Source organism: Notamacropus eugenii, chromosome 2, assembly GCF_028372415.1.
Source record: "Notamacropus eugenii isolate mMacEug1 chromosome 2, mMacEug1.pri_v2, whole genome shotgun sequence".
In the NCBI taxonomy this organism is placed as follows: Eukaryota; Metazoa; Chordata; class Mammalia; order Diprotodontia; family Macropodidae; genus Notamacropus; species Notamacropus eugenii.
In genome coordinates, this window is record NC_092873.1 from 415,070,638 (window position 1) to 415,142,726 (window position 72,089).

Sequence of the window (72,089 nt, forward strand, 5' to 3'; positions counted from 1 at the left end):
CTTTTGGAAGATAAATGGAGAAATCAGAGTTGCAATCCATAACAGAGTTTGCTACCAGTTATGCCAATTGATTTGCAGTGCATCCTAGAGGATCAGAGTACAGCCTACCTGTGAATGAACCTATCCAAAAAGGTAACAACTCATTCAGAGATATCTAGAAGGGAACTTGATGGAAGTGAAAGCGTTGTGGCAGTGCATAAATTTTGACTCCACTCTCCTCATTGACCTTGGTGCCTTAGGAGAGAATGTACCTGCAGATGTTGGAGAGAATGGTTTGTACTCTCCATTATATATTTTCATTAAGTATCCCTTTGTAAAAGCTAATTGGAATTTATTGTTTAAATGATACTTGGGCACTAATCTGGTGGTTAATTTTGGGAGAATGCAGGATTGAACTAATAGCATTAGACAAACTTCTCTGAGCTCTAAGAGGGAGATGTAACTTTGGTCTGGGAATCTGATTCTTCAGTACCAGTGTGAGTTCAGATAAGGACCAGAGTTTCTATAAAGGCTTTATAAAGATTAGAAATGAGAGGCCTGGAGATATGAGACTATTTTTCTGAGGTTCCACAGTGGCAGAGCTAGGAACAAGACCCTGCTATATCTCCAAGCTCATTGAATCTATTTCTCATAATTTGAGAGACCCTGGAAGTCTGTATACCCTGGAAACCTCTCCCTTATTGATTTGTCATCCATTTAAATTCCCAACATTATGGTCACTCCTTACAGACTTTCTGAAGGTGTGTATCTGTCACTGACATTGTTCAATGTAACCAGTATGTGTCTTGGAGTTTGTGGCATAGGGTTGTTTTTTTTTTTTTTCTGGAGGTAATCTGTGGATTCTTTCATTTGTCACTTTGGTTTCTGTCTTCAGAATTTTCTGGATAGTTTTCTTGCATTGTTTTTGCATTGTAGCATTCAGGTTTTTTGACTTGTCATATTCTTCTGAGAGACTTCTGATCCTTAAATTACCTCTTTCCATCCTGTCTTCAAGAGGTTTGACTTTTATGGAGATCATGTTTCCTTTAAAGTTATGACTTTTTGCTTTTCTTCTTCCAGATTATCTCCCACTTCCTTGGATTTTGACTTCAAACCAGTTATTTTCTCTTTTATTTCTTTGGTGAGACTTGGCACCTTGAATTCAAGTTTTCCAATTCTGCCAGTTATTTCTGGTGTGCTGGCCATAAATTCTGCTTTCACGGATTCTTATTTATTTCTATTAAACCATTCAGGAACATGATACTGTGGTTTCATGCTCCCTTGGGAGTCCACAGGGTCTTCTGCCTCAAGTGCTAATTTATTTATCTATGTAATTAAAATTAATTAAAGTGCTAATTTATATGTATAATCATAGATTTCTAGACTCATTTGGGGGTTCTGGAGGACATGTTCTGTTCTATTATTGATATGTTCCCTGTCATTTTATCTGTTTATGCTCAATATCTTTGACTGAGTTGTTTTTTTCCTGAGATTTTTATTAATTCCAGTCTTTCCCTTTTTCATTCCCCTATTCCTTACCTTCTGACTTTTCCATTAATGGTTATTTCTCTAGGGAATGGAACTCAAAGCCATCTTAGTCTCCTCCCACACTGGGTAATTCACATTTCATCATCCTTAGTCTCTGACCCAAGTGACTTCTAGGAGGACATATGTGGTTCCAGAAGTCCTGGTGGAATCATACACGCTCTGGTATTCTGTCTCAGTTCTCTCTGTTCCTCATGCATCTAGCTGAGTACTGTTATAGCACAGAGCATGACAGTCTCAACCAGAGCAAGCTTCTGCCTTTTGAGCAGGAATCGAGTGAGGTTCTGTTGAACTTGTTGCAACTAGTTGTTGGTTTGTGCAACTTTGCCAGATTCTAACGGGTGGTGGAGGAGCAAGAGCCAAGACAGCACTTAGAGGTTGGGGATTATCCTTCTTTCGTGTTATTCATCAGGTTTCTTTCATTGGTGTTCTTAGTGTCCTCTGTGGTGAGGCTGTTGAAATTGTTTTATCTTGTATGAATAATTCCTATTTTGGAGGGGCTTGAGAGCTCACGAAGACCAGAGAAAATGTCTAGCCCATCATCATGTTGGTCACATGACCCAGAAATCTGGAGGCACATATCATGAAGGTTAATTTGTTGTTACTTGGGAGGATAATAGCTGGGGTAACACTGGCTCCAATTACTTTTTCTGACTATTATCAACCATTTAAGCATAACAAAAAATATGTCCTAGAGGGAATCAGAAAATTTTGATGAGGTGAATCAGATGGTACAAGGTCTCTAGAATGGAGGTAATTTTAGGTTAGGGAAGTATGGCAGATAGCTATTTATTTGTTGGTAAGTCAAGTTGCATGTGTTATAGTGAAGGCTCCAAGCCCTGCATAGGGCATACAAATATATTCTTCTTGTTCTGGCCCCGGAAAGTTAGAGACTGGTCCCCAAAGACTGGGAACCTAGGGAGTAGAAGCTGAAGGAAAATAGACAACTTTATCTCCTTTTCTAGAGTTACCTGGTCTGAACACCAGGTAGACATTTCCCCCTCAACTTTCCTGACAAGTTTGAGGCCTGTTAAACTCTTTATAGCTTCATTGGTGAAGAACCAGCAGGAAGACTAAATATATTAGACATCTAAAGAAATAAAATGCATTTTTACCTTGTTTACTCTTTCCTGTAATGTAAATTCTTTGTTTAAAAAAAATACACCTCTTAAGTCTATCTGCTGAGATTTTATTATTCAGCTATCTATCAATTAACTCAGGAAACCAAGAGTAAGAAGGAATGAATAACCACAAATTATGAACATTAATTCTGGGATTTAAAATGACTTGCTTAATCCACACTATAAATAGAGAAAGTAATCTTCCCTTACTGTTGGGAATCTCTGACAGGAAGTAAAATTAAAAGTATGCTTTTGGGAAAGCAAAAATATTCACTTTTTTTCACCTAAGGTTTACTGAGTCCCACATGAGACGGGAGCAGCATGGTATAGTGAGTCTACTTACTGAACTTCAATTCAGGGATCTTGACCTCGAGTCTCATCTTTGAAGCTTTCTAGCTATATAATTTTGGGAAAGACTCCTTGTCTATCTAGACATCAGTTTCCTCAGCTATAGGACTGGGATACAAGTATTGACAGTACCTATATTATAATAGCTATACTATTTGCTTGGTGATCTCATTAGTTTCCATAACTCAATTTTCATCTCCATGCAGGTGAATCTCAGATCTACTTATTTAGTTCCAGCCCATCTCCTGATCTCCAATCTCAGATCGGTAGCTACCTGTTAAACATTTCAGACTGGATGTCCCATAGACTTCTTAAACTCAACATGTCCAAAACTGGACTCTCTAATTTTCACCCTCAAGTCCTCCCTCTTTTTAAATTTCATGCCACTGTCAAGGGTACCACTATCCTCTGGATCCCCCAGGCACAAAACCTAGGTATCAGCTTTGCCTCCTCACTCTTTGTCAACAAACTCCTCTCCATATCCAATTGGTTGCCAAAGCCTATCAATTCTGTCTTTGAAGTATCTCTGTCATATGCCCCCTTTTCTCTTCTGACACTGCCACTACCTTGGTGCAGACCATCATCACCTCATGTTGGGACTATTACAGTAGTCTGTTGGTTAATATCTCTTATCCACTCTCTTCTTGCTCTACCTCATTCTCACTTAGCTGTGAAAGGCACGTAACAAGATTACCACTAGAAATTGCCTCCTGTCCTGAGTCATAGATTTTCTCAAAGACTGTGGAAGATGATTATACCTTATAACTGAAATTAATACAGGACTGATTCTTTTCCCCCTTCTCATGGAACTAATACAAAGAGTGCTAGACTGGGCCAGTTAGGTAGCATTGTAGATAGAGCAATTGATCTTGCAGTCAAACAGACCTGAGTTCAAATCTAGCCTCAGACACTTACTAGCTGTGTGAACCTGAACACAGTTTGTTCTGTTTGTCTCAGTTTTCTTATCTTTAAAATGAGCTGGGAAAGGAAATGGTATCTCTGCCAAGAAAACCCCAAATGAGGTTATGGAGAGTTGGACATGACTGAAAAATGAATGAACACATTTTTTGTGCATTTCTAATCAGACTGAGGATCCTGGTGTCCCTGACCTTCATATGGGAGGCCCTTAAAGAACATATAGAAATTTTCCTATGAACTTGAGTCTTTGCTCAACTATTGGCTGTTTTAGCATCTTACCTCAAACTGAGAGCTACGTTTCACTTACAGAACACATTTACCTGATTCCTAAGAACACTAACTTTGGCTTCCAAAACATGAGCCTTTGATGAATTGCCTCTTTCTGGCCAAAGCCATTTATCAGCATCAGTCACATGCTGGATGATAAATAGTGGACTTGTCATCTGGGAGATTAGCACATGAGGAAATGCACATCAGCCTTTTTGAAAGTTAAAAAAAAAAAACATGGGGGAGGGAGAAACTGTGAGGAGAGAAATAGAAAGAAACTTTAATCCATCTAGGAGGAAAAACAGACAAAGAGATGGACACTAGTTGATACTTCCTTAAAATGAGAAGTTTAAATGTTTTGCACACACTAAAAGTCCTATATAAATGGCAATTATTATTGCAAATACTACTTAACTTCCAGAATTCCACACCGATTGGTTATCATGAGGACACTGACCATTGTTCTTCATTTCCTCAGAAGTGATAAAAACCAAGGAATGTGGATTAGATTACACCAAGGAAGAATATAGAGAAATGTTAACAGTGGGGCTTCCCAGCAGTTGGTGCTTACTTAACAATTTTATAATCATCTGTGAGAAAGTACACAGTGGAATCTTCAGGTCTATATGAAATACTTAGCTTCTCTAATGCCAACCTCATGGAAATAAATGACAAGCAAGATCTTACGAGGCAAATGTGGAGGTAGGAATGTGGTCAAGTTTAAAATGGGAAAGTGTAAAGTAATGTATTTAGAGAAGATTAATTCAAATGATATAGGTAAGTTGAGCTCGTTTATGACTCAGAAGATGAAGCATTTAGTGGAAAGAATATTAGATAAGTGAAGTCAACAAACACTTACTACACTCCTACTGTATATCAAGTGCTGTGCCAGCATTCAGGACACAAAGAAAAATAAAAACTCAGTCCCCTGTCCCAAAAGATAATGAGGGAGATCACATATAAACATCTAGGTACCTATGAGATATATACAAAGTGGATGGAAGACAACTTGGGAGGGGAAGGCATTAGTATCTGGGGGGGAGGCTGGAAAGGTTTCCTGCAGTAGGTAGGATCTGAGGTGAGGAATGAAGGAAGTCAGAGAAATCAAGAGGCTGAAGTGAAGTGGAAGAGCATTCCAAACATGGAAGACAGTCAAGTCAGTCCAAAGGCATTGAGACAAGGGATCAAGTGTCATGTCAGAACTACAAGTATGCTAGTATTGTAGAGCTTTATGAATTTCAATTTCCTTCTACAGGTAAAGGGCACACTGCAGTAAGTTTCATACTGGGGGTGGAAGGTAAAGAGACTTGTGATGTAATTAGACCTTTGCTTTATCAGCTGAGTGGAGGACAGATTGGAGAAAGGATGTAATTGAGGCTTGGATACTATTTAGAAGACTATTGTAACAGGCCCGGAGTGAGATGATGAGGGCATATACTAGGATCATGGCTATGTGAGCAGAGAGAAGAGAACATATACAAGAAATATTATGGAAGAAACAGCAACAAGATTTGACCATGGATTGGATATACAACGTGACAGAGTGGGGAACTGAGAATGACACCAACGTTGTGAACTTGGCTGATTGGGTTAACAGTAATGTGGAAAATCAGGAGAGAGCTTGGCGGGAGTGGTAAAAGTACATTTTATGGACATGTTGAGCTGGAGATACCTGTGGGACATCCAGTTCAAAGTGTCCAAAAGGCAACTGGTGAAACTGAACTGGACTTAGAAGAGAAACAAGGTAAGTGATGAAATTTCCAAGTGAGATAATATAAAGGGAAAAAGAGTCCAGGACAGAGCTTTTGAGGACATCCATGATTAGAGGACATAATGTAGATGAAGATGCTATTTTAAAAGACTGAGAAGAAGAAATCAGAAAAAAGGAAAATTAGGAGAAAACATAATCATGAAAATCTAGTGAGGAGAGAGCATCTGTGACCACAGGGTAAACAACGTTAACTGCTATAGAGAAGTTGGGTAGGATCAGAATTTGGAAAAGATCTTTAGAATTAGCAATAAAGAGATCATTTATAATTTTGAAGAGAGATGTGTCAGTCGAAATTATGGTTAGAAGCTTAACTGCAGAAGGTTTAGAAGAAGATGAAAGGACATGAAGTAAGGACACCAAGTAGAAAAGACTTTGGCCATAAAAACGGATATTGATATTGGTGTAGGATGATAGCTAGGCAAGAGGCAATCTTCTGGGGAAGTTAGGAGAGGATCAAGAGCTTGTGGAAAGAATTTGACTTTGGTAAGAAGAAGGGTGGCCTATTCATTAGAGACTGGAGTGAAGGATGATTTAGTGGAGGATAATGACTGAATGATGTGAGCTAAGGAGGCAGGAAAGGGAAGATCTGAGCAAATGGTCTCAATTTTCTCAATGAGGTATAAGGTGAGGTCCTCAGTGCTGAGAAGGAACCAAAGAGAGGTGCTGTGGGAAGCATAAGAAAAGATGGGAAGGTTTGAAATATCACCTTTAGGGAGTATGATTGTAAATAAGAAAGGAAAGAATACAGCATTTACCTTGCTATGGTAAGGATCTAGTTGAAATTAGAAAACAAATTTGCAGTGGACTCAATTATGATTTTGTGATTTTCTCTGAGCTCCATTCAGCATCATGTCAATTAGCCAGTCAACAAATATTAAGTACCTACTATGTGCCAGGCACTGTGCTCAAGTACTGGGGATACAAAGAAAAATAGAAGAGAGTACCTGCTGTCAAGGATCAGGGGAAGACAACATGAAAACAACTTATTTACATACAGTAGTGAAGAAGTGGGTCATAGGTTGGAGATTGTTCTAGTGTGATCAGTTATAAGACAAAGGGGAGGGGATTCAAGAGTTGAAAATAGTGTAGAACTGAGTTGGTTCACCAAGGAGTCAAGTAAAGGGAGGAAACTACAACCATGCAAGGACCATAGTCAGGGAAAGAACAGAGAGGTGAAGTTCCCTTCATGGAGATCACAGAATTAAAAAAAAAAAAAAAGGTTACCTTAGGGAAAGATGGAATGATAAACCAATATGATCAGATAAAGGAATTTTGGAGTTCGTGATCAAGAGAATGGAACACTTGTGGGTGGTGACAAGACCAAAGATATGACCTCTCTGTGTGTAACTAAGGTGGAGGAAAGGAGTAGGTCATGGGAGTTGAGTACATTGAAGAACAGGGAAACTAATGTATTTGAGAAAACATCAAGTATACTGAATTTCTTCCACCATTTGAGGTGTAGTCTTCCTCTCTTAGAATGTAAATTCCTTAAAAGGAAGAGATCATCTGGTTTGCTTGTAGTGGTATACTAGGTATTTACCTCAGCACCTAGTAAGCACTTAATAAATGTTTTATTGAATTTTATTCATTCATTCTATTTCCTACTCAATCAATCAAGTAAGCTTTGATTAAACACATTGTATGCACTAGGTATAGTGCTAAGCACAGGGGATACTAGGAAAAAGAGAAATTGGTCCCTATCCTCAAAAAGCTTACATACTAATGGAGAGAAATCTTGTATATCCAAGTCTATTCAAGAACAACTAAAGTAGATACAAGATACATTTGGAAGGGGAGGAATTAGCAGCTCAGGGGACATGACACTTGGGTTGTGTTCTTGAATGAAGCAAGAGTTCCAATAGGTGGAGTTGGTGGTGATAGTGAGGGACTTGGAGCACTCTTGGAACTGGAGGGGGAGGGTGGCACAGAAAGTGCAAAGGCATAGAGATGGAAAATATAGGGCCTTGGGACAAAAGGAAGATAAGTTAGTAAATTTGGCTGGATTGTAGAGTGTGTGGAGAGGAATAATATGTAACACTAGAAAGACAAGAAGGGACCAGATTGTGAAGTTTTAAATGCCAAAGACAGCAGTTAACTTTGTGAGTAAATAGGGAATTAATGGAGTTTATGAAAAGTGAGGAGTGGAGGTGAGACATGATCAGGTATGCTTTAGGAAAATCACTTTGGCAGCTGTGTAAATGATGGATTGGAGTGGGGAGAGACTTGAGGCAGGGAGATCTAATTAGAAGGCTTTTGAAATAATCTCAAAGAAAGGTGAGGGGAGCTGGAATTAGAGAGGGAGTTGGAGGGAAGAAGAGGAAGATGAGATCAGCTTCTTTTAAGACTTGGAATTCAATACAGATCGAAGCATGCAATTTTCACTTTATTTTTTTTTGTGTGTGTTTTGTTTCTTTTGGTATGTTTCTTCTTCCACAACATGACTAACATAGAAATATTTTTTACATAATTGCACATATATAACCTATATCAAATTGCTTACTGTCAGGGAGGGGGGAACATAAGAGAGAAAAAATTTGGAACTCAAAAAATTTTTAAATGAATGTTAACATTTGTCTTTACATATAATTGGGGAAAAAATACTATGAAAAAACACTCAGAATTCAGGTGCGACCTTTGTGGGGAGGGGAGATTCCCCAGTGCCTTCCCTTCCACGTTTACCTTCCATCTACTAAATTATCTTATATGTGTCAATCTCTTTAAATGTAAATGTCTTTGTATATATAGTCTTCCCCTATTCAAATGTAAGTTTCTTGAGGGCAGGACATGTTTTTGCTTTGTCTTTGTATTCCCAATGCTTAGCCCTCTTGAAATGACTATTGATAGAAGCCAGGGACTCCAAAAGGTGAAGATGGGAGGAGCATTCCAGACCTGGAAAGGCTTGGTGACAATTCGTCAGTGTTTGAGAAACAGTAGGCTGGTGTGGTTGGACAATGGAGTTCATGAAAGGGAGAGTCAATGAGACTGGACAGGTAGAAAGGGACCATGTTGTGAAGAGGTTCAAATGCCAGACAGAGGATTTTACATTTGATCCTAGAAATGACAACAGGCCACTGGAGTTTACTGGGTTTGGACACAGGTGTGTGATATATAGTTAGGAGAACCTCTTTGGTTAAGTGATTTATTGATTGCCGGGGATAGCAGTAGAATCAGGTCTTTCTGGGTTGAGCCCAGGACTCTATACATTATGCCATACTTCATTTTATATTTCATTTCATGAGAAAAGGTCTTTATCTGATATATTTGTGCAGTGTTTTCTATTTATTTTTTGTCAGTCCATGCTGTTGTTACTTGCCAGTCATAAGCTCCTAGAAGGTAAGAATCCTGGCACCCTAACTGGCTTTTTGTGGTACTTAGCACAACAAAAAAACACCTAAAAGCTTTACTGATTTTTAAAATGATGCTTTTGATGAACAAATGTGGGGAGTCATGCCACAAAAAACCTAAAGCCAAATAAGGTTCAGATTCTCCTGCCTCTTTTTTTTTTTTTTTTAACTTTAGGAGCAAAATTGAACATTGAGAATTACCAGTGCAATGAAGATTTTAATCCTTATTTATACCCAAGTCAGGTACATAGCCATTGGCTGGCTGCTACTAAAAATATAAACAGCCAGGACAGTATTTCAGATAGGATTTCCACATTTATGATTCAAAAATAGGGACAAAGTCACCTCTTGTACAACTGAAGCTTGAGAAGGGGAGTGATTCAATAAATCTCCTTCTGGAAAGAAACCTATCTACTATACTTTAAATTGAGTTCAAACTATCTAATTGAGAGGATGTTTGATAAATATCTGATATGTATTAATGTACTTTTTCAGAACTATGTAGTCAGATTTGATAAAGATGAGTATAAATGCCCTTTCCCAAACTATTAGCTTGATTACAACCTGCTAGTACTTAAGAAAGAAAAGAAAATAGACTAATCATCTTTTTGAATCTAAGTCAAACTATTATTTGAAATGTATTTTTCTTTTCTACTAAATGCCTTTCTATTACTGCAGAAATCTCTGGTTTATTTGGGTTCTGTTAGGGAGACTAATAGGAAAAATCTGATATAGCTCTGCCTAGAGATAGCTAGGTGGTGCAGTAGAGAGGACTGAACCTAGAGTCTCAGGGTGATCTGAATTCAAATGTAATCTCAGACACCTGCTAATTGTGTGATCCTGGGGCAAGTCATTTAACTTCTGTCTGCCTCAGTTTCCTCAACTACAAAATGGGGATAATAGTAGCACCTATCTCCCAGGGTTGTTTTGAGGATCAAATGAGATAATATTTGCAAAGGGCGTGGCACATAATAGGCACTTAATAAACCCTTGTTTCCTTCCTTCCACATAAGTCTCATAAGGACTTCTCAGCAGTGTTTCTTGAAGCCTGCAGGAATAGAACTCTTTTTAAGATACCTTGCATTTGTAGATGGGAATTTTTCCTTCGTCAAAGGAGTAGCACTTCTACTTTTTCTCCTTTTATTCCCATAATAATCCCATAAGAATCTCATGTGACAGGACGAGAACAATTATGTCCATTTTAATTGTAACAGGGAAGGCTTTACAAAGTCTTTTTATATACATTATCTCACTCAATCATCACAAAAATCCTTTACAATAGGGAGTAGTAATTATTATCATCCCTTCCTTACCGATGATGCCATTGAGACTCAGAGAAATATGATAGAGTGGGAAGAATGCTAGATTTGGAGCTAGAGGGCTTGGATTCAAACGCAGACTCTATAATTTACTACATATGACCTTAGACAATTTATCTGATTTTTCAAGTCCTCATTTTCTTCATCTGTAAAAAAAAGGAGATTAGGTCAGGTGCTCTTTAGTACCTCTTCCAGCTCTTCATCTAGAGAAGTTAGTGGGGATGGGGAACCTTCCTCCTTAAGGCTACATGTGGCCTTCTAGGTCCTCAGGTGGAGCCTTTTGACTGAGTCCAAGTTTTACAAGTTTTAAGGATTAAATAATTTTATTAAGGGTATTTGTTCTGTGAAGTTTGGATTCACTAAAAAAGCTGTACTTGGGGACCTAGAGGGCCACATATGGCCTCAAGACTATAGGTTCTCTACCCCTGGAAAGTTGCATTTGAAAAGTAGCAGGAACTTGGGAGTCCCAGCCTCGACACTTATTACCTGTGAGAGTATGGGTAAACCACATTTGCCTCTCTGGGCAAATTTTCTCCCCTCAAAATGAAGGGGCTGAGCTAGATGACTTTTTACCCTTTCACAGTTGAGGAAACTGAGGCATTGGTATCAACTTTGAAAAGTACAAAGAACATGTGATTGCTAAAAACTGAAGTACCAAAATCCTAGAGGCATTCTCCCCCTTCTTCTCCCCTTCCTCTCCTCCTTCATCATGATACATTCTGTCTCTGGTTCATCAGTATACACAGCTACATTGGGAAGGGAAGGCTAGCAAACAGCAAACCTTGTCAACCAAACTGACAGCTCTGACAGGGCAGAAAGTCAGTAAGGCCCTGTTCTGATTTGCTCTGCATTCAACTTTTCTGGCCATGTCTTAGCAGCATTTTTTCAAAGGTACATATCACTCTGTGAATTAAATTAATGTTTATGTATGTATGTATTGAGGGGGAGGGATAGTGGGAAGTGGTGCTCCACAAATTCTTTTCATTCCTTTTCAGCTTACCCTTAGTGGTATTTGTTACATTAAAAAAAAATACCTATATGGAAAGGAGTAATTTTCTCTTTGCATTCACTCCTAGACTTATCCCTTTGCAAAAGAGAGAGAGAGAGAGAGAGAGAGAGAGAGAGAGAGAGAGAGAGAGAGAGAGAGACAGAGAGACAGAGATAGAGACAGAGACAGAGACAGAGAGACAGAGAGAGAGACAGAGACAGAGAGAGAGACAGAGACAGAGAGAGACAGAGAGAGAGAGAGAGAGAGAGACAGAGACAGAGAGAGACAGACAGAGAGACAGACAGAGAGACAGACAGAGAGACAGAGACAGAGAGAGACAGAGACAGAGACAGAGAGACAGAGAGAGAGACAGAGACAGAGAGAGGAGCTAGCCCTGAAAGGATCAACCTTTAAGAGCATCTGTCTTCTGCAGCTGGCCCTGGCTACAATGTGATATCTTCTGTATGCACTTAAGGCAATTACATGAGTATAACTGCCACTGAGGAAGATTATTTGGCTGTGAAACTAAACTGTGACTCCACACAGCAAACCATTCAAAAGACTCATATTGTATTTCTCCACTGCAATTATTTTACTTTTCCCGCTCCACTTCTCCTAGATAGGATAAACGTCTCATTTCTTGGGGTACTTGTATGCTGCTGAAACTTTTTTGAGCCTCCACTCTTCCTTTCAGGCTTCTGGGCACTTTTCCCACCGTCTTTCTGGGTTGATTTAAAGAAATTCTTTTCTTCAGCCCACCTACATCTCTCAAAGACGGGGCTGGGGCTGCCTGCAGATCTCATTTTCCTTGGAAGCTCTCGAAATCTATAAGTCAAATGAGTTGGGACGGAAGACTCCAGCTCCCCAAGGATCTGTGGGCCAAATTCAGTTTTATTAATTACATTCTGCTTCCTCTTCTTTTCCCCTTGGTTTACATGCCGCTCTGGTTTTTCCTTTTTCCTTTCTCCAGGGGTCTTGCATGACGGTTGTGAAACCTTAAAAGAGATGCCACCCGCCTTGGAGTTCCTACACTGGCTGGGGAAGTAAGGGGGCACCGACGCACAGAACCACCGGGTGCGTTTAGACGAATTTCCACGATCCCCAAAGTCCAAAATTCGAGATGGGGCCCTCGTGCTGGGAGAAGGGACTGATGGGCACCTGCAAAACCAAAGCTGTCGGGGTTCCTTCGGTTTATACTTTAGATAACGAATTGTCACCGGTATGCTCGAGCTGGCACCCGGAACTTGTGCCCAGCAACGTCCTGGGGAAACGGCTCGGCTCCAAAGGCAGCCATCGCCCACTCTCCCATCTTTGGACTTCTTTTTACCTGAAGGATGCCGCGCTCTGGACCTGGCCCAGCGTCGTGGCTCTAGTTCCTCCAGTGGCAGCGGGGAAGGTGGGGGTGTGACCGGGGAACTACTAGGTAAATCCTGGAGAATAGCGTATCTAGTATTGGTGCCATGAGACTCTCTCTTTTTTCGATCGTCGGGCGCCAGCTGCAGTTGTCGCTTCGATAAATGCACTGCTGGTAGGTGACAGTACGGGAGTCTGGAGGGAAGTGGCATTAGGCAAAGCGGAGCGGGGCTCGGACTCTGGCCAACACAGGATGCTGAGTGATGCTTAGGCTGAACTCTCAGGGATTGGACAAGTGGAAACTTCTCATCTTTTGCCAGATGGCACGAGAGGGAACCAGTGGAAGAAGGTGCGGACTTAGTAGCTAGCAGATAGCCTTTCCTCCGAAGGAGAGACGCTTCAGAATCCCAAAGTCTCTTTGCTTCTCAAATGACCAGCTCCGAGATACTGAGGGTGGGAGAGGCAGAAAGATAATCCACCCTTGAGGCTTACCTTCTTAGACTTGACTGCAAATATCACCTGAGTCGGAGGGGACCGGGACTAGGTTCACAGGGTTTTTAAATCCATCTTCAGTCCTGAGGACTGCCGTGATTTCAAGAATTTTGGCTAGGGAACATCACAATCTTGAGTAAAACCAAGGACTTAGACAGAGCCTCCTTCAATCCGGGAAGGCGAGTCTTTTCTCCTTTAAAGTATTCAGAAAGTTACTCATTCGGGGACTTCTTTTACCTGAAAAGAAAATAGAAATTTTAAAGATACGTTGGTACCGTCTCTACCAGAGAGAAAGGCCTTTTCAAGTGGAAAGAGACATTTAGCCCAAGTGGAAAGTACAGTACATTGACAATTCAGCCCAAGAACGGGTTAACTGCATCCTACTGGTTCAGTTTACATGTAAATAGAGAGCAGCTGCTCCTCTCCAGCTCCGGCAGGCTCTTTTAAGTTTTTGATTGGCTGCCAATGACATCACCGCCCGTGTTATAACATAGAGGACCCGAAGCAGCGTCGGATGAACCCTCCTTAAAGAGACAGGTCCACGCCCCCGACTCCGCCCCCTCCCGACACCCATTGGCTGCTGACTGCTGTGAGGTGGCATTTGGGTTTCACCTAGAGCCTATTGGCCTAGACACTTGTCCGTCTGCGCTTGGCCAGCCCCCTACGAACCTTACATTTACAGTGTAGCAAAAGAGAAAGTAACTATGTTGCAGCTGGAGATCAATGAAGCTAAGTGAATGGGGGTTTAATGTACAAATCGATAGCTACAGTGAAGCGCCAAATGGTAGAGGGATATACTTATTTATAAAGTAAGTGGAAGTCGCCGCCTACACGCCTAGGAGGAGAGGAGAGGAGTGGAGGTGTGGGATAGAGATGTGTTTGTGTGTGTGCGATGCGATACTCTCCTTTTTGGGGGGAAAACAAGGTAAGGTTAGAGGGCTTTGGGCTGGTGGATACGCTACTCTGTGCGCTTCCACTCTATGCAGTCCACTTGGGTTTGGGAGAAGAAAACCGAGGTTTGTCGGGGGCTTTGCGACAGTTCTAAGAGTCTAAGGCGCGCGGGTTCTTCTGAGGTGTGTGAGTGACTGGGGCGGGGGGGTGCAGAGATTGTAGTGATGTTGAGTGGAGGGAGAAGGCGCTGTTTAAAAAAATCATCTAATCACTTCATTTCCATTCTAGCCCCTTTCTGGCAGTGTCTGTAGTGGGGTGGGATGGGGAAGCTTCCCCATACATCTTTAGTAGATTTGGAGTGCTAGGTTTCATGGAAATTATGTACGACCCTTTGCTGCAGAGATGCAGATATCTTTGATATACTATGTGCGTGTGTGAGATGCCCCGTGCATCCACGCACTATATGTGAACGTAGGGAGTAGGTGTGTGTGTGTGTGTGTACACATTTATTCTGTCTTTCCGGAAGGGAAGTCTATTGATGCCTGGACAAATCTTGTCAGGTAATACAATACTTTTATGCTTCCTGATGACATGTAACAGTTCTATTGCATTCTCAAATAGTACTCATTTTTCAAATACACCATAGGGGAGTAGGGGGAGTGTGGATCCTTTGCTGACATCTAAAGGTGGGTAAAGGAAATCTTAATCAGAGTCTCTGTAAGATATTGTCTGTGGTGTCTGTGTGTGCGTGTGTGTATACATGCTTTGATTTGGTACTGTGACATTTCATTTTTCTTTATGGGAATTCTGATTATTGTACATAAGACGACATTTCTCCACTATAAATAGGCTTTAAAGTTCGTTTTGGTGAGCCATTTCTGTTTGGAATTTGGCTTCTTTTCCATGCATGTGCCTTAATAAAGGGGGGGAGAGAATCAGTGTGTCTGGGTTGTACAGAGCTGATATTCCATCAAACAGGAAGGACCCGGACTCTTTGCAGACATACTACTGTGTGTCTTCAAAGCAGAGCCAATTTTGCTAACATATAACTGCTGTTTAAAATAACATTTTTCAAAATGGGGAAATCTTTTTAGGAAATCTTTAGATGATCTAAAGTTAAAAAAATATATAGATAGTGGTAGGATATAATGTTTACTACTAAGGCTTTCTACATTCTGGTCTACTGCTGAGCCATCTCCTTTGTGTTTGGAGGTTGGGGGTGGAGGATGCCAGGCAGAGGAGAAGAGAAAGAACTGAAGAAGGAATCAAGGGGGCTGGATGAGGGCAGGGGAACTAGGAGGTGATGGATCCACCAGAGTTAGGATTTCCAGGCCTGACTTTGGGGTTTTGTTTTAGTGCCACACTAGTCTAGTGGTAGTGAAAATTAGAAAATCCAGATTTATGTTCAGGCGAGTGATAGAAACATGTATTGTATTGTACTTTTTGGGGGATATGTAGTACATTTGGCAGTTTTGGATGTATTAAATATACAAGGTTAGTAACAAGGTTTCTCTAAGGCTTCTTTCATTTTGACTTGAAGAAAGTTGACAATCCTATCCAGACCTACCTAGCGGTATATTCCTATGATCTGTGCCAGTAGTTTTGACCATCTTTTTCTTTTCCTTTGCAGTGGGCAAAGGAAATAGAGGAGAGCCTGCAATAGTAGACAGTTATATTTCTCAAACAGTTCAAGTATACTTCTGCCTCCCAGAGGAGGGCAGGGATTAGATAACCCCAGGAGATTCCATCTAGCCCTCTGATTTGGGTGATTCTTTGTGCTTTTTAAATTCCTACTCTTGGACTCAATTTTTTGTTTTATTTTACTTTTGGTAGCCTAAATCCTGAAAGACAGAGTTCATTCTATTTGTATGGGCTGTATATTTGCCCTTAAGTGTGGAATGCCAGACTAGGCTTGGGCCAATTTGGTTTGCATTCTCTTTTGCATACATGTGAAGGAACTGAAGTCTTTGAGACTTGCATGGTAAAAGACACTAAGGGTGACTTTCCTTAGGAAGGATATAATGGCAAGTCTTCTTTCCCAGATTGAGGCATGCAACAGCCTGCATTTGTGACCTCTTTTGTGTCATGTGACTTTTCTTTTTTTTCCCCCTTCTTTGCAGACTATCTTGAGTTCTTCTTGAATTGCCAGTTTTCAGCCTCCTCATGCCTCCATCTCCTTTAGACGACAGGGTAGTAGTGGCACTATCTAGGCCAGTCCGACCTCAGGATCTCAACCTTTGTTTAGACTCTAGCTACCTTGAATCTGCTTCTTCTATCAGTGATAACCACGTAGCTGTGATTGCCACCACCGTTGTGTCTCTAAAGGCTGCGAATCTGACGTATATGCCCTCATCCACCTGCTCTGCCCGCTCCCTCAATTGTGGATGCAGCAGTGCCAGCTGCTGCACTGTGGCAACTTACGACAAGGACAATCAGGCCCAGACCCAAGCCATCGCTGCCGGCACTTCCACCAACATAGGAACCTCTACTGTCTGTCCTGCCAACCAGATGGTCAACAACAATGAAAATCTTGGTTCTTTAAGTCCATCAAGTGGAGTGAGCAGCCCCATGTTGGGGACCCCCAAGCCACTAGCCAGCATCAAAATAATCTACCCCAACGACTTGGCAAAGAAGATGACCAAATGTAGCAAAAGTCACCAACAGAGCCAGGGTCCTGTCATCATTGACTGCAGACCTTTCATGGAATACAATAAGAGTCACATCCAGGGGGCTGTCCATATTAACTGTTCTGATAAAATCAGCAGGAGGAGATTACAACAAGGCAAGATCACAGTCTTGGACTTGATCTCCTGTAGGGAAGGCAAGGACTCTTTCAAGAGGATCTTTTCCAAAGAAATCATAGTTTATGATGAGAATACCAATGAACCTAGCCGGGTGATGCCTTCCCAACCACTTCACATAGTCCTAGAGTCACTGAAGAGAGAAGGCAAAGAGCCTCTGGTTTTGAAAGGTACTTGATCTCTTCCCCACCCCTCACCCTTTACCTATTCCTTTTGGGAATCTGCTGTGTTTTTGCTTTTGTTTTATTTTTTCCTTTTGGACTTAACACCAGTTCTATCCCTCTCCAAGAAAACTCAATACTTTCAAACCTTGCTATCCTCTTTACTTTCTTTCCTCCAGGAGTACTACATTAAAATCCAGGGACCTTGGGTTCTGGTTCCAACTCTGCTACTAGTTACTTGTGTGATTTGGGGAAGGGAGTTGCTTAGCATCTCTAGGTTTCTGTTTCTCTATCTCCAAAACTGATATATAATGACTACCCTGTTTACTTGTTAAAAGCAGTTGTAAGGATAAAATGAACTAATGTATATGAAAGCACTTATAAACTAGAAAATGAAATCCTGATGTAAGATGCGGGGAGTGGTGGTGGTGTTATGAGAATCTTCACATCATTTCTGACATGTTATTGGACATGGAGCTGGAGGAGGAAATTAACAACAATAAAGCAATGTCAAGTTTTGAAACGAATACCTCTGTCTGAAGGATGGCTTTCTCCCCATCACTGTCCCACCTCAGTATGTTTTATCTGCTTTGGAGAAAATGGTTTAAACATAAAACAGCTTTTTAGCTTTTCCCTACATTTCATTGTAGTCTAGAAAAGCTCCTTTACAAATAATTTCTTAAAATATGCCCATATCTTTACTAAAGCTTTAAAGGGATATGATATGGTTACAATGATATGGTTCTGTCTCATTTTAGTTCTTTCCTAGATGTGAAAAAGTGGATTGTTTCTCCATAGCACCCTTAGCTCATCAATACTGGAAAGTCAAGAAGCTTGAGGTCCCTGGAGCTGTTCACAACCAGGGTAATACTATTCCCCACAAGGATTGTTCTGGTGTCCCATGACACCTTGCTTTAGATTACTTTAAGGTAAAGCACCAGGCTTTCCATTGCCCCTAAGACTGCTGAATATTCTCCCAATTGCTTTCATTACCAAGTCAGCACTTAGATGATGCTTAAATTAAACTTAATCTCCTTTATGTCATTCTGTGTCCTTGTTGCACTCTGTACATTCTTTTTCTACCTTGCTCATGGAGGAAAAGATAGTGTTCCTGCCTCACTTCAATTGTATGTTGATAGATGTTAGAGCTCTTACTTGTAACCAGCCTCTACAAGTATGTTGACCAAAGGTGGTGGGTCTGTTGATTGGTGATCTGCTTATGCAAATCACCAGTGCTCATTTTGCTAGAGCAAATTGGGTCTTTTTTGCATGTCTAGTTGGATATAGTTTCTCATTTGCCATTCTCTTCCATTTCCACTCCTGCCCTCATATATCTTCTATTAACTGGGGAAAATAAAGTTCTTTTCTTTTCTTTCCAGTTCTTCTTCTTCTTACATACCTCCCCCCCCCCCCCCCCCCCACAAAACCCCTAGTTTACTCTCATTGCTTGTAGCCACCTGGAAAGTCTCATTTTTCTTAGATCTGGTAGATTATGATGGGAATCAATGAAAATGATGTTTTTCACAATGGCGTTGTAAGGCTAAACTTTCTACTTCTCTAGCTGTCATGGACTTGTAATTATGTCCATTTTAAAATTTCTTATGACATGTTTTAATATATATATATCACATACATGCATGCATATATGTGTATATATGTATGTGTATGTACATATATGTATATACATACACACACAAACAAACGCTTAGGGAGTAAAGGAACTTCATGTTTCCTCAACAACCTTTTGGGATCTTGGGGAGGGAAGAGAACAGTCATCATCTGCCTAATGATCTTCTCTTTTTTCTTCTATAGGCTAGGCCCTTAAGCATGTCTATTTGGGGATTCTTAACCAAGGAAGGGAATAAATGAACCAAATTCTGATAACCCCTGGAACTGAATCATGCTGGTAATTAGGAAGAGTTGTAGAAACCGTCCTCTGCTCTGCAGTGAGCTGTGGTTGGCTATGGATGTAGGTTATAAATCATGGGCAATGAATCCTACTAGTGCAACCCTGAGGGTTACCCTGAGGCCTTATTGTCTTTCTATGCTTCTGAGACTGTGGGCAGCCTGGCCTTGTTCCTCAGTGATGAGATAGTGAGACTTCCTCAGTGGGGCGGGACCCATTGCTTACTTCACCACTGGGCGCCCTGGTTGGGTCCTGCTCAGGGCCAGACATTTTCAGATTGGGGAGAAGCAGCTACAGTCGGGCTTAGAAGACGTGCGGCGGTAGAGGTTGGCTTATATGTGGCTTTTTCTTTAGATATCTTGTGGACTTGGGTTAAATCTATAACATAGAGAGGGAAGGGATATTAGGAGCATCTTATCTTTTTTTTTTTGGGAGAGAACATAAGGAAGATTATTTCTTCATGGACCTGGTCTGAAATTGGGTTGATAATAAGACTGATCAAGGGAAAGAATTCATTTTGAGGATATTCACAGTTCTTTGGGGGTATATAGAGTGGGTAAGAAATGAATTTCTTTATGTATCCTTGACACCAAAGAAAAGGTGGAAATTTCTTAAAATAACAGTCAACTATTTTACCTAGAGATTCTTCTGAAGTGTTCTTGCTTGAGGTCAAGCATGTTAATTTGCCATTGCTGTTCACAGGGTTTGGATTTAGAAAAGCCAGCCCTTTGGTGGTCGAAGATTTTATTATGTAGAGTAGCAGTGCTGCCATTTTGAAGGAGGTAATTCTTCTTTTCTTTTTTTGGCAGAGTAGTTTGGGGGTGGGGTTAGGGTCAAGAAGTTAAGCATAGGGAGTATGTTGGATGGGTTAAAATATACCATACGATAGAGTCTCTAAATCTTCTTTCATTTATTTTGAGAGATTTCTCTTGCTCCATGTAATCCAGTCTAATTTATGGCCAGCCCATCTGATCCTCAGTTTTATGTTTGTAAACACTGGTTGCTACCCTCTCTGTCCAAGTTTTATGTCCCCCTGTTTCAGCGCCATGTTCTCCATTTTTGGCGCTGCCTGTCAAGTGAGAAGCTACTCTGTTACCATTTTAGTAAGGCAGTGTCAGGTTGGGAAGAAACTGATCAGAGAAGCTGGAGCCCTTGGGATTAGGTTACCGTTCTACTTTACAGTCTCACTGGTTAGTGACCTATGTCTGAAACTGCATTTGGTTCTCATCTTTTTCAGGGAAGCAAATGACATCATATCTGGGCTGCTTTTCTACCTGGAGAGAATGAAACATATATGCATTATATATTATATGTTATGCATTATGTGTATATGTATATACACATATATACATTTCTACACACATATATTTGTATGTAGAATATGTATATATGTATGTATAGAGATGTGTATATGTGTATATCTATACATATCTATCTATATATTTATATATATAGAGAGAGAGACAGAGACAGAGACAGAGAGACAGAAACAAAGAGAGATAGAGAGTGCCTATTCAGCCCTTGTGAGAACAGAAAATTTCTAATATGGTTTAACTGAATCCTGGTGAAGGCAGGAGAGCCCTGAGAACACAGAACTAGGTCTCTGTTAGCTGTTTCTATGAATCTCCAAGGGTTAAATAAAGGAGTGTTTTAACTTTCTGTCGTGTTTAGAAGGCCCCTCCTTTTTCTTAACAAAGCAGGATTCATAGGAACATTTACCAACTTAAGGAGTAAAAAGCAATGCCTTTATTTTTCTTAAAACAAAAAAAAGTCTGAAGAATAGAACGAGTTTACTCATATTGCTTTTAAAAAAAAAAATCTCTTTTTAAACTGAGGAACCCCCATTGTAGTTGGCAAGATATCAGACATACTGGAAAACTCTCCTGTCTTTAAGGAGAGTAGGAGGACTTGGAGCGATTTTTAAAAATGCCTCTTTGGAATCTTCTCTTTCAATGTCCATGTTTCACAGCTCCTGTATTCCTCCTTGCCCTCTTTCAAACTGGGAATTGATTACTCCGCTGTCTGATAGGTCTGTCAAGGGACCTGAAGTATTTTATTGGACTATGGAGAAAAAGGGAAAAGTGGGGAGAGAGAGGTATGAAAGAGACCCTAGGAAGTTTGTACATGAAGGAATTCTATGACACCAAGTCCAAACCATTTTTTTTAGAAAAGCCTCCATGGTGCCTCCTCGGACATGAGTTACATATGATGAGTGTTTCTACAGTAAAAAGAGGTACCAAAAAGAGAGCTTTACAAAGACATTTAGGAGTTTGGTGACCCTAAAGGCTGACCTAAAGGTGACCCTATGGCTTTAGCCATTAAAGGAAGAAGTTACCATGAAAATATCCCAATTTTCCTGAATTTGACTTGTCAGGGATTCAAATACCACTTCCTTACCTCATAAAAATATTAGGAAGATCTAAAAAAAACAAGAAACAAACAAACAAAAAAGGACAACAGAAAATGCTCTTCCTTTTGTAAAGTTTCTTACTTTTAAAATTCTTATCTTCTCCTCCAGATGTGCTCTGAACATGCCAGGCTGATCTAACAGAAGTAAAAGGGGATAGTTAAAATACATCTGGCTCTTGTTCCAAAGGAGAGAAAATACTTTGCTGGGGAGGTGTGTGTGTGTGTGTGTGTGTGTGTGTGTGTGTGTGTGCGTGTGTATGTGTATGTGTGTATGAACTCGTTGCTATGACCTAAAAATAACTGAGTGACTGCTAACTAATTTAAGTAGCATACAGTTGGAGCTTCAAGTAATTACAAAAGCATGTTGGTGGGCCAAGGGGCCTGAGTGATTTGGGCATATCTTAGAATTATTTATTTATAATGGGATTTGTAAAAAATGTGGTTATAAATCCATCCAGCTGATGTCACACGGCTAAATAATGAGAGTATAAGACTATAAAGCTTTTCTTTTCTGGCCCTTTGTCAGGCTGGTATATTTTTGGTTTGTGCTTTAGGAAAAACGTGCATGCGCATGCACGTGCACATGCACACACACACACTTGTAGTCCAACTACCAAAGTTGCGGGGAGGAAGAATGAATTGAGAGCAGAAAGAATGCATGTAGTATTATGAAGGTTGAAAGAAATGAGAACTTTGTTTAATTTGGATCATGAGGCAAGAGACTAGCCTGCATTTGATATCTTTTATAACTGGAATATATCCTGCTACTTGCTGAGTTACACCTTGTTGATGGTTTTTAGCATCTCACTTTCTTTAGGTTTAAACTGACAAACTAGCTCTGTTTTTTTTCTCTCCCCGCGAGAACTAAGGAAGAGGCTGTTCCCTTTTCACCTGTTCTTCCAACCTTTTACACAATCATCCAACCTTTTAGGGACTACTTCTTTCCTTGGGAGATACTGCCTTGTCATTCTAAGACCTTTGGAAGTGAGTTAGTACCTCTTCTCCTAGCAACTCTAGTTTGTTTTGTAACTTTTTGTTTTGTTTTGTTTTGTCTTGATTTTGTTTTTTTGAGATTTTTTTTTGGATTAGATATATATTAAATCATAATTAAATACTGACTTCACTTGGAGATTTTTTTTTTTTTTTTTTTTTACTTTTCTCCAGTATTATTTTCACCCCAGAATGAATATGGGAAGAATCTGTGTCCTGGCTTGATACTATTTTCAGCAAACCTTCATTAATTTCTAGGATCCTCACTTTCGCTTATAAAAATTGGGGACTTATCCAGATGTACATGAAAATTGGAATTTAATTGGAATTTGGATCTAATATTTCTCATTTTCTTCAGGAATTACTTGTTCCTTAGAGTGAAATAGTACTCTAATTGAGGCCACTTATGTGTTTGTATGGGAGTCATGAAGAAAGGGAGAATGATTTGAAAGTGATTGAAAGGCAAAGATTACTTAATTTTTAAAGTACTTTCTTTTCTTTCAAGTTTAAGATACTTGGAGCTTGGGGTATCTTTTGGTCCATGGGGAAGAATGATCAGGCAACTACTATAGCCCTACCTCACTCCCTGTCTTCCTCCACAGGGTTGGAGATATATTGGAGGACTATAGACCTACATCTAAGCTAGGAAGGTAGGAGGAAAGCTAAGATATAGTGAGATAGATGGGAACCACTGAGTAAACACTAGCTCTCCTCATTCCCCAGCCCCTGCTAATGGCAAATGGACAGCTTTTGGTTTAGCTTAACGCATTACCTGCCAAAATTGCTTCTGAACGCAACAGCAGTTTGCTAATTCAAATTAAGGAAGCGGTGAATTATCCAGGTAAAACAATACACTTGATTTTCTTCTCTGCTTATGTAGGATATACAAAGGGAGGAAGATTTTGAGGAAAACATTACCAGCCTGGTGCAAAGACCTTTGGGTCCTCCAGGCAAACACAAAACAGTCATGGAAGTCCAGCATAGGTTTTGCTAGGTAATGAATCATTTCCTTTAACAGGACAAAGCACATGACTTCAGAGGAGAAGAAGTGATTTATTAGCCTAGGGTAGATGCTAGGTTAGTGGCATTCCTTATCTTCTGCCAGAATTTTGCAGGTTTGTGAAGGTTCCTGGAGCTAGTTTCTTGAGTACAGTATTTTATTTCACATACCATTTGGTTCTTACCAACTACGCAGCTTTCTTAAGGCTCTTTATATATGTGCTATTTTGGGGGGTCTGGAACTCCAAGGTGACATACAAGTGGGAAATATGCTGGAATACTGCTCTGTGGAAAGGGTTGCACTTTAGACTATTTGCAGATGCTGTACTCTCTTCAGACCATTGCATTTTGGGATTTCCTAACTGTCCACAGAGATTTTATATATAAAGCTTGTTGGGCTTGGGCTAAGTATTTTAACCTTCTGGGAGATCATCTCTGCCATTTTGTTCCTTGAATTCTTGCATCAGGAATGGCGCTTAAAATTTTGGTGGGGTAAGAGGGGGTGGTGGGTATTAAAGGTGTATTGTTGTTTGCATTTCAGTAGACTTTTCAAGTCCCAACTAAAAGATCAATTGAACAGATCTAGATTCAAATTCATTATTAATCAGTAGGGTTATTTGTAGATTTCACTGGCAATCCACAATCAATCTGACCCTTGTCTGCAAGGATATTAAGTTTTTTCATAGAATGAGAAGAAGCTGTAAAATGTGTAAGATAGGAATATAAATGCCTGGCTGGTGCCCAAGGCACTTTGATAAGGCTTTCTCAGTAGTAATGTTGAGAGCATAAAGTCTCAAAAGTACAAAGTTAGTACAGGCTCATATGAAGAACAGATACTTGTTGACTACTTGCAACCTACTTTAGAGCAGTTAAGATGATAGCTATTCTCCTAAGGTCAAATTGGTCATCTCCCTTGGGCATCTCTCTTTCTGAACTGTCTCCCTTAGTCATTACATATGATGAAAATGACACCTACATTTATCTCTCTCCCTGTCTTTCTGTATATATCTGCCTCTTTCTCCATCTTTCTGTTTTTGTCTTTGTCTCTTCTCCTCTTCCTCCTCGCTTCCCCACCGCAGTACTTGAAACTCTGGAATTGCAAATCTGGCATGTCCAAAACAGAAGTTAACCCACACCCACACCCCCGCCTACACACACACACCCACACCCACACCCCTACACACACACACACACACACACACACACACACATACACACACACACACATACATGCGCACACACATGCACACATGCGCATACTTATTCTTCTTGTTAATTACCTTATTTGTGTTAAAGGAACCAACATTCTCCCAATTAACTATGCTTGAAGCCTTTTCTCCCTTTACTTTCCACATCCTTTTGATTGATAGAGCCTTTCCATTTTACTACAACATATCTACCAAATAGCATCAAGAGAGAGGTAACTAGGATCAATCATACTGATCAGAAAGCATTTATTAGGCCTCAACTATATGTCAGGTACTGTGCAAGGTGCTGGAGTTGCAAATAAAATAATGAAACAATACCTACTTGCAAGGAATCTATATTGTAATAGAAGACACAAAATGAACATATATAGGTATATGAAGATTAAATGTAGGGATAATAAAGTTTTTCAATTCAAGGTAGCTTATGAGGGAGGGCACCGGCCATTGAGGGGACCAGGAAAGATTTCATATCAAAAATGTGTTGGAGGATTAGACACCATGCTATCTCAGGATGATGCCATGGAGAAATGGAGACTTAATCCTGGTCGATAGAATATGATGGGGAGAGTAAACACATGATTCTCAGCTTGAAAAATTGTCACAAGATTGTTCTACCTGGGCCCAGAGGACTAGGAGCATTGTATGGAAATGGTTGTGATGCAGGTTGAGGTTCCATGTAAATATAACTTCCTAAGAATTTGAGCTATTCATATGTGGAATGGGCTTCCTGGGACAGTAGTACATTTCCCCCCTCTTGTCAGAGGTCTTCAGGTACTGCTTGGATGACCTCACATATTGGTGATAATGTGAAAGGAAATACTGTTCAGATATAAGTTGAATCAGCAGACTTTTGAGTTTTCTTTCAATTCTAACATTCTCTCCCTTCTTTTTTATTCCCATTGCTGTGAACCTTGTCCAGTTATCAGGAATCCAACAACTAGCTGGATTAATTGAAAATAGTTTCTTTAAGTCAACTCCCTGTGCCATATTTCTTCCTTCTCTAATCCAGTTTTTTACTTTAATCACCTTAAAAGCATAGTGACATTGGTGATTTCACTTCATGCTCAAAGCCTTTGAATGGTTTCCTATCACCTGCTGAAAATAGTCTGAACTTTTCAAACTGGGATTTGACTGGTCCTATACAATCTGTACCAGCTTGCTTTTTACAACCTTTATCTTAGGCTTCTCCTCTTCACACAGTATGTTTCATAAAGGAGGATTCACACTATTCTCTGTATTTTGACTGTACTTTGACTGCAGTCCCATTTTCTCAAATACTGGAGAGGCAAGCTTTAAAATATATTAAGCACCATTCTTTACTGTTCTCCTTTCCTCACACCAATCTCTGTCAATTTCGAACCTGTACATCCTTTTTTTTACACCCAGTTCAAATGCTACCTATTTCACGAAGCCTTTTCTGAATTTTACTTCCCTTCTCCCTAATTGGAAATTGTATTTTCCCATTCTATGAGAGCAGGTTTATCACCTTCTATTTTGTATTAGTTATTCATGTGCACATCTTAGTTATAGTAGTAGATAAGTTCCCTGAGAACAGGGCTTCCATCTTTTTTTATCTTTGTGGTGTACCTCTAGCTCCTTGTTTTAGATGGAGTCTAGGGCTGCTTAAACATTGGTGAGTTGAATTAGGGTTAGTTGCCCCTCCCCTTTCAGTTCTGAATTTTAACTTGGGTCATTATTTTTGTTGGAATGTCACTGACCTGTTATACTTCTTCCTTGGAGACCCACAATCAAAAGATGTCATTATGTTCCTGTTTGCTCTCTCTTTCTTTTTTTTTTTGTTCCCCCTAGCATCGAGTCTATACTGATCTTATTTCAGAAGTGGGTCATGACCTGGATATGATGCTGTCCTCTGAGGTTCATGTTTGCATAGAGTTTTTATCTTCCCTTTTAAGAAGCATGTCCTTATTCTGTGCTTACACCTTCAGAAATTAATGCGTTTTTTCTTTACTACTCATTGTACTAAAGTAAAACTTCAGATGCTTCAAGTTGAAGGCTTGATCTCTGGTCAAGAAAGAGCATCAATAAATCCGTTGTGTGGTATAGTGAAAGTTTATTATTTGGCCTCATTCAGAATTTTTGATTATTCACATAGACCATCTGTAAGAAGAGGTCTCACAGAAACATTTCTGTGAATATGATTACAGAGACAAGGGTGAGGTGGTTACTAAGCAAGATAAAAAACAAAACCTGTTACTAGCCTTATTTATAGTTAATGTTCTAATTACAGGTGACTTTTGATCTCAGGGAAATGGCCATAAGGTGTGGAAAGAGTATACTGGCTCTGGAGTCAGAGGATTCTAATTTAAATTTTGCCTCTGATACTGATTGCTTGTTTGACCTTAGGCAAGTGACAATGTCCTTTGTCCTCAGTTTTCCTCATCTGAAAAGGAGGGAGTTGAATCATGATTTCATGATTTAACTTGCTAGTTTTAAAAATAAAGCAGAAATATAACAATTACTATCACCTTCATTTTAAAACCTTCTGTTATTTGCATTTGCTTTTTTTATCTCCACAACAACTCTGAATTAGTGAAGTTTTAATCTACTCATTCATTTTTCTTTTTCCTTTTTGGGACTCTCATTAGTATATTTGCTTCCCATGTTCTCAGGTCTGTCTTCAGATTTCTCCAGGTGCCTGACAGCCTTCCTTAATCTAGAACTCAGGAGAAGATTCTGGCCATCATTCTTTCATGTCTGCCTCATCTTTCATTACTTAGAACTTGGCAAGCCAAGTCACTGTTTGCTCGCAATGGGGAATTTCTTTATTTGAAATCTCAGTTAAAGAAATATGTATATTCCTTGCATTATTATAGATAAAAGCTATCATTCCATGCTATCCTTCTGACAATGTGGATGGGCTCTTAGGAGTGGTCAAAAGCTCTGCATTTATTTTGCAGGGCTTTTAATTATTATATTTATGGTGAGGTTCAGGAAACTTAAGAAACTGGAATTTAAGAAGCAAAATCCCCTCTGATTCTTTTAAAACTATACATTATTTTGTTCTTTATTTGTTTTGCTCATTTTAGATCTAGACTTGGGTGGTACTTTGGAGGTTATGTAGTCCAATCCCTTCAACTCACAGGTGGAGAAAGTGTTATAGTTAATAAATAGTAAAGCAAAACTTTGAACCCAGGCCCTTTGCTTCTAAATCTAGGTCTCTTTCCAACTGACCACATCAATCCCATATTCAATCCTATTAACTCTAGTTTTAAATATTCCTGCTTGGCATTTAAAGCTATTAACAACTGATTCCCATCCTACCTATTCAGCATTATTAATTGCTATCACCCTTCATATACACTATGATCCAGCGTAAGTGACTTCCTTACTGTCCTCACACATGACCCTTTCTCTCCCATCTCTACGTCTTGGCATGGGTTGTCCCCCATACCTAGAATGTATTTTGCCTTCATTCTGCCTTTGGAGTCCCTAACCATGTTCTATGTGAAGCCTTTTCTGATTCTTCCCTTTCCAACACCAAGGAACTAATGTCTTTCACCAAAATTAAATATTTTAGCGATTTTGTATGTGCCTGTATGCACATATGTCTTGTAATAATTTTTGCAGGGCAAGGATTGTTTTGCTTTTCTTTTTGTGTGCTTACCACCTAGCACAGTACTTGGCACAAGGAGACACTTAATATTTGTAGATTGTCTCATTTCATGCCTTCACCTGCCCTGTGGACATAGGCATGTGCACTACAGCTTTTATTAAAAACCTTCTCCCCAACACATATGTGTGTTATAGATAGCAATATTGAGACTCAGGTTGATAGGCTTTCCCGTGGTCACATAACTGATATGGGACAGTTCCAATGAATAAATTAAATATCTCCTATAATTTGAGTTCATATTATTTTATACCATAGCATGAAGAAAACAGTCCCCATTTTATTTTGCGTGTTTGGATTCTTTAATGAGTCTCTAATCTCATTGACATGAGCACTCTGTTCACTGAGAGGCTACAGCTTATCTATGCCCTCTCATCCTGTGTGATTTCTTATTGATATACTTCTATAAATTCCTCAACACAGGTAGGTCCTCCTCACGGTCATATGTAATCTTAGAACAGAGGTGCCCTAGTACAACCTTTTACCTGAACAACGGTAGGTCTTTCTCAGGGTTGTAACTTGGACAAGAATCTTCTCTAACATATGTACCTGACTTGGTAACCTTTTATTTGAAGACTTCTTTTAAAAATGTCTTGGATACTGGTATATCTTGTATAAGATGTCCCTGAATCTCTTCCCACATACACATGCTTCCTTTGGCAGCACAGTTCTATATTTTCTACCCACAGGTTCTTCAGCCTCATTGGCATTGCAATCTGTTGCTCAGCCAAACCCTGCTATTTGTTGCTATGGGCAAATCTAGACCATAAGTAGGAGAGATGGAAGAAAAGAGACGGAGAGAGGTGGGCAATTGATAAATGGTAAAGGACCCTCAGGGAGGGGAATTTTGTTATTGTTCAGTCATTTTTCAGTTTCTTCCAACTCTTCATGACCCCATTTGGGGCTTTCTTGGCAAAAACACTGGAGTGATTTGCCATTTCCTTCTCAAGCTCATTATACAGATGAAGAAACTAAGGCAGTAAATGAGGTTAAGTGACTTGCCCATGATAACACAGTTAATAAGTATCTGAGGCCAGATTTGAACTTGGGAAGATAAATCTTCCTAGCTCCAAGCCTAGTACTCTACCCACTGCACCACCTACCTGCCCAGTGGTAGAATACTAACAATATTGCCTCCAATACTACAGTTGGCTGCTCCAGTCCTAATTAACCTCGTGGGTTTCATTGTCATCGTGAATTTATTTATTGCCACTATTCACTGCAATTTCTCAATGTCACCTGAACACTGGATTAATTGAAGGTTGATTTCAGGCAAAGTACTCTACTAGAAGCTGGGAAGAGAAAGATGGCTGGAAAATAAACCAAGATTTCATTGGAATTAGGGTTGTAGTAGTAAAAGAGATGTATTCAAATTGCCATCGTATAAGGAATTGCAAAGGAAAGACCCAGAAAAAGTACCATAAAAAGTGTTTGGGACTAAGAGTTTACCATTAATCAGATTAGGGGATCTGGGAAGGCTTCATAAAGAGAAGGTAGTGAAGGTGGTCGTTAAAGAAAGCTAGGGACATTTTACTGATGAAATGGGGACCAGTAACAGGGAAATACTTTCTAGGCATGGTTGGGGGTAGGGAAGGGAGTGTGCATGTAGAGTAAGCCAAGTCTCCATCACAGAAGACAGGATGATAAAATAGGGAGAAGTTCCAGTCTAAGTGCCTGGAACATAGAGTATGTGGTGAGGAGTAGTGTGTTAAAACTGGTAAGGTGGGTTGATTGTTAGGACCCTAGGAATTTAATTCGGGAGACAGTGGAGAGCCAAAGAAAGTTTTAGATTTGAAGACTGACATGATTAAAGGAGTGTATTAACAAAGTTACTCTGGCAATGAAGTGAAGGAGAGATTGTAGAGAGATTACCTGAATTCTTTGAACATATATCAGAAGCAGTAGAGACTGGAATGGAGGGCATCCTCAGTGGTATGGGAGAGGCATATCTTACCTAAATTTTGTATCTCCCCCAGTGTGTTTGTCACTGTGCTGTATACATTGGTGTTTTATAATCAGTGTTTTAGTGGAAAGGCCATAGAAAATCTAGACACAATATAAAAGTGGCTCTGTGGTGCTGCAGAAAGAATATTGGATTTGGAGATGGAAGAGGTGGCTTTGAATCTTGGCTCTACATTTTCTTTTTCTTCCCTAGTTATGGGGCTGTTAAGGCCCCTTTCCAACTCTGTTGTTTTATGAAATTTCATGAAAAGGAGATGATAATCTCTTCTGATGTCATTCATAAAGGTTAGGTGTTACTAACTTCCCTTAGTGATGTAGAGAAATCAAGGTGATGGATCTACAGTAATGACGATCATCCTTAAAAACATCTGAAGACTATTCACCTTAGAAGGGGTGACATGACTATAGCCTATGATCTCTTTAATGGTATGATAGGGGCTGGGAGCTAGGAGGCACCAATTTATGCAGGAAAGAGAATTTTAGGGTAAAATAAGCAGAAGTATATATTTGCACAGTGGGTAGTGAATAAATGAAACTCATTGGCCCAAGATGTAGAAGAGGCTGAAACTATGAATTGTTTAGAAAAAATGTCAAAGGTTTAGCCATTCTGCAGCTTGTTATTCTCCTTGTACATTTATAAGTTCAGTGAATTGTTCTAAAACACCACAGAAAAAATGGAAATACCGGTGTAGTGGGGAGGGAAAGGGAAAGGCATACTCTAGGTTTGATTTAAGCTTGTCTTTCCCTCTCAAGAGTTCATAAGTGAGAAATCGCTTGGCTGGTAAACCTGAGTTATTTTAAAACCAGCAGATTTTGCTACAACATACCCAGTCAGGATGCATTGCCCAAGTGCTTACTAGGTGGCTTAGTATTTTCTTAACCTACCTTTATGGGCTATTGAATACTTTTCTCATTAGATACAAAGAAGCATATTTCCTCCTCTTTGTACCTAAAGCATTCATGGTACTCATTGTTAGATAGTGATCTTGATGACACTGAGAAAATGATAAACTCCTTACTGTGGAGATTACTGGCTGGATTTGAAATAAGAGCTGGATTCAAATTGTCACTGTACCACATTTTACCACTTCATGACTTTTGGACAGACAACTTACATTCTCTGGAGCTCAGATTCTTGCCTATAAAACCAGGAGACTGGACAAGATCATGCTAGGTTTTTTCTAGCTCTTCCCCCCATGATTGGCGGGTGCAGGGGAAAGAGGAGAGCATAATCTGTGTGTCCTTGATGGGTATTTTTAAGAGGCCTAGAAAAGCTCATCGTCTCCACTAGTTTGATTAGATAACTCTGTGTGAAGAAATGCTATGATGTGAAAGGGATATAATCTTAGGAAACCTTAGACAATTACTATCTAGGCTACTTAGGCTCCTGAGGCCTAAAACCTCAAAACGAATTTTCTTTGTTTAATAATAGTAGCCAATAGCTAGCTTTTATCTAGCACTTTGAGGTTTTTGAGGCATTTTTATATATGTTTAATCATTTGATCCTTACAACAACCCTGGGAGGCAGGAGCTATTATTATCTGTATTTTACAGATGAGGAAACTGAGGTAAATAGAGGCCAAGTGACTTGCCCAGGGTCACACATGTGTGAGCCTGAGTTTGAATTTAGGTCTTTCTGAATCCAGATCCAGCCCTGTATCCACTGTGCCACCGAGTGTACTCAAAGTTTAAAATGCCTGTCTTATATTTCTTGATAGTATAAATCTGATCAGTGAAAAGCCTAGAGCAACTATATGGTGCAATGGATAGAGCACTGTGCCTGGAGACAGGAGAACCTGAGTTCAGATACAGCCTCATATACTTACTAGCTGTGTGACCTTGGGCAAGTCACTTAACCCTGTTTGCCTCAGTTTCCCTATCTGTAAAATGAGCTGGAGAAGCAAATCATAAGCCATTCCGGTATCTTTGCCAAGAAAACTCCAAATGGGGTCAGGACTGAAAAAGTACTCAACAGTAACAAACCATCTATCCCTTTTTTCTTTCTTTTTATTTGCTAGATCTCTCGATTTCTAATCCCAGATTAGTTCAGACAGGGCAAACCATTAAATACATTTGTATCAAGGGGGAACAAACAAATGAAATGCAGCATGGTAGATTAAAAAAATATAGTCAGAAGATAACTGGATGTGAATTCTGCCTATGACATTTATTAGCTGTGTGAGCATGTGCAAGTTACCTCCTCTCCTCAGCCTCAATTTCTTTGTAAAAAGGGAATCATATCTGTGGTACTTAACTTTCAAGGTTATCATGAGGATCAAATAAGCTAAGATATATACAACATTTTACAAACATTAAGAAATATTGTCTGTAAGATAACAGAATAATTTAAAATTTTTCATCTACACTGATCTGCCAACATGTAAGCTAGAAAATTTTCTATGACTAAGCCTTGGAGTCCTAACTTAGAAGCTATATGTTCATAGTATCAAAGCTTTTAAAGCTTGAAGAAACTCTGAGGTTGTCTAGTAGAAACCTTTCATTTTCCAGATGAGAAAACTGAAGCTTGGGGAGGTCCTGTGATTGGATTTTTCCAATGTCCCAAAGAGGTAGAAAATGCCAAAACCAGGATTTTGCCCTATGTTTCCTGACTCCAAAGCAAGGACTCTTTTTGTCGGCTCATACTTTGCCATGAAGAGTGAAAGTTGATAATTGGTATTCAGAAGCAGAAGCAGTCATGTCAGGGAATGACTTGGATAGAAAGAAAATAGCTTCTCCTTCAACAAATAATGGGTCCCTCCCAACTTTTTGTTCCTAGGTTCAAGTTGACTTTCACTGATGGTATGTGGTACATGGGGTAGGGGGAAGTGGAGGGGTGTATGTGTGTGTGTGTTTAAACAAAGTTTTGCAGTTTGGCCAGCTCTGAAAGTGCTTTAAAGACTCAAAAGGAGTCTTTTCAAATGAGACAAGACTTGTTTTAAAAACAAAACAAAACAAAAACCTCTTGTCCGTAAATTAAGTCAAGATTCTCAATCAATCAGTAGGCATTTATTTGTTAAGCACTTACCATGTAGCAGGCATCGGAAAGAAAGACAAAACACACACACACACACACACACACACACACACACACACACACACACACACACACACAAACCAGTCTCTGCCATCAAGAAATGTACATAATAATGGAAATACCAATGTAAATGTATAGGCATATGTAAGATACATATAGAGTCAAAGGAAGGTAATCTTAGAAGGTCTGCTAGACATTTCAAAATAGAATTAAATGTATTATTAATTTTAGATATTCTACCTTTATTTGAACTACATATGAGAGCTGGATGGGCTTTAGAGATCATTTAGTCTACCTCCTGCCCAAAGAGTCTGAGACTTTCTTAAGGACATACAGATTGTGGAATTGGGGATTCTAACCCATGTCAATAATATTTGATAATCATTTATTGAATACCTACTGTGTACAAGGTACAGTGCTAAGCTCTGGGGATAAAAAGAACCCTTTTCATTTTTTGTGAGTTCCTGCCCTCAAGGAACTTAGAATCTAATGGGGAAAGACTAAAAAGAAGCTGAAAGCAGGGGAGTTGGGGGAAGATAGCCCTGGGATGGGGCACATGGTGGAGGAATCAGAAAAGTTTCAAGGTAGTGCAGACAGGTAAGGGAGGAGGACATGTCTGAGCTGGGGTTTCCCAAGTAGAGATTTGGAGTTCATGGTCCCATCCTTCATCAAAGAGGGCAGAAGGTAGTGATGAGATGAAATAGGCTGAGGAGATGTCTGTTAATGAGGTTATCCCAGTAATGAGTTTCCTCAGGCAGAGTGAGTGGAGAAGTTAGAGAAGTCCTAAGGTAGTGCAGCCAGGTAAAAGAGGAGGATGTCCTTTGGTTCCACACTCCTTGATCTGACTTTGAGGGATGATAGATGTGGTATCCAAAGCAGAGAGGCATTCTGAAGACTCAATGTCCTTCTGAAGAAGTTAACGTGATGTTTCAGAAGTTTCACATAAACTGAGTGAAAGAGAACACACAGAGGGTCTGCTCAGAGAGAAAGAACTTTTGTGAACCTCTCCATTGCCTTGTGAATCTGAGAAATGATGGGGTAGCTCATATTGATATAGCCCTTTCCCATTTACAAAACCCTTGCCCCTTCCCCTTTCAACCTTTGAGGGAGGCATTGCAGAAATCATTACCTATGTTTTATAAATGATTCAGAAGGTAAGGGATTTGCTCAAGGCCTCATAGTAAGTGGCAGAGCTGCCACCTAGAATTCATGTCTTATGATTTCAAGTTCAATTTTCTTTTCACTTCCCAAACCACCAACACAACAAACCCTCTCATTTATTTAAAGCAAAGTATGTTTATGTACATTATCTCCTTTGATCTTCACAGCTGGTGTGTTTTTCCAGACCAAAGGCATAAAAAATTTTATACTAAACTTTGAATTCTGCTTCCTTCTCTGTCCTCCAAAAGAGCTTTTAGATCCTTCTGTTCTTTCCATTCTTTTCCTTCAAAGGGATATGATTTTTCAATATCCTTTCAGGTCACTAACTTGGAATTTTTTTATACCAGTGTATCCCTCGAGGGCAGATTCAAAAAGAAGGGCCAAGTGGAACTCTTCACCAAAGTGTGTCATCGTAGGGACAAAAATGAAGAGTGGCCCATTAGTTATGAAGAAAGCTTTTGGAAACCACAGAATCAGAGCTGGAAGGGACCTGGTTAACCCTTACCTTAAGAACACACCTGAGTGGAAATCCCCTAATTCCCAAGATTTGGTGACAGCTGTGATTGTTAAAATGTTTTCCCTTACCCCGATTCCTTTTCATAACTTCTGACTGTAGTTCCTAATTTACTCTGCATCTGAGTGAATTAAGACCATCCCTTCTTTCCCATGCTAGCTCTTGATAGACTTTCGTGCTAGTTCTTGATATACTTGGAGATTGTAATCATGTCTCTACCCCATTCAGCTTCTGCACTCCTCCACCCTCCACTCCAAGTCCTGTTTTGTACTAAATATCCTTAGTTTCTTCAGCTGATGTTTTTATGCTGTCATTCTGGATTGCCTTTCCCTGGATACTCTCTGGCTTCTCAGAGCCCCTTTGAAAATGTGACTGAGTTGAATCCTATTCTCTAGATGTAGTCTAAGCATTCAGAGGATGGGGAACTATTGTCTACCTAATCCTTTATGTTGTGCCTCTCAATCCAGCCTACAGAGAGGCTCTTCAATAGCTCTTCCTTCCCCCAGTTTCATTTTCTTGACAATTTTTTTTCTTCTTTTCTTTCAAATCAAGGTAGTAACAATCAGTTTATTTAGTAACATATCGTAATGACCAGGTACTTTAGAGCTGGTTGGAAGGAGCCCCAAAGGCCATCTCATCCAACCCTTTTATTTTACAGATGAGAAAATTAAGACCTAGAGAGGTGAGGTACCTTGACTGAGGTGGTAAGTGGCAGAATTCAAGTTCTCTGACTCCAAATCCAGCCCTCTGCCTGCTGGTCTTTGCCACCTCTCTAATGTCCCCAGTGGAGGAAGAAGGAAGACATCTCCTGGCCCTTCTCCTTTAGCTCTTCTTCATATCTCTCCAGGAACTTGACAGCTAAGAAGGTTTCAGAACCTCTGTAGCCACAGGGACATCAGTCTGGTTTGCAGATTGCTAAGAAGAGGGAGAAGCACAGAACGTGAAATAGCCAAGGAGAAGAACAAATTTGGAGACTACTGGACTCTCTGTTGCAGTAGTCCCCAGCAGTCAGGCAGGCTCCCTGCTCTGTTGATGGAGTGTCACATCTGCTTGTCAGAGTTACACAATAGAACCTTACCAAACTTCTGGTACAGGAGAAAAGAAATGATTTGCCCAAGGCCACTCAGACTCAGACGTGGGAGTAGAGCCCAGGTCACCTGGCTCCTTGGACCAGTGCTCCTTTTGCTTCTCTTCCCTGGCTTCAGTGACTTGTAAATTCCCTTGTTGGTGTTGGTCTGTGTCAACATGTCTGAATTCATTGTGTCCTTTGTGTACCCAAACTGTCCTTCTTTTGGGATCTGAGAGTGCTTGGCAGGAACTCTGACTCCACTCTCGTTTCTCCATTGTTCTGCAGGAGATGATGGTGCTGTTTAGCGCAGGGGTCACTGTGTGAGCAGGTGTGACTGAAAAGACTGATATGTGTCAGCATGCATTTTAGGCATGTACAAATAGTATGTTTGGCTTGTAGCCAGAGTTGTTGGTAGGGTCTCCTGTGGTATAGGGGCCAGGTCCTCTGGGCAGAGACTCAGATCAGGAAAGGGATTTTAATACTGCTAATTGGTTCTAAGAAGGACCTGAGGCATATACACACGAGGTGAACCACACATCTTTCCATCCTAGAATTGCGGTGGGCCTGTTCTTTTGGCCTTTCTTGACCTCTTCATCCATGTCCCTCTCTTCAACCCTACCCCCTTGTCAAGTTGAATGTTGCCCTTTAGTAGCATCTTTTAAAGATTACCCTTGATAACTTTTGTTGTAACTTACTGATAAATGCCTGCATTCACATACAAGTGTAAAATACGTTTCTATTAATATATACACAATGCACATACATATACACATATATACGTCATACTGTATGGCTGCTGAAGGATGCTGTTGTTGAAGATGCCAGTTTCCAAACCTACTGCTCTTTGCCAATATCCTTCTTAGACACACCCTCTGTCCAACACTATGGCTCTAGGCTGCTCTGGATACTGCTGCTGATGACTCTTTTTCTTCCCTCTTTCACACAGATTGCCAGTGACTTGATGGTTATTTCTCCCCCATTTTATTGTATTTTTCAATTAACAAACATTTGGGTTTTTTTTTCTACCTTCTATTTTTCTCATTAAAAGGAAAACCCCTGCAATATAACAGAGTTAATCAATACAGATTCTCACATTGTCCTCATCCAAAAATAAGTTATATTCATTTTGAATCCATCATCTCTGTCAGGAGGTAAGTAGTATCTTCATCGCTGATCCTCTGGAATCATGAGTGATCATTTTATTGATCCAAGTTCTTAAGTCTCCCAATTTGCCTTTACAGTATTGATATTGTTATATAAGTTGTTCTTCCACTTCTGCTCCCTTTAAGGTTATTTGTCATTTGTGTTTCCACTTCCTTGCCCAACACCTTTCTTGTAGTAGACAATCAAATGTTGGTTTTGAATTGAGTTGACCCTCATTCTCCCTAGGTCCTCATTAGCAGAACTGATCTATTATAGACTCAAGGTACTGCAGGTGACTTTTAGAGAGCCCCTCTTTCAGTTCTCCCATTTTTACAAATGAGGAAATGGAAGCCCAGAGACATACTATGTTCTTTTGTTGTTGAATTAAACAACTTATTGATTACCTCCCAGTCAATGAATGAAAGCATTTGTAAATACAGCCCAGATTGATCATCTCCTCATTAAGTGTTCTTCCTACTATACCAACCTGCCCCAAACCTTCAGTGCTAATAGATGAATGACCTCCCAGGATGTCTTTGGGAATTCCATCCTGCCATTCACTGTTATGCACAACGAATCCGGAGGTGAGATCTGCAGCTTGTCTCACTTCTGCCATTATGTCAAAGTTTAGAATATGCCCCTGCTTTTATAGATTCTTGATACTGGTCTGGTGCTTAATAATCTGCTGACAATTCTAAATGGCTTCCAAAGGGTCATACTGGATTATTTCTTTCGCTTGATTTTTTTTCTTCCTTTGCCAACTGTAAAAGCTGTGCTATCCGGCTGCCATTAATTCCAGATTGGTGTTAGTCATTAAAAATGTTTGGTTGATTCAGGGCCAAAAGGAAGAGTCAGCATTTTCCTTACCTTTCTCTTGCCATTTTCGGAACCTTGCTATCCCCCAATCATCTCTCCATCTTCTGAATTTCATGGCATCCAGTTTTATTGCCCTCTCTTCATCCTTACCGCCACTATCTACTGACCTCTAAGTCACACTCTGACCTTCCTTAGTTTTATTTAACACCTGGTCAGCAATTGTCCTCTCTTTCCTCTCACTTGCCATAAACTTTGTTGATTTTTTTCCACTTCATTGTTTGTGTTGATGACCCTTTGAATACCCTGTGCCCTTCTTTTATCAGATTTCACAACTTCTATCTAGGACCTTCCATTGTTCAAAACTTTTCCATTTCTGATATTTTGATTTTTTTTCTCTCTGAATTTTTCCCCTTCTGACATCAATCTCCTGTTTATCTACTTCTCTCACAGTCTCATTCCTTTGGAACCTGAGACCCCCTGACCTGGATTCCTTTGTCTCCTTTTAGCCTTGACTCTATAGTCAGGTCTACTTTTGATCCCTTCGTCCCCTTGTCCCTTGTCCCCAATTCCAGATGACCCTCTCTATCTGTTTATTTGTTCCTCCTCCTCACTCCCTAACTGCTTAATGCTTCTGAAAAAAATCACAGATTTTGCTGACTAACTCTCTTCCTATGGATCCTTACAACTGTGCAGCAGTCTTTTTGTTGATTGTAGACTATTGACCCTTCTGTAGTTGGTCTAAACCTTTTCTTCTCTCCTACAGAATCAGTCTCCCATCTCTAGTCTCATCTTCACCTCTCCAGCTGACCCAGTGTGATAGAAGCCTACCTAGCAGATGAGCATCTTCTCCCTTAGAAAACTGACCCTGGCTTTCATGAGCTTCCTCACCATTGGCGCTACAATTTCCAGCCAAACTCACTGACTTGCTGTTCCACAAATTAGGATTCTGCACAGGCTGTTCCCTGTGGTTGAACTGCACACGTCTGCTTCTTATAATCTTTAGTTCCCTTCTGTGCTCAGTTCTTAGGCTACCTCCTCCCTGAGGCCTTTCTCGATCCACTCCTGCCGCCATTGTTGTCAATATGCTCTCCTTTTCCAAAGTATTTTACATTTGCTTCTTCTTGTACTTATTGAATCCTTCAGCAGGACTGGAACTCTCTGAGGTTTGGGACTGTTGTTTTCTTCCTTTATTTCTTCATTCATTCATTCATTTTTTATTTATAGAATACAACAAGCATTTCCATAATACAGTATGATTTTTGCTTTTGTCCATGTATCCCTCCCACACACACATCACAGAGTGCCTTGCACATATTACTTAATAAATGTGGAATCAATGGAATTGAATATCCCTCCTCAACAGCTCAAAATTTCTCCATGTAACCTTGTTTCCCTCTGCCCTTGAGTTTGCACAGTTGATGAGATGTGATCTTCTTTGCTAAGATACCTCACTCCTTGCTCATCACCCCCCCCATGTCATTAATGACATCTCTGTAGAACCTTCTTTCACTCACCATTCTCTCTTTTTCATTTTCACTTTCCCTCTTCTCCTTTAGGATTTTCCTCACAACCTAGAAACATGTTCAGAATTCTCCTATGTTAAAGCAAGTAAACAGAGAAAATTTTCCCTTTATCCTGTTACCATTACTCCAAACTATCCTCCCGATATCTCTGCTTACTTTCTCTGCCTCCATTTTCCCTCCACCTGTTAACTCTTCTCTCAACCCCTGCAATATGACTTCTGGAGTCATCACTTTTGTGAAACCTCTCTCTCCAGGATCCCCAGTGATCCTTCCCCAGCTCCTATCTTCTTTTGCCCTTTGGTATAGTATGTGCCATTATTGGCCACCCTTCTTTGTGTATGTGACACTATTGACCACATCTCTTTGTGTATGTGACCTCTTTGTGTACACTTTGTGACACGGTTGACCATACCTCTTTGTGTAGTATGTGACACTGTTGGCCACACCTCCTTTCTTTGCATCCCTGCTTACCTTACTGTAACAATGATGACTACAACTTCTCTTCCTATCTCCTTTCTCCAGTTTATCCTTCCAAAATAAACACTAGAATGTACAAGTCTGATCTCGTCACTTCTTCGCTCAGAACCTTCAGTGGCTTTGCTCTACCTAACAGGGGAAGAAAAGACAGACTCTTTAGCCTGGTATTCAAGGCTCTCCAAAGTTTGAGTTCAACATATTTGTTCAACATCGTTTCTCATTACTCTCCTTCCTACATTTTGTGTTTCAAACTTCAGTGGCTTCATATTATCTCCAGGATCAAATGTAAAAATCTTCTGTTTGGCTTTTAAAGCCCTCTGCAAACTTCCCTCTTTCTACTTTTCCATTCTCCTTCCTTTTTATTTTCCTCTGTGTATTCTATGATCCTTCCACGCTGGCCCTCTTGATAGTCCTCTAGCATGGTCCTCTATCTCCTGAGTCAGTTCCTTCAGTGGTGCTGGAATGCTCTCTCTCTCTCTCTCTTTACCGCCATGTCCTGGCTTCTTTGTCTTCTTCCATGAGTCAGCTCAAATCCAGCCTCATTCAGGAGACCTTCTCCAGTCCCTCCCAAAACTAGTATCTTCCTTCTGAGATCACTTTCCATCCACTTTGTATATATTTTTATTTACATATTTATTTGCATATTGCCTCCCTCCTTAGAATGTGAGTTCCTTGAGGCCAGGGACTGCTTTTATCTTCCTTTGTATGTCCAGCATTTAGCAAAGTACCTGCCCTATAGTAGGCACTTTATATAGATCTAATTGACTGATTTTCAATTTGCTCTCTCCCCAATCTATACATTTTTACATATTATTCTCCGTATCTAGAAGGAATTCCTTTCATATCTTTACTTTATAAAATCCTTTCCTTTCATCAAGGTGGCAGTTGTTACCTTTTCCCTAATGTCTTCCCCGCACCGCTGTCCAAGTCAGATAAGAGTGCATCTTTCTTTTTTCAGTCCCTTACCACTTTTCTATGCATATGCATCATTCTAACTTGTTTGTTATTATTATTATTAATGGCATATATCTATTACACATCTATTATTCCCATACCAGTTTGTAAGCCTTCTTTAAGAAATGATATAATTTTTTTCCTTATTCTTGTACACAGTAGTTACAGAATAAATGCTTGCTGAATTGAAAACCTAAGACATTTGTTCTGCAGGTTGATGTGGTACAAATCCCTTTAGGGGACCCTGGTCTGTCTTTACTCAGCATTTTTTTTGCATGTGTTTCTGAGTGTGCACTTTGAAAATATAGCCATCAACCTATGACAGCTTCTGGATGACACCCAAGGATTTTGTTTACAGTTGATTAAGTGGAAAAGTGTTCCCAAGGGATCTAGACATGTATTCCAGGTCTCTTTTATTTCCTTGGGAATGGCTACATAAAACTAAATAAGATAGACCTATGAAGCAACTTTCACTTTGTTATAGAAAGGGGTCAATGAGTTAACATCACCTCTTACTTTTTGGGTCTCAAACTAGCCTAATTTGCTTACTAACCTGCTAAAATCCTTTCTTCTAATGTTTGTGTGTGTGTGTGTGTGTGTGTGTGTGTGTGTGTGTGTGTGTGCATGCATGCATGGTTGGTAAGTTTAGTGTCAATGTTGTGATGATAACTGCGAAAAGAGATTGTTCAAACTCACACTTTCTGGAGGTTAATCAGAGATGCTTGACTTTGCTAAGTATCCTGGCCAAATATGGAATTTGGCTGAGTGAGTGAAAGAAGCTTGTAGTTGTTCAGAGCCAAAAACTCATTGGTGAAGTAGAATTCCTTAGAAATATATGAAGATATATGAAGATATCCATCTTGTTTTCCAAGCCACTCCTATCCTTTAACCTCAGAAGCATTTTGGAAGCATTGGTGGATGGGATTCTCATGGCAGTGACAATAGCTCACATGCATATGAAGCTTTATATGCATTATTTCAAATCAATCTTCACAACAGTTTTGTGAAGTAGGTGCTACGCTATCTTCATTTTACAGATGAGGAAACTGAGGCTCAAGGAACTTGTCCCAGGTTTCACAGATATTAAGATTCTAAACTGTTATTGGAACCTAGGCATCATGAATCCAAGTCCATCACTCTCTGTAATGTCACATTGCCTCTGGGGTCATAATGACTTAGTCTTGCCTGAGTGTGGGTGGTTCATTGAACATAATCAACGGATTGATGTTCAGCATCACCATTTTAAAGGATACTGGTGGAGAACACACAAATTTTATTGCTCAACCTCATGATATTTCATAGTATAACAGGCTTCTGTCTATATGACAATTTTATAAAGTATTGTCCTTGTTCATAGTCATTCCATACTTAAAAGGGTAATTTCAAAATAGTTGGTGCAAGGGCAGCTAGGTGGTTCAGTGAATAGAGAACCAGCCCTGGGGTCAGGTCAGAAGGACCTGAGTTCAAATCCATCATCACAGACTTATTAACTGTGTGACCCTGGGCTTAACTCTGATTACCTCCAAAAAGAAAAAGGGGGAAAATAGCTGGTACTCATGCCCCTAGTTAGAGACTAAAATTCTCTAATAATGGGTGGAGTTCCCAACCCTGCCCTAGAGGAAAGGTCCCTCTCTCAGATGTGGCTACTATTACGCTTTCATGAAGCAAATAAAAGAATACCTAGTATCTTAAGGACAGGGCCAACCTGGAAGGTTGTTTATGGTGTTTATAAGAAATGATATTAAATCTAGCAATTGTATTCTTTAAGAAAATTTAAAAGGACACAGTTAAGTGGAAATAACTCTGGGGCCAAGGTAGGGCCTGTATGTTCCTCTTAGCTGGCTTGTTTTTCTCAAGACTCCTGCTATTGGGGCTAGCACCCATGATAAAAACCTATTCTCTCTCTCTCCCTTTCTCTTCCCTCCCTCTTTACCCCCCTCCCTCCCTCTCTTCTTCCCTCTCTCAATTTGTCTATTTAGAGAGAAGTCATCTCTCATGGTCTTGCAGAAGGAAACTTCATATGTCACAGACATGGACTGCTGCTATGGGCCTGCTACTTCCATGAGATGTCTGACTCTCCTAAGAGTCCCAAGCCTTAGTCCATATGTGAAAAACCTCCCTCCTCCTGGCTAAGGGCTATGTTAGTGTCCTTTCTTTCCAAACTGGGAAGGACAAAAAATCCTAGGGTTTTTGTGACCAGCCATCACTTTGCCAGAGGTTGTTATAACTACTTGCTTCTCAGTTCACAGTTCCTCTTCCTTAGCAACCTTATGGGACAAAAGCCATAAGCTCCATGTATCATGGCACCATTCTTGTGTTTGTTCTATGTTCTCAAAGAGTACCATGACATCAGGGAGATGATGACATGACTGGCAGTTGACTTTGATGTGAGTGAGGGACGACTGTGCAAGGTCACCAGCCTCACTTTCTCCTCCAGAGCTATCTATCTGGATCCAGTGACCATATATTCCTCATGGTACCATGAATGTTTCTGGATGATCTCTCAATGCAATTTCAAACAGGGATGTTTCATTGTAGAAGTATGTTCTCCCTTGAGTCTGGCTCTTGACGTTTCTAGAGATGTATTTTGTTGGACAGAATGTTAGATCAAAATCCACTAGAGAACATACTTTTACTGTAAAGTTCTGATACATTTAATTTGGGATCTAAGGTGAATGTCTGCCCCTGTAGCGGCTGGAGATTATTAAACAATTATTTGTTTCCCTGTTGTCTGCCTTCCTTACAGTGGTCATGTTTAATGAAAAGCTTTGCTAGGATTTTTGATTGGCGTGTGTGTTTGTTTAGTGACATTTTATCTACACTGAAAGGCAAAGAATACTTTCCTTCCCCACAGAGAATTAGACAATAAAATGAGTCTTTTGAAGGAAAAGAGTAGAAAACCGTACTTTCTATCATTCTATTAATGCAACTCCCCTAGCTTCCAATATGACCTCACATGTAACACATGTATACATATATATGCATATATAATTTTGACCTATTTAACTAGTGAACTTTTCAAAAATTATGGTAGGTAGCCCTAGGTGACACAGCTGAGCTTGGAGTCAGGAAGACGAGTTCAAACTATGCTTCAAACACTTACTAGCCAGCCATCTGACCTCTCAGCAAATCATCTTGGTTGCCTGCTTCAGTTTCTTCATTTGTAAAATGATGGAGTTGGCTTTGATGGCTTTAAGATTCCTTCCAGTTCTCATCTATGACCCCTATGACTGGTGGGTATAGATAGGATATAGAGAAGGTTCCCAAAGCAGGATTCAAAGCACCCCTGTGGTATGTCTACACCAGCAGATCCAGTGATCCAGGATGGTGATTATGCCAGAGCAATAAAGGTGTCCTGTGTAATTGTCAGGAGAATAAGTTGGGAGAAAGCCAGGACTCACAGTTGTATGTGGACTGGAGTGCAGGCTGGTGGGCTCTAGAGTACTTTGGCCCTGAGGGGTCCCAGGGTGCTCCTCCCTCAGATGCAGCTTGGGTCTTTGGGCATCCCCCCCTTCACTTGCTCTGGCCTTCAATCATGCCAGGTTAGGTCAGCCCCTCAGAGTGAGTCCAGTCTAGGGTAGTAGTTCCATTAGGCTGAAATTGGAAGCTATCCTTGTTTTCATTGTTTGGTTATGGCAAATCTAACAAGATTCTTCAACCCTGAGAGGAAAACTAACCTATTCCAATGATTAAAACCTAACAGGAGACAAAAGCTCATAAGCACCTTCCTAGGGTAAAAGAGAGCATTCAATTCCTTTTTGTCCTGTATGTAGGCTATAAGGTCTTCCTATGAACTAGAACCTTTTCTCCATATTTTCTTATGTTTGTTGAAAGACAAATTGCCAGGCTGTGTTTGGCATCTCATGATGTTGAGGGTATGCTAATAAGCAGGGGCCTAAGATATTTTGAAAATAAAGAGACACTTTATCATGAAGCCAAACAGAGAGGAAATTCCATTTATAAAAATTAAAAGGAGGGTCTGTAGAAACTGCTAGAGGCCAGATTGTGTTTCTGGGAAAAAGATGGGCCTGGCTGGTGTAGTGTAAAAGGACAGACTTTTCCCCTTGTCTCTTCATTCGTTGTCAGGAAGTCACTTATCCACTCAATTCGCAGTCTCTAAAATGAGGGAGTATTTGCTCTTAAATTAAAGATGTTATAAAAGGTGTGTGTGTGTGTGTGTGTGTGTGTGTGTGTGTGTGTGTGTGTGTGTGTGTTTTAAAGAATATAACAGAGTAAGCTAAAATTAATAGAAACAAGAAATTTTTTTTGTTACGTACCTTTTCTTTCTTGACAGATATGGCTTAGCATATGAACCTATTAATCCTAAATGACTTTGCCCACAGTCACATAGGATTTGAGCCCAGATCGTCTGACTTCCGCTGTAGCATAAAACTTGCTGCCTGCCTCTCGCTAGCCTAGCCCTCTTTTGAGGATGCTCTGGTCTTTTATTTTCTCCCTTTCACAGACCCTTTCAGCCCAGTCCCCTTTGGGTCCCTAAGGTGCTGTAGAAAGAATGTAGAAAACATTCAGGCACTCTGATCTCTCTCAAAACGTCTGCTAAATTTGGGGTACCTCAGAGCCCTTGAAGTTAGAATCTGCCACCTATAAAAGTCTTCTACTTGTTAAATCACCCCAAAGCTGGTTAATTGTTGTCCTTGTGGAAAATTACACAGGATTGTCATCAGCTGTTGCTTCTGGCCTTGCTTTCTTTTCTAATGTAAATAAATGAGGTAACAGATTTAAAGGAACAGGCTATATTTACACATATCTCAACTATCCTCTCAAACAGTCTGCCCATGTTGTTCAAATATTATCATAATATATTTGTTGTGCCTGACATATCAGCCATTAAATCTTCATTTGGAAATGACAGATGGAGAATTAATATTGAAAGACCATCTACGATAAGGGGACTGGGCTAGGCAGCTGTCATGTGGTGGTGGTGGTGGTGGTGGTGCTGGTGCTGGTGCTGGTGCTGGTGCTGGTGCTGGTGCTGATGTGGGGAGGCTGTTCTTCTACACTGAAACATTTTGGAGAGATTGTCAAAATATGCTTGTCTAAAGCAATCTAAATCAAGTACATGAAAGCTTACGGTAAGGATAAACCATTAGGAATAACAGCTAAATGGTTTTATTTGAAGAATTTCCTCATTTACTAAAGACAATTGCTGTAAGGGATATCAGCCTGTCTTGGTTATAACACAAAATAATAAGCATGAAGGAGAGACAACCTTGTGTGTGTGTGTGTGTGTGTGTGTGTGTGTGTGTGTGTGTGTGTGCTTGCTTGTGTTTTATATTCACCATTTATATCAAAGCCTTACTTAGTTTCTCAGCCAGGCTGGTATCCTTTACAGCATCAGAAATATTGGTAAAAATATAATTCTTTCTGTAGCTGTAGTGCAAAGTCCTATACGAAGTGATATTATGTCAATTCCATCCCTCCATTAGAGCCTGGGTGCCTGCAGTCCAGTGCAGACCACATCCAGATGGGTGTGGTTAGGAGGGAGAGAAAATGAATGAGCATTGGATAAACACATAAATAGTGCATTTTGCATAAGGTATAGAATAAGGAGCCCAGGAAGAGAAAAGCCCTGGGAGCTTTCAGTAAAAGTAGGGTACAGGGGAATATGTTCCATGGGAACAGATAGGAAAAAAGGAGGCATTAAAAGTTATGCACTAAGGAAGGGACAAAGCATTTATGAAGCACCTACTGTGTACCGAGTACTCTGTTAAGCACTTTAGAAGCATTATCTCATCTGATATTCATAACAACCCTAAGAGGTAGAAGCTGTTATTAATGCCCCTTTTACAGCTGAGGAAACTGAAGCAAACTGGAGTTAGGTGACTTGCCCAAACTATTAAGTATCTGAGTTTGGATTTGCGGTCAAGTTTTCTAGGCTCAGTGCTCTATCTATTGTGTCACCAAGTTGCCTCTGATTTTGCAAAATATCCAACTGGCAACTGGAGAGTTTGACTTCTAGTGGTGGCTCAGTGGATGAAACTGCCTATGATTCCAAGTTCAGTTTTCATGTACTTCCAGTCACACAGCCCCCTCACCCCCAATCTCACAGAGTTTGAAGTAAAAAAGACAACTGAAAGGTAAAGAACATGAGCCTCATCAAAGGAGATTCTCTAAAGTAGTCCCCTCACAAAGAGAACCAGATGGTGTAACAGATAGAATTCTGGAGTCTAGAAGACTTAAGTTCAAATCCCACCTCAGACATTGACTTAACCATTTGGCCCTGAGGAAGTCATATAACTGTGTCCAGCCTCAGTTTCCTCATCTTTAAAATGGGGATAATAATAGCATCTACCTCACAGGGTTATGAGAGATAATATATTTAAGAGTGTTTTGCAAACCTGAAAGCTCTATAATAATAATTATTATTGTTTTTATTTTTCTACATTAGTATCTTTTGCCTGCAGTGCCTTGTGATAAGAGTTTACATAATATTAACCAATATTTTTAGAGCCTTTAAGTTTTGCAAAGCACTTTATATGTGTGTTATCTCATTTGATATAGCAATATTTTAATTTGTGTGTGGTTATTGTCCCCATTTTATAGAAGAGGAAACTGAGACAGAGGTTAACTTGCTGAGTGTCATAGAGTGGGTGAATGTATAGCCTAAATTCCAAACAGTTCTTGATTTCAGGTACTTTAATAACTATATCATACTGTCTCTCCATCCCTGGTTATTGATCTTTGAGTTGGTGACTTTTTTTTTTTCCTTTCTTTCCGTTTATCTGATTCCTCCCTATCCTCAAGACCCATTTGAAATCCTAGCTCTTCTGTGAAGTTTACTCTGAGTATCCCAACTCACGATCATCTGTTACTCTCTCCTAGAGACGTATAGGTGGTGCACTGAATAGAGCTCAGGGACTGGAATCAGGAAGATATGAGTTCAAATCTAGCCTCAGTCACTTAATAGCTGTGTGACCCTAGGCAAGTCACTTGACCTCTATTTGCATCAGTTGCCTTAATTGTTAAAAAGGGATAATAATAGCAATTACTTCCCAGAGCTGTAGTGGAAATCAAATGAGATAATATTTATAAAGTACTTAAGCACATAATAGATACTTAATAGATACATAATAGATACCTTCCTTCCTTCCTTCCTTCCTTCCTTCCTTCCTTCCTTCCTTCCTTCCTTCCTTCCTTCCTTCCTTCCTTCCTTCCTTCCTTCCTTCCTTTTCTGAACTGCTATAATACTTTGGCACTGAATCGGCACTTCTGAGGAACCTATATCATAGGATTTCCTTTTACTCATGCAGGCAATTTATAAATGACCTGGTTGTATATTCAGATACAAAAAGAACTTCAAAGGTCAACTGGTCTAACTCCCTTATTTTACAGATGTGAAAACTGAGGCCCATAGAAGTTAAGCGATTTGTCCATGATCCACACAGTAATCAATAGGGGCAGGATTTGAATTCAGGTCTTCCTTCTTCAAATCTAGCAATCTTTCTAGAACATTCAAGACTAGGGAATTACTTGAAGCACAGTTAGGCTGAGTAACTAATCCAGGGTCACACAGCTAATAAGAATCAGATTTGAAATTTGAATCAAGGTTTTTTGACTTCAAATCCAGTGCTCAGCCCATTAATTTGCAATAGCATCTCTGGCAACAAACATCCAGGAGAAATTCACTTTACATGCTACTTTCACTTAACATTTCTATTTCTTGCTCCTCTTGGGAAGTCTTTGGAAATTGCTTACTTTCCAGCTTAGCATTGAATTCATGAGTTTATGTTTAAAAGTTCTATCCATATTTAACACATGGAAGTGATTTTTGTTTCATATATTCACAGCGGTTTCTTAAACTCACTATATAGAGAAGACTTGCTTTCAATACATCACTAAATGTTCTCAGGAAGCATCAGTTCCACTGCCACACATTTGCTTTGTCAAGGAGTTTCAAATTCAGTGGAACAATCCATCTCATTACACAAAGTGGGGAGAAGCTCCTCAGGAGTGCCCCAAAGTGCCTTGCTGTTGGTCCTTAGAAATAGGGTAAAGCAGCTCTAGCTGAGCTGCTCATCCTTAGAAAACATTTGTGCTGATAACTGTCAAGTAGAAGGAAAGGAGAGCCCCTGTGGCCAGAACCATAGACTTTCATTTTTAAAACAAAATCTTGTTAAAAAGCCATCCATCCAAAGATAGCCTTGAGGACCATTTTCCTGCAAACTAAGTAAAGTTGGATTTTAACCTTTCAGGAAGGGGGCAGTATTTGTTTTCTTAGGTTTTTTAACTGTTTTTTTTCTCATTTTCTAATGCTAAATAAAACAGGTCAGATTTCCTGATGGTCACCCTGTTTTAAAAGGGAAAGCTTGGTCTTTATTTAGGACCTTTGCCATAAACTTAAAAAAAACACAAGACTTTAAACCTTCCCATAGTTCCAGGGAGGTGTTCCTGAAATTATTTGTGATACACTGGCTTTTACATACTATGATAATGATAATAGTAGCTAACATTTAGATAACTCTTTAAAGTTTACAGTCACAAATATTTGGCTGGTTTTTAATACATATATATATACTTCTAGTAGAAATTATTAAGAGAAGGGAGTGAGAGAATAGATTTTCTTCTACTCTACTACTTCCCCATAGAAATTTTCAAAAATCATAAAAATCCTTAGATCCTACCTAATTTCTTCATTCCCACTTTCATCCCTTCCACCTACTCTTCGTTTTTACTATGCCCACATAAAAAGAAACCTTTTGTGTGTGTGTGTGGGCACTTATCATACACTCTCATGTTTGGAAGAGGAACTCCAGAAACCATCTAGAACAGCATAGGCTTGAACAAGAATCATCTTCCAACCTATTTTTCTTCCCTGCCTCTTTCATATGCATGCATATGTGTGTTCACATTAATATGTTTCAATTTACTTAAATGAAAATGGATGAGAAGTTTAGGGTGACTAAACTGTAGAATATTTCCCTGGACCCTTCAGTGAGTATCTCCCTACTCAGCCAGTATGTTTTCTCCATATTTTCCACTGACCCCCACCTTTCACCTTTTTCTCTCACCAAGTATATCCAGTGTGTGTAGGGCTCCATATGGCCTCAACATAAAATGTATATGCACATACTCCAAACGATATGGTGTATTCCTTTGGTATCTGTCATGCCTGGTCTCCTTCTGCCCTACCGGATCTCCCAGCCCCCCTCCCGCCCTGTAGGCAAATGGAGGGCCCAAGCCACCTGTTCACATTACATCATTGGCTCCCCAGAACACAGTTGTACCAAAGTCTTTAAACAGAGTAGTTCTTCTTGTATTGTTTGCACTCAAAGAGCTGATATCATGCCAACTGATGTCATTGTGTGTCTTTGTGTAACTGCTATGGCAACTGGGCAGGTGGGGAGCCTCGAGCTGATGTCATCGGGAAAAGAGGTATAGAAAGGGAATTTGAAAAAGCTGTACACAGCTTTTGAGTGTGAGTTGTTTGGGGTGGGGGTTGTATTTTGGTGTGTGGGTATGTTGTTCCCTTTTAAAGATTATTCTCTTTAAGATATAACACAGCTTCAGTGCACTAAATAATAGAAGCCCAGACACTTTTTTCCCCCTTGGCCTTTAGAATTTGTGTGTAGCTTGTTTTCGATCAGACCTTATTCACATCAGATGCAGAAAAGTGTGCTTTTTCATTCTTCATTCTTCAAAGAAAGTGGATGAGGATCTAAACTATGAATGCCTGGTGGGAAGTACTTAGTTGAATTCCATGAGAGACAGACTAAGCAGGTTTTTGTAATTATTTAGAGGTCCTCCAGTGGGTGGTTATGGTAAGTGATTGATTTTTTTGAGATTGATAGAGCAAAGAGACAGAGAGGGAGACATAGAAAGAGAACTCTTACAGAAAGGGTTTTTTTCCCTTTCTGAATTTCCTCCACCCTTCTTTCTCTTTAAAAAATTCTGTTTGGGACTATCTTTATGACCAGTGTTATCTTGGCAAGTGGAATAGTGATATTCATGATTGGAAGAATCTAAATATGGAAGCCAATTACAACTCCAGTGTATTTTCAGTACATCTACTTTCTTCGTTTTCCAAGTAAAAGCTGGTTTATTTTTCTTTATTTTTGAATGAGTTCAGTAATTATAACATTGACCCTTCATGTTTTTTTGGGAGAGTTATCACCTGGAATAAAGTGTCTTTTCCATTTTCTTCTCTATTTCACCTTATCTCTTACCAGTTTTATTGGTATCTGCATTCTAAGATATTGTCTAGGTTTTATTTTGTGCTTCCTGGATGGGTTACTGTAGATGAAACTTGAAAGAGAAAGACTGTGGAACTTGCATTAGGTTCAGAAACTGATGAGGTAATAGGTTTTCCAAATTGATTTTTAACCTAACTATATCCTCTTAGTTCCTTCACCTACCACCTATATTTTGTTGGTATTATCAAGGCAGTTGGGCATCATTATATCTAAGACATGTAAACTCTTGTATTCTCTCTATGTGTTAAGTACTTTAGGGAGCTGTCAATAGATGTGTTCTGTATTTAATTCTGGGTTGCTACACTTACCATTTTCTTTTGATTCACAGAACTGTCTCGATCTGATAGAATATATATTAGGTATCCATCTGACTGTACATGACAATCACATATCCATTTTTTTTCTCCATGAAGATTTTCTATCTCCATTGGAAGTTAAGGTAGATAAAATCCATAAGAGAAAAGTAGAAAATGCTGTAAAGAAGAGAATCTTGGAGAGTAGTGTCCTCTTTTCATCTCTCCCCCCTCCTCCATTCATGGATAGAAAAAAAGAATGCTTAGAATTTGGCCACCTCCATGAAAGGAACAGAATGGATACTTCAATGCTAGGTGGTAATATACAGGGAGGTAGACTTTTGCTATTTACTCCTGGCCTCTAAAATTATACATCTCCTTTAGGCTATGGGCAAAATAAAATGGAGACAAATCATCGTTTGGAGGACACAACTTAGGCACCTAAGAAGTATTTTTAGTAGGAAGGATGCTGTGGTTTATAGGTGTAGTACAATAGAAAGGTCAGTGGCCTTTTAATCAAGAGCTTTGAGTTCAAATTTTAGTTCTGGCACAGACCAGATGTGATTATGTGCAAATTATTTAAACAATTTAAATGTCAGTTTTTTCATCCGTAAAATAGTTGCACATAGATGCTCATATAAAGAAAGATCTTGGCAAAAACTCTCCAGATATACGTGAATTGTTGTTATTGTCAAATAACAAATGATTGTTGAAATGAATTTGGAAGGTAATTGAAACATGAAAAATGACAGTTCTTATCCTTGAGGAGCTTAAAATCCATTGGAGAGATACAACTTGCAAAACTGAGTCCAAATGTGGCTCGAAATTGAGTGTGATAAGGGTAGATATGCACCCTGTGAAAGCATCCAGTAAAACTCATGACTGAATACTTTCCTTTTGCATTCTTACTGTTTTTACTTTATTTTATACATGTATATAAATATCAGTTGTCGTCTAAAAACTCATATCCATTTCATGGGACCAGAAGAAAAAAAGATTTCCACAATTTAAAGAAATCTAATGAGTTTCCATTTGAATTTGTCTTCTTCCCCTTCCCTTTCTAGGTGGACTCAGTAGTTTTAAGCAGAACCATGAAAACCTCTGTGATAGCTCTCTCCAGCTGCAGGAGTGCCCAGAGGGTGGGGGGGGAGCATCTGCAGCCTCCAGCGTGCTACCTCAGCCCCTCCCCCCCACCACCCCTGACATTGAGAATGCAGAGCTGACCCCCATCCTGCCCTGCTTGTTCCTCGGCAATGAACATGATGCTCAGGACCTGGACACCATGCAGCGCCTGAACATCGGCTACATCATCAACGTCACCACCCACCTCCCCCTCTACCACTACGAGAAGGGCTTGTTTAACTACAAACGTCTGCCTGCCACCGACAGCAACAAACAGAACCTGAGGCAGTACTTTGAAGAGGCTTTTGAGTTCATTGGTAACTATTTCCTCTGGGCATTCCTTTACCTCTTTCTCTTATGTTTCTTCTTTAAGGGCAGGGTTATCAATTGTCTGGATTCCAAGAATTCCCTTTTCCTCTTTCTTTCCCTCCTCCCTTCCTCTCTCCTTCCCTCCTCCTTCCTCCCTTTCTTCCTTCCTCCCTCCCTCCATTCCCTCCTCCCTTCCTCCCTTCTTTCCTTCCTCTCCTGCCTCTATACACTCAAAAGGAGCAAGAACCAGAACTAGGCCAGGACAATTAGGGCCTTGACCCAGGGTACCAGAATTTAGGGGATATTGCAAAAAAATACTTGTTCCCCTCCTCACCACCGTGGCAACAACTAAGCTAATTAATAATTAGAGAAAATGGAAAGCCATCAGACAGTATGCTTCCTCCCTTTATTTCTCCCCCTAGCTCGCCCCATCTCAGTTCCTTCCCTCCCATCTTTCCCAGTCTCTGCCCAAGACTGGGGGTGGGGGATATAGAATCTTTCCTTCTCCTCATCTGACTTTGTCTTGAAAAGTTGATTTAACATTTCTGCTGCTTGTTCCTATCACCCACATATCCAATTATGGTTCTGAAAGGGAGTTATCCTGAATATTACCCTCAAAAATCAAATTCAGACTTGTTCAGATAGCAAAAGGCCAATTCATCTATAATAAGAGGTGACTGAATGATCTACAAGTGAGATGAGAAGTACATCTAAGAGGATAATAACAACAACAAATCAGAGGGTTCATAAAGATAGCCTTGTGAGGTTGGTAGAATATGTAGTATTTCTGTTTTACAAATGAAGAAAATGGGACTCAGAGAGGTGTAATTATGACTTGCCAAAAGTCACAGGGCACAAAATACTCCATCTCCCAGCATTTTCACTAGCTGTTGTCCATGCCTGATATTTTCTCTCCCCCTCATCTCCTCCTCTTAGTTTCTTCTTTAGCTTCAATTCTCAGCTAAAGTCTGATCTTCTGCAAGAAGCCTTGCTCAGTATCCATCAAAGACCTCCACCCAGTTTACCCTATATTTCTCTTAGTTGTTCCTCAAGGAGTCTGTGGGCTTCTTGAGATCCGGGACTGATTATCACCCATCTTTGTATCCCAGGTGCTTAGCAGTGCCCAGCATCTAGTAGGTGACTTAATCAATGCTCACTGGTTTGACCAGTTAAATATCAGGATTAGGATTCTAAGTCTCTTGACTCCAAATCCAAGGATCTATCAATTATCCCCAGTCCATCAACAAGCATTGATTCTAAGTGTCTGCACTATGCCAGGCATGGTGCTCAGTGCTGGGGATATAAATATATAGAATGAGACAGTTTCTACTAGCACAGTGTTTTGTAGGCTACTGCTGATCTGGATCCCTAGTGGGCTACAAAATCCAGGGATTCATATATCCCTTCACTTCAACATGTTCTTGCCAAGGGTAACATATCTGATACTGTTCCTCCTCTGGAACATGAGGAAGGGCAGGGAAGGAAAGACTCCTGCCTATCTTTTTCCCATCTTACCTTCTTTTGGCTAAATTTTTATTTGCCCAGTGGTTTTTACTTCCCTAGCATAAGTTCCTAGAGCACTGCTTGACAGGAAAGGGAGGCCCCGGGCAGGGTCCCATTTGTTTAAGCTCAGTTCTAAGAAGTCTTGCAGGAATGTTAATGGGGCTGTGGTGTTTGTATGGGTTTCCTCTTTTAGTTGCCAAGGGTTTGGTTTTCATCTTTGAAAAGGTGGTGGCCTAGCACAGAAGAGGTGTGAATCTTAGTCCTGGTGAGGAGGTTTCACAGTTCTTTTGCTTGGTTAAGTAGGGACACACAACAAATAGAAAAGAAGAATACCTTTAGGGAGCTATTGCAGTATCCAAAGACAGAGAATGAATGCATGAATGGAAAAAAAATTAAGTGCTTATTTTGGCTAAAAGGGAGTACTATTGGCAGCAAAGTTTCTAGATGTTCTATGGTTAGAAAAGAGATCAGTCTTTAGATGAAGGTGGGGAAAGGGGACACACACACTGGTATCCAAAATGCTATAGTCAGTAGCAAGTCTTTATCATGTTAAGAAAAAAATAATATATGCATGGTATTCCTTTATTATGAAAATCAGAGCCATTTTTTAAGAGCTGTTTTTTTTTCCTTTCTTGCTTTCATTTTCCTTGTATTTAAAATCATAGATTGTTAGAACTGAGAGATGAGCTCATTCACATCTCCCTTCCCTCAATTCCAAATTAAAGAAACTGAGGCCCAAAGAATTTTTGGCAGGTCAAAGTCATCACAGAAGACTATTGTGGCAGAGCTGGGATTCCTCACTGAACCATGCAACAATGCTTGTACCCCATCCACAAGTGCTCATTTTAAGCACTATACTCACTCCAGCAGTGGTTAGTAATTGGTAATTTATAGTCTTCTCCTTTTAGTTTTACTAAGCCATACTTAATTGTGGTTACACAGAAACTTTCAGTTCCTTTCTTGACCATACTGGAGCCAAGTTTTGAGCCCTGAGGACATTCTACATTCTGGCTTTGAGTAAGAAGGGTTTCATCATCAAGATGTAGGTGAAAAATAGACTGATGTGTGGCTGATGATATAGTCTGGCTTAATTAGGGCAGATGAGAAGCATGAGGAAATTGTTTTCATTGCATTGGGTTAGCCAGTCAAACCTGGATAATTTATAGAACTGGAAAAGCTTTGAGCGGGAGAGGGAGAGGAGGAGAGAATCATCCTAGAGCATATATACCTCAAGCTAGTTAATAAATCAACTGATAAATTAACATTGGAAAGCATTTAAAAGGACCACCTGGAATAGAGCTGGAAAATAGAAAGTCAAAGGTGGGGGAAATAAATTGAAGAATGACCTGAACCATAGCTTATATGGATACAGGGGGCTATTAATTGTTTGACCCATGAGTAAATCTTGAGATAAGTAATCCTGACCACAATCCTGTTCCCTCACCTCAAATTTTGTTCTTTCAATTTGAGGCAGCAAAAACCAATTTTATTTGCTAAATGCTTTAAAAGTCTAGCAGTACAAGAAAGCAAGAAAAAAAACCCAGCATACAGAGGATGCATTTTAAAATGCATGGTTCTCACTGTCTCATCTATGGTTTTTAAAATAAAAATTAGGTTTGGAGGAACTGATTAGATTTTTGAAGGCCAATAGGATTTGCTTAAGGAAATCACATCCTGATATCCCCTCTTTTGTCATGCTACTTCTCAAACTGACATTCAAGGAAGTTTCCTTGATTTTCAGTCTTTAGTGAAGATACTGCCTAAGTACCCACAATTGTTTTATATTTTATTTTTATTGATATACATTTTTGTGTCATGTTTATATTTTAGTGTTTCTCTTTCCCCTTCCCCTTCCTAGGCAGCCACTCTTTTTAACAAAAATTTTTAAAGGAGACCCAGTCTTACTTTTGAGTCTTCATTTTTTCTGATAATGTACTCAATGGTGCTTCTCTCTGTTTCTGTGGCATTTGTACTATGGCTTAGTTTCTTCCTTCCTTCATTCATAAAACACGAATTAAGCACCGACTATACAGAGATACTACACTAGGGTCTGGGGTGATAAGAAAGTTTTGAAAAGACAATGTCTCTTGACCTTGTGTAGCTTCCTGTTGGCATGATATACATGCAAGCACATGTGTAGGCAAGCATTTTGTTCTTGTCATTTAGTCGGTTAAGTCATGTCCAACTCTTCATGATTTCTTTTGGGGTTTTCTTGGCAAAGATACTGAAATGGTTTGAAATTGCCTCCTCCAGCTCATTTTACAAATGAGGAAACTGAGGTCAACAGGGTTAAGTAACTTACCCAGGATCAAACAGCTGGGAAGCATCTCAGATTGGATTTGAACTCAGGAAGAAAAGATGAATCTTTCTAACTCCAGACGGAGCACTCTATCCACTGAGCCCTTTAGCGGATATTTGAGTGAATCAGTCATGGTAATCCACTCCAGTGTCTCGCTCAGCCACCGTTGCCATCGCCTACTTGATGAAGCACACCCCGGATGACCATGAGTGATGCAAATCACTGTGTATACACAAAAAGTCATAGAGTAGCTTTTCAAGTCTCCCTTCATTTCAGAACCAGTTTAATGTTCTGAAAAGTTCTAAAAAAAAAAAAATCACTTTTTTTAAAGATGAAATTTTTATCCCTTTCCTTAACAAGTAATAAGGGGAGGGGGAATCTTTTTTTTTAAAAAATCACTTAGGATTAAGTAGCTGCTGTGTGCCAGACATTGTCTTTGTTGCTAGAGATATAAAGATTACAAATATTATGTCTGCCACATCTATATAGGCCTAAAGCTGCCCTTAAGTAGGTAAATAGATTAAAAAAAAAACAACCAATTATTAGTAAGGCGACAGCATAACAAAATGGAAAGAATATCATCATTAGAGTCAGAGGACTTGGATTCATATTCTGGCTCTTCCAATACCTGTTTGACCCTCAGCAAGTTAATTAACCTCTCTGTACCTTTTTCCTTATCTGGGAAAAAGAAATAGAACTGTAAGGGACTGGAGAAGTCACATAGCCCAGCCTCCTTAATGTTCTTGTGAAGGACATTATAAACTAGTGGGAAAACTACAGATGCTGCTATGGCTAATGGGCAACATCCTGTGATAGCTAAAAGCAATATGAGGATATTTGGTGAGCCCAATGTCAGTTTCTAACTCAAGGGCACCCTGAAAGTCAATGCAACCAAAATAACTAGTCTCCCGAGGTCTCTACACCCTACTCACCATTGTCTGAAATATTAAGGCATTCCAAACGGTAATGTCAAAAACTATTCTATGTATACTTGGGCAGAGCTTGTGGGGACAACCTATCCTACAATTGCTACTACTTATATAGCAAATTGTATTTTCCCCCCAATATGTGAAAAAAACCCACATTTCAGTTCTTTTCTCATACTCCTGTTATGCTCAATTGCTTTTCTTCATAAATTCTCATAGACATAGAATTTTATTCTACTACTGTTGCTAATTTCAGCTTTGTCTGGTTTCTGGCTGCATGAGGGAGTGGGAAACTGTGATTTCATCAATATGGGGAACTCTTTACATGGAAATTCCTTCTACCACTGCTGGTCAGCAACTCATCTGTAATTTGTTAATTAACAGAATTGTCAGGGTCACTGAGAGTCTGTGACTTACTTGTAATTACACAACTCACATGTGTCAAAAGCAAAACTTGAACTCAGGTTTTTTCTGACTGTATGTCCAATCTTCTGTCCTTCATGTCATCTCTCTCATTGGGATATGATTACTAAGTTATGTACTTGCTTTCGAAACTGTTCTAATTATGCTATTTTTTTTTAATGGAGCTCACACTCAGATAAGAGTAAACACCATCCTCTTCTTCCTTCCCCTCTATTCCCACTCTCTTTTTCAGAGGAAGCTCACCAGTGTGGGAAAGGACTTCTCATCCATTGCCAGGCAGGAGTATCTCGCTCGGCCACCATTGTCATCGCCTACTTGATGAAGCACACTCGGATGACCATGACTGATGCTTATAAATTTGTCAAAGGCAAACGACCAATTATTTCTCCCAACCTTAACTTTATGGGGCAGTTGTTGGAGTTTGAAGAAGACCTCAATAATGGAGTGACGCCAAGAATCCTTACGCCAAAGCTCATTGGAGTGGAGACAGTTGTGTGACCACCGTGTGATGTTATTCGTTTGATTTGGAAGAAGGGTGGGTTGAGGTTGTTTATTATTATTATAATTATTATTAATATTCTTTTTGAGATTGGGGGTAAAGTTTGTTAGTTAAACAAACGTTTAAATCCTTTTTATTTTTAGTAAGTGTGAGAACAATTTCACATTGGATGACATTGAGATTCACATCCCACAAATTCATCAAAAAACAGGGAAACTAAAGAGGTCACATTAAAAAAATGGTAGAAACAAAACAGCACTTTGTATTGTTGTACCACCTGAATTCCTGACCCCCATTCTATCTCCTTTTTTCAGCTACTTGTAGACTTTCTGGCTCAGTAGTCTGTGCAGGTTCATAGACCCAATAAATTACTTAAAAATTAAAAAAAAAATTAAATAGCCAAAATTAAGCATTAAAGACACTGAAACAAAAAAGCCTTGATTCTGCCAAGGCTGTGGATGCAGAAAACACAAACCAAACCCAGCTGTGGTGATCAGTAAAAAGAAAGTATCAAGACAGCTTTAATCGCCTAAAGAACCCTTCACTCACTCTTTTAAAGAGATAAATGGTACTGTTGATTATGTTTGCTTCATATGCTGAGATTGGGGTTTTTTTTTTGTTTTTTGTTTTGGTTTTTTTCCTCTCTTGGGTTTAAAAGGTTTCTAAATAACAAGGAACTTGACCATCACGCCACATGCTTTCATCGGCTTCTTGTGCAATAATGAAATATTTTGAGTGTGCAAACCAGTTAGAGCTGGCTCTTTAATAATACAGGTAGGACAAACATGGTCAGCTTGGATTTAGGAAGGAGTAAAACAGAAGCAATGACCTTTGATTCCCCCCTTTCCTTTGTTCTCTTGATTTGACTCTGGTTACAGTGCCATAAACCTTGTTACATATGTATATCAGAATGTACAAAAAAAGACAAAAATTTATTTAAAAATATTTTTCGCACAAAATATTGGTGTGTTTCTGTTGTCTATGTAAAAAAAATAATTTTGATTATAAAAATGAAAATTCTTTTGGCATCTGTGTCCCTTTTTCTTGGTTTTCCCCTACCTCATATCTCTTGCCTTCCCATATCTCCTACCTTGTAGTTTGCTTCACAGGTAATAGGGTTAAAATACACACACACACACACACACACACACACACACACGTATATATCTATATATCTTTGGAGCAAGCAGAGATGAAGAAAGAAAAAAAAATAAGCTATATTGCCTCAGGGTGTTGGGGTGTATGTGAAGGAGGAGAAGAGTGTTTGAGGACTGTGTGTGTGTGTGTGTGTGTGTGTGTGTGTGTATGTGGGTATGTACACACTCACCCTCCTTTTTCTTTTGTGAGGGTGAGTCTTCTCTTTTCAGAATGCTGTGTATTCCTACCTAAATCTTCTTTGGTCATGGACACCCATGACCGTTTTGAGCCCCTGAGCTGATATTTCATTTCTTCTGGGACTCAGTGACCTAGTATTTAAATGAAAAGTTCCATACTCCAATTCTAACAACAGAATAGTGACAAACCTTCCATCAAGGACAATCTTCCCATCTGGTCAGATCACAGGGCTGGGGGTAATGATGCTCTCTCTGGGTACATTTTGCTCTCATTTGGTTCTTTGGCGGTGTTTATCCACAGTTTCTGCAGCTGTGTTTCTACAGCTACTTTTCTCTCTTATCATTGCTCTTTAAAATTAATTTCCACTAAATGTTTCCTGTTATTGGCATTTCCAACTCACTATCTGGTAGAATTTGGTTTCTTGGCATTTCATTTTGTACTTGTGTTAGTCTGGCTACTACAGCCAATAGTCCTTTTGTTTCCATAAGTAGCATTGTCCTGTATTGATAATCAAAATCTATGCTCTAAACCCACAAAAAAATAGGAAAAAAGTCACAACCAAAACTAAACTCTAGGATTTTATTAAATCCCAATATCCCATAAGGCCTAGTTTCAATGGAAATTTCCTATAAATTTTAAACTTACCTAGAAATAATAGAGTTCAGAGAACACAACTTACCAAACTAAGCATAATCACATTGATTATTTTGTGAACTTTCTGCTTACAAATTCAGAGTTCTGTGAGTATGACAGTTAACAAGCATTTATTAAGTACCTTCTACCCACCAGGCACTGTTCTCAGCACTGGGTATACACATACAAGAGGAAGGAGCAATCTGCTGTCCTCAAGGGTCTTACATTCTAATAGAGGAAGACAATCCATAAAAAGAAGCTATAAAGAAGAGGAGAGACATGAAAGATTCATAATTAGAGGAAGATCATAGTGGAGCCCAGAGAGGAATGAGACATGACTAAGTTGGATACCTTCCTTATAAGGAGATTCTGAGAGGAGTAAACCAATCAGAGAGAGGCTACAGAGGCTGGAGTTTATTTTCAAGGTGTGAATTGTAAGGGTGGAAGCAGGGAAGGAGGGACAGAGACAGAGACAGAGAGAGACAGGCAGAGATGTTAAAGATTATGCTTTGAAAAAGGAAATTGGCACAAGGAAGTCAAAAATCCCGAGTACTGGTCTACCAAGAATTCTGAGTTGGATCCATATTTTTTCCACTAATCTGTTAGAAGTTACTTCGTCTCTATTCATGAGGAATGTTAACCACTGTATGGAAATAATATGGTTTAACCAGGCTATTCTTTAAGAAACTTAATTCTCTCCAACTCAGTTCCTTCTCAGGTGCCTAGAAGCTTCAAGGGAGGGTTGATGTGCAGTGAAAAAAAAATACCAGTTTCACCTTTATTTGAACATTTCACTCAGAATAATTTCATGTCTCCCTTTAAGCAACGAGTAGATAGATTTTTAATATATTGAATCCTTTGGACATTTCTTGTGTATAGGGAGGGACAAGAAATAATCAAATTAATTGATTTAGTAGGCTAATAAAAGGAGAAGACTCATTATACATTAACATCTGGTTCAATCACTCCCTTTTCAGGATTCTAATGTTGCTTTTCCTTCTCTTACGGAAATAAGAGAAGTGGACAAAGGAGGAATTACTGCATGGTACCTTTGAAGAAGAATGAAAGACTATCTAATATTCCATTTTTGGGGGGAGAATAGGCACTGAGATGGGCACATAGGATGGGTAGGACAAATGGATAGTGGTGAAATAATATTGTCAAAGTAAGGGGTTAGAATTTTAATGGACTATCAAAATTGGACCATTCGATTCAATAAACATTTACTGCTTAAGCACCTGCTCTGCATACCACTTTTCAAGGCACTGTAGGAAATAAAATGTCTAGATAACATAGTCCTTGTTCAGTCTATTAGGGGAGAGTTTGATATGAAAAAAATACTTGAAAGTTATAAGTTCTCTGAAATACAAGACAGGGAAAGGTCATAACAGAAGGTATCAGGGAAATATTCTCGAATGAGATGACATTTCAGCTGGGTTTTAAAGGAGGTAGAAATTCATCAGGAAGAGAGGGAGAGGGCAACACAGACATAGGACACACTGTAAACAAAGGTACAGAGGCAGGAGCCCTTTAGGCTACTTGCTGTCCCTGGTTGGATCTTAGAAAAATAGAGAGGATCATGGGTATGCCTAGAGCATGGGCTAGGGATACCTGATGTTCCAGAACATCCTGAAATGAAAAGTATCATTGGCTCTTCCTCTGAGAGCTGCATTCTGTGCATATCTTGGGGGAGGATGCTTATCCAGATAATGGTGGCATGGCACTAGTTTGTGGGATGTGTTAAAATGTTAGAAATCCATAGGATTGCAAAGGAAGCCAATTATATTAAAATGCAATAATCAAAATATATATTTTTTAAAGTTCCCAGACCCCAAGGTAAGAACCCCTTTACTAGTCCATCAACCTTATAGAGAGTAGAAAGCCACTGAAAGTTTTAGAGCAAAGGAATGAGGTCTGTTTAGTTATAGGATTGGGAAAGGTGGGTCTGGAAATACAGGGAAAAATGGGTGTTGTCATCGATATACTTCCTTGACTATTCAATCTATTAGGAAGCAACTCCAGTAGCCTAAGTGGCAAATAAGCGAATGAATGAATGAATAGGTAAATAAACAGAGAGATGCACACGTGCAGGGAGAGAGAGAGATGGAGAGAGACAGAGAGAGAGAGGCAGAGAGAGAGAGAGAGAGAGAGAGAGAGAGAGAGAGAGAGAGAGAGAGAGAGAGAGAGAGAGAGAGAGAATATATAGAAAGTTATCACTCTAGTTCAGGCATATATCATTTGGTATGGGGCCCATTATTTCCAAGCACTAGTCACTGGAGTTTGTTTGGGAGGGGAGGAATATGGTCAGAGCTACCTTCTAGGAAAATCACTTTTCAGCTGTGAAGAAGATGGTTTGGATCTCATTTTCTCTTTTCTCCTCTCCTTTTTTCATATTAATTTCTGTGAAATGTTGTCCTTTACTAGCATTTCCAACTTACCATTTAGTAGAATTTGGTTTGTTGTTTGTTGGGATATCCTGTTGTACCTGCATTAGTCTGGCTACCATTGTAAATAGTCTACTTGCCTTCATAAATAGATGTGGGTTTTCTTTTCTTCCCTGCTTTGATAGTCAGAATCTGTTTGTGCTCTAAATCCATAAGTGACTGGAAAAAGTCACAGTCAAAAATAATCCCTAGGATTTTTTGTAGGTAGTGGCTGTGAGCAGAGAGAAAAGGAAAATAGATACGAGAGGTAAGAGAGGTAGAAGCAGAGACAAATGGCATCTGACTAGAGGTGTGGTTATATTGGAGAAATGCCCCAGGACTGACTATCACAGAAAGTCAGGAGGAGGAATTTGGTATGATTTGTTGTTCACTTATCCCTTGGTGCCAGGCTTCCCCCTCCCTCCCCATGATGTCTCTGCCACCTGCCCTATTGTTTCTTTCTGTTTTCAGAATTGTATCCCTAAGAGATTCCCATCCCCCCTGGCAAGACTTCCCCAATAGAATTTTTGTCCACAAGTGCATGTCAGACCATTGATAGCTTTCTCTTCTTGATCACAGAATCTGTAGGCTGGAGTGCTCATTTCCTTCCAACGTCTATCATTTTCACCCCAGAAACCACTTCCTCCCTGTTGGTAGGAAGAAGATCCAGAACAAAATTTCGCCTTGTTGGTTCCTCTCTCTTTGAAAAATGAAATGATCATTAAGTCAAGAGAAGAAATTATTAGCTGTTCTGCTTTTGGCAAAGAGAAAACTTCAGCAGATGTCCAGATAATTGAAGTATTCTATAACTTCTATGCCATGGCTCTGTGCCATATCTTTTTTTGTTTTGTTTTTAATTCCCTATCCATTCCCCCTTCAGAATTTTGTAGATTTGTCCACTTATTTTTCTCCCTTAAGGTTGAATAAATTTTCTCCTCAGGACAAAGACCACACACAAATCTAAAAATCTAAAAATCTTGTGCCTTACCTCTCCCAAAGTGGAAGCTTTGTTCAAAGAACCTTATTTAGCATTATAAACAGAGGTAATTCATAGCGATATTTAGCATGACTTTTATTCTTCCAAGAGGGGAGAAGAAGCCTGAACAGGTGGCCTTTAAGTTACTTTTCACTTCTAAATCTATGAGTCTGTGGTCATCTGACTTTAGTGAAAGGAAGAAAACAGAGGGAATTATGGGAAGATGGCAGAATAAGGCAAGAAATTAGCTGACTCTCCCAAATTCTGAGTGGCAGAAATAGGTAAAAACTGGGGTAAAACAGTTGTCCAGTCTAGGATAACTTGTGAGGACATTAGGAAAGATCTGACCTCCTGGGGTGGTGGTCCAGCCAGAGCAAAGTACAGACTTGACAAACAACAAGCCCTGGAGTTATAAAACTTAATTACCCCATGGACAGTGTGTGTGTGTGTGTGTGTGTGTGTGTGTGTGTGTGTGTGTGTGTGTGTGTGTGTGTGTGTGTGTGTGTGTATGTGGTGATAGGGTGGTGGCTGATCAAAGGAAGATTGTGGGGGCTCTCTGCTGGTGCTCGATGAGGGGCCCAGGTTCACTAACCAGACAGAGTTTCAGGCTGTGGCTGTGATATAGGAGGGGCAAGCACATGTCAGTAGGAGTGGTCACAGAGGGGCAGGGGCCATATTAGTTGTAGTCACTCCCAGGAAAGGACAGTTCCTGGTTTCAGTTCCAGGGAGCAGGAGGGGGATCTGATATTGTGGTCACAGGAGGAATCATAAGGAGCAAGAACACAAGAAATTGCCCTTAAGTTTTATGTTTAGAGGGTAAAATAGAAATTGAAAAACTCCACTGATTACTGCCTGAAAGGGATCCCAAAATGAAAACTCACAGGAACATTATAGAAACATTATAGTTAAGTTTCAAAGCTCCCAGGTCAAGGAGAAAATATCTTAGAGACCTGGAAAGAAGCTATTTAAATATTGTGGAACTACAGTCAGGATAACATGAGATTTAGCAGCTTCTACATTAAAAGATCAAAGGGCATGGAATATGATATTCCAAAGAGCAAAGGAGCTAGGTTTGCAACCGCGAATAATCTACCCAGCAAAACTGAGTGTAATCTTGCAAGGGTGAAAAAAGATATTTAATGAATTAAAGGACTTTCAGGTATTGTTGAGGAAAGACCAGAACTGAACAGAAATTTTGACTTATAAGAATCAGGGGAAACATAGGAAGGTAAAAATGAAAGGGTTAAACTATTTGCTTCTTAAATGGGGAAATGATATTTGTAATTCTTAAGAATATTATAATTATTAAGATAGTTCAAAAGAGTATACATAGGTAGAAGGCTTGGTTGATTGTGATGGGATGATCCTAAAAAACAAAATAGAGTAAATTATATCATATAAAAGGGACTCCAGTGGAAAAACTGTTACCATGGAGGGGAAGAGGGAATGAAGGGCAGGTAGTATGGAAATCTTATTCTTATAACTGAGTTAAAAAGGAAATAACATATTTATTTAGTATGGTATGTCTTTTTAACTTCTTACAGAGAAATAGGAGGTCAATGGGCTAGGATAAGGGAGGTACAATTAGTAGAGTGTGTGGATTAGGGAGACAATGGTCAGAAGTAAATTAGACTTCAGAGGAGGAGGAAGAGGAGGAGGAAAAGGAAGAGGAGGAAGAAGAGAAAGAGGAGAGACATAGAAAAATCGTGATTATAACGTTGAATGAGAATGGGAGGAACTCACCCAGAAAAGGTAAATGAGTAGCAAACTGGATCAAAAACTAGAACCTGACAATGTTGTTTACAAAAAAATATGTTTAAAAATAAGATAATACATAGAGTAAAGATAGAGGCCTGGGGTAGAAATTTATTATACTTTAGCTGATGCAAAAAAAGCAAAGGCAGCAATCATGATTTTAGACAATGTTAAAGCTAAAATAGATGAATAGGGAAAGTACATTATATGAAAAAGTACCACAGATAATGAAATAATATCAGCTGAGTAATATCAGTATTAAATATATATGCACCAAATGTTACAGCATCCAAATTTTTAAAGGAATAAGTAAATGAATTACAAGTGGAAATACACAGGAAAACTTTAATAGTGGGGAACTTCCACCTTCTCCTCTCAGAAATAAATGAAGTTGACCAAAAAGTAAATAAGTCAAGGAAATGAATAAAATCTCAGATAAGCTAGATATGATGGACATCTTGAGAAAATTGGATTGGAATAGAAAGGAATATACCCTTTTCTCAGTGGTACATTGGCACCTTTACAAAAATTGACCATATATCAGGGCAGAAAAGCTTTATAGATAAATGTAGAAAAGCAGAAATATCAAATTCATCCTTTTCAGATCATAATGCAATAAAATTATCCATTTCCAGCACTTCTTGTATAATATTGAATAATAGTGGTGATAATGGAAATTCTTTCTTCACCCTGATTTTATGGGGAAGGCTTCAAGTTTCTCCCTAGTTAGGATAATGGTCACTCTCAGTTGCAGGTGAATACTGGTTAAGAAAAGCTCTATCAATTCCTATGATTTGTATTGTTTTTTCATAAAAATGTGTCTTGTATTTTATTGAAAGTTATTTCTGCATCAATATAACCATCATTTTTATTATTGATATGGTCAATTATTGTTTTTTGAATATTGAGTCATCTAAGTTTCTGGTATAAGTTCTACCTGGTCATAGTGTATGATTTTTGTGATATATTGCTTTAGTTTTGTTGCTAGAATTTTATCTAAAATTTTGGTATTAACATTCATTAGGGAGATTGGACTATAGTTTTCTTTATCTATCTTTTTCTACCTGGTTTAGGTATCAAAACCATACTTATATCATAGAAAGAATTTGGTAGGACTCTTCACCTTTTTAATTTTCAAATATTAGAAACATATCAAAATTGGGCTCAGGGACTGCATGCAGTGCAAAGCTCCAGAGTGCATCCCAAACCAGATAAGAGTATAATTGGAAAATGTTTAGCAAAATAAATAGGAATATAATAAAACATAGATAATGTTAATTTGCAATTTTCTAAGTCAATATGTGACCAGCAGGGATCTCTTTGTATTTGAGTTTGACACCACTGGACTTTAAGCCAGTTTGAGAAACTATTTGGATGAAGGGTATTTTAGGCAATGTGTTAGGAGCAGCAACCAAAAGGAAATGAATGTGCCTTTCTGTTGAAATTGTTAATTCTGCAATTTAAAATGTCTAAGGTTGGAGATGGAGAAAGAGAGGAAGAGCTTTTTGAAATATTTGAAATCTAATTTTTGTCCTGACTAAACCATATTCATTGTTATACCTAGTTCTCAGAGCCTCCCTTAGGAGATCAGTGTAGTATAGCAGACAGAGGTCTAGATTTGTAGCCAGGAAGATGTGGGGTTTGAGTCCTACCTCAGACATTCATCATTAATGGGACCAGGGATAAATCACTGATACCTTCTGAAATTCAGTTTCCTCATCTGGAAGATGAGGTTGATATCAGCACCTACCTAATAAGGTAAGTAATACACTAATATGTATACATATGTATACACACATACACATACACATATATATGTAGACGCACGTATATACACACATACGTATATGCATACACACATAAACACATGCGTGTACACACATGTAAATATCTATCACATACATGATGTTTATAGGTTTGCAATTATCAATCAAACTTTATTTCTCAAATACTCTGATTTCATTGATGTAGATAGTAATTTGAGTTGTATGAGTCAAGATCCCAGCTATACTTTTTTCATTCTCTGCATACCGTCCCTTAAAAGAGGAAGAGTTCCACCCAACCTAGATAGGCCTTCTTTTTACCTTACAAGGATTTCAGTGAGGTACAATAGCTATTACTGTCCATTGGTTACTCCTTGCATTTGTCATGTGGCCAATCCTTTTTCTCCATAACATTTGCAGTGGATAAAGTGCCAGACCTAAAGTTAGGAAGACTTGATGCCAAATTTGACCTCAGACACTTATTAGTTGTATGACCCTAGGAAAAACCTCTATCTGCCTGTTTCTTCCTCTGTAAAATGAGGACAATAATAGCACCTACCTCTCTGATTTGTTGAGAGGATCGAATGAGATAATATTCATAAAGTGCTTTGCAAACCTAAAAGCGCTACATAAATGCTAGCTGTTATTCTTCATATTTTCATGTTTGGTACCTACTGCAGTCTGTTTACACCCACCATGCACTTCTCCATAGCCTTCTGAGTGTTATCATTTTTAATTCTTTGGAGACTGTCATAATCCTTGACTCACAGCCATACAACACTGGCAAAATATTGGTAATAAAGGATCTTTTTTCCTAGGGAGAAACTTGAAGTCATTGAAGGACTGTTTTAGTTTCCCAAAGGCAATATAGCCCTCTCTCTTCCTCCTGATTAATTCTGGGCCCAACTTACTGACCATTTATAATCTCTCCCCAAGATATTGATGGATAAGTTCTGCAGCTTATTACTGGTAAGATCATTAAAAAATAAATTTCCTCTGGTTAGTGAGAATTTTGGGGTTCAGTGTGAGCTATGCTCATTGGTCTATTCTTAAACTCTGTGCCTTTGGTTTCCACATAATTGGGGTAATGATCACATTTATAAAATGGGGACAATACTAATTTGTCCCCTCTAGACTTCCTAAAGCATTGGGAGAAATGATCTCATACCCACTAATTTTTTTTTCTTAAACTCTTCAGAAGAACATTCTCTAGACATACAGATGGATATTGGTTGCTGAATTAGCATAGTGAAGATAGACTTCTGTATAAGGGCATGAACGTGCCTTATAATGACATGTCTCCCAATGCCACAAGGCGTGAATGTGCCATTACATGTCATTTCTACCCTTTGTTTTAACTTGTTCAACCTTCAGATTTCCAGAACGCAGACTCTTCCTTAATCTTCTATGCCAAACATTAGATAGAATTGCATTTATTTTTTTAAGTTTAATTTTAAAGTTTAAAAGTCTTTGTACAGTGCAATCATTTCTCTTAAACCCCAACTCCCACTTAGCCATGTTGAACTCTCCCATGCAACAAAGAAAACCATTTAAGCCAAACCACCTGCCATTGCCACTATGACTGACTGCAAACTCCATGCAGTATTCACAAGCCCCCACCTCTCTATCAAGGGAATTGTATTTCGTCATCATTCTCCAGGAGGGAGATTTGAACTACCCTTTTGAAAATTCTGCTGGCAAATATATGAGCTTGGTTAATCAGAGTCCATAAATGTCAGGACATTTTCTTAGGGTTGTTAGGGATTTTGGTGTTGAATGTCATCCTGTGGGCCTTATATGGCGCTAAGAGGTTGGGACATGTTTAACTTTTGCTAAGCAACCCTCAAAGTTTATGGTATATGCTAAATCCCCTTTTTATAGTCCTTAGAGAATTAGCTAATAGCACACTGCACCTTCAGCCCCAAAGGGAGACAGCACAGATGGGACTGCTCTGGGTTGATTCTCCTAAATTTAACATGGCCCTAATTACCCACAGGTCTCTGAGTGAGTAAGGCCTGATGAGCAGTTCAAGTTCCTTGCATAGAAATAGCCTGGGAATAGTTTTAGCGTTGTTTCTAATTGCAACGGATGAGCAGACTGCCTCATTAATCCTCCCCTATCAGCAGAACATAACTCGTCTGGCCCAGAATAGCCCTGATCTCAACCACCCTGCAGCCAGCCTTGGAGCTGGTATTCTTAACATATTTGGAGAGGACAGTTTCTTCTCAGGAGAGCGACACTTCCACTGGATGGACTGGCTTCTTCGTGTGTGGTAGAGGGGCAGTGAAAACCCAGAAGGCTGAAAAGTGAATACAAACTGGGCTTCAGGCAAGATGACAAAATTAGACAAGTTTGTCCTTAGTTGCACCCAGATTCTCTTTTCTGTGCCCTTTTCACCCTTCTATTTCTCTCCTCTCATACATATATGCATATGCTTCAGGTAATAATAATAACTAACATTTATACAGCACTATGTGTGAAGCATTTTACAGTTATTTCTTTTGAACAAGAAGTAGGTACTCTTATTATCTGTATTTTACAGATGTGGAAATTTAAGGCAAACAGAGGTTAAATAACTTGCCCAAGGTCAAGTAGCTAGTATTTGAAGCTGGATTTGAACTTGAGTCTTTGTCATCTCAGACCTGGGCTTCCATCCTGCAAGCCATCTAGCTGTCTCAGTATCCAGGGGACCTGAGTCATCCCGCTATTTCTCTTCTCTGCCTTCTATAAAGAATCTAATGTTTCCTATGTCTTAATAGTAATAATAATTATTATGTGTTACTGTTGTTTAGTCATGTATGACTCTTTGTGACCCCATGGACCATACTATTCATGGAGTTTTCTTGGCAAAAATAGTGCAGTGGTTTGCTATTTCCTTCTCCAGTGGATTAAGGCAAATAGAGATTAAGTGACTCACCCAGGGTCACTCATCCCTAAAGTTGTTGTGTTTCTTTCTTGACTATTACTTCATTCTGCATCAGCTCTTAGGATCATAGGTTTAGAGCTGGCAGGGACCTGAGAACATCAGGTGCAGGCCTCTCACTTAAAGAGTAGAAAACAAGTACAGAAAGGACAAGTAACTGTCAATCTTTTTGCGACTGGTGATTGTCTGAAGCAGAATTTGAATCTAGGTGGTTCTGTCTTCAGGTCCAGTATCCACTAGTCCATGCTACCTCTCATATAAATCTTATGATGCTTCTCTACATTTTTGGTATTTATCATTTCTTACAACATAACAATATTCCATATTGTATTAATGTACCACAGCTTATTATTCCCCAATTGAAGGGTAACCACATTTTTTCAGTTTTTTGATCATATAAGAAATGCTGCTGTATACATATTTTGACATATTGGATCCTTCTGTCTCTGAACTCCGTGGGATATATACCTAGCAGAGTGAATATTTCAGTAACTTCTTTTGCCCAATTTCATACTCCTTTTCAGAATGGTTGGACCAATTCACAGCTCCACCAACAGTGTATTAGTATGCCCACCCATCTCTCCGCAACTTCTCCAACATTTACTTCCATCTTTTGTCACCTTTGACAATTAGCTCAGATAAAACAATCATTTTACCCGAGATAAAGCTTCAGTTGTTTTGACTTGCATTTATCTTACCATTAATGATTTGGAGCATTCTTTCATATGATTGTTAACAGTTTATAATTCTTTTGATAAATGTTTGTTCATATCCCTTGACCACTTATGTCTTGGGGAATGGATGAAGAAGTAGCTTTAGGACAAATGAAGGACAGTCTTATTCAACAGTGGGTAGTTAACTTGTGGGACCCATTGCTTCAACAGAAGTACAACGAAAATATAAGTAGTTTGTGGAGGTATCCACAGATGCTAATTATTTAAAGGGGTGAATTCATCTTGAATCTTTTTTCTATAGATTAGGTAATTCCAATCTATCACAAAACTTCCCAAGGTGCCCCTTGATGGAAAATGGATGAATTGGACTGGTGACATTTTTTTGGATTCTTTGATTAAAACCAAGGAGAATCAAATACATTCTGAATTCCTAAAAAATTGAATCATTTTAGGGAAAGAGGTGTGTTTTTCTGTGATACTTTCCTATCATGCAGAAATAAGTCTGAATTTATGTGTCTGTGTGTGTGTGTGAGAAACAAAAAGGTATATTGTGAATTACTGGGCTCCCTTAATTAATTGTTTATGTCTAATGTCAAGCTGGAGGCTACAAGAGGAAGAAAGCAGGAATTTACCCTATTAACATGTCATCTGCTGTATTAACAGGCAATGGAGAGACCTCAATCCAATGGGATTCTCAGGGAATTAGAGGAAACAATAGTGTGAATACCCAGGAGACACCTGCCACCCTCACATGAAATATTCAAGACCTGCAACTCTTTTATTTGATGGTGAGAGAGAGGAAATGGTGAAGGAAACAAATGAATAATTAAATAGAGGATTATGCCTTTTGAAGGGATTAGCCACTGAAGTAAGTGAAACAGCTTTAGGTTATCCCTTCAGAAAATGAATGAAAATTACAGAAGTAGAC

The 72,089-nt window shown here is 39.4% G+C and overlaps 2 protein-coding genes across 4 annotated transcripts; one reads left to right on the forward strand and one right to left on the reverse strand.

Annotated features, from left to right (window-relative positions):
- Nucleotides 1-12,153: 12,153 nt before the first annotated feature.
- On the reverse strand, nucleotides 12,154-13,937 carry LOC140529255 (uncharacterized). 2 transcript variants are annotated; one of them, XM_072647787.1, is made up of 2 exons: nucleotides 13,790-13,937; nucleotides 12,154-13,682 (listed from the first exon to the last, which is right to left on the reverse strand). In XM_072647787.1, the coding sequence occupies exon 2, from the start codon at nucleotides 13,163-13,165 to the stop codon at nucleotides 12,188-12,190; it is 978 nt and encodes a 325-aa protein (XP_072503888.1). In that variant the 5' UTR covers nucleotides 13,166-13,682; nucleotides 13,790-13,937; the 3' UTR covers nucleotides 12,154-12,187. The 2 variants fall into 2 exon arrangements, with proteins under 2 accessions (XP_072503888.1, XP_072503889.1); XM_072647788.1 differs by having other exon boundaries at nucleotides 13,843-13,932.
- A 20-nt stretch (nucleotides 13,938-13,957) lies between these two features.
- On the forward strand, nucleotides 13,958-59,707 carry DUSP10 (dual specificity phosphatase 10). 2 transcript variants are annotated; one of them, XM_072647785.1, is made up of 4 exons: nucleotides 13,958-14,254; nucleotides 16,457-17,307; nucleotides 52,663-53,037; nucleotides 58,413-59,707. In XM_072647785.1, exons 2-4 carry the CDS (start codon nucleotides 16,500-16,502, stop codon nucleotides 58,676-58,678), a joined length of 1,449 nt encoding a protein of 482 aa, XP_072503886.1. In that variant the 5' UTR covers nucleotides 13,958-14,254; nucleotides 16,457-16,499; the 3' UTR covers nucleotides 58,679-59,707. The 2 variants fall into 2 exon arrangements, with proteins under 2 accessions (XP_072503886.1, XP_072503887.1); XM_072647786.1 differs by lacking the exon at nucleotides 13,958-14,254 and adding an exon at nucleotides 14,261-14,370.
- Nucleotides 59,708-72,089: the final 12,382 nt, after the last annotated feature.

What these genes read in the sequence shown, in the direction of transcription:
- DUSP10 (XM_072647785.1), top strand. Translation starts at nt 16,500, where the DNA reads ATGCCTCCATCTCCTTTAGACGACAGGGTAGTAGTGGCACTATCTAGG. An exon ending in AGAGCCTCTGGTTTTGAAAG is followed by an intron (nt 17,308 to 52,662) that starts GTACTTGATCTC and finishes TTCCCTTTCTAG; the next exon opens with GTGGACTCAGTAGTTTTAAG. An exon ending in AGAGGCTTTTGAGTTCATTG is followed by an intron (nt 53,038 to 58,412) that starts GTAACTATTTCC and finishes TCTCTTTTTCAG; the next exon opens with AGGAAGCTCACCAGTGTGGG.
- LOC140529255 (XM_072647787.1), bottom strand. Translation starts at nt 13,165, where the DNA reads ATGCCACTTCCCTCCAGACTCCCGTACTGTCACCTACCAGCAGTGCAT.